This window comes from Athene noctua, unplaced genomic scaffold (genome assembly GCF_965140245.1).
Source record: "Athene noctua unplaced genomic scaffold, bAthNoc1.hap1.1 HAP1_HAP1_scaffold_31, whole genome shotgun sequence".
Lineage (NCBI taxonomy): Eukaryota > Metazoa > Chordata > Aves > Strigiformes > Strigidae > Athene > Athene noctua.
Window position 1 is genome coordinate 480,892 of NW_027437536.1, and position 60,948 is coordinate 541,839.

General features: G+C 60.4%; 3 protein-coding genes across 18 annotated transcripts; 1 reads left to right on the forward strand and 2 right to left on the reverse strand.

Annotated features, from left to right (window-relative positions):
- Positions 1 to 10,016: 10,016 nt before the first annotated feature.
- LOC141974136 (protein Smaug homolog 2-like) lies at positions 10,017 to 20,708 on the forward strand. Of its 9 annotated transcripts, XM_074933459.1 has the most exons (14): positions 11,204 to 11,243; positions 11,527 to 11,641; positions 12,050 to 12,175; positions 12,963 to 13,073; positions 13,829 to 13,974; positions 16,881 to 17,330; positions 17,655 to 17,906; positions 17,990 to 18,099; positions 18,197 to 18,283; positions 18,860 to 19,073; positions 19,184 to 19,266; positions 19,363 to 19,487; positions 19,731 to 19,811; positions 20,088 to 20,708. In XM_074933459.1, exons 6-13 carry the CDS (start codon positions 17,165 to 17,167, stop codon positions 19,774 to 19,776), a joined length of 1,083 nt encoding a protein of 360 aa, XP_074789560.1. In that variant the 5' UTR covers positions 11,204 to 11,243; positions 11,527 to 11,641; positions 12,050 to 12,175; positions 12,963 to 13,073; positions 13,829 to 13,974; positions 16,881 to 17,164; the 3' UTR covers positions 19,777 to 19,811; positions 20,088 to 20,708. The 9 variants fall into 9 exon arrangements, with proteins under 9 accessions (XP_074789554.1, XP_074789557.1, XP_074789558.1 ...); XM_074933453.1 differs by lacking the exons at positions 11,527 to 11,641; positions 12,963 to 13,073; positions 16,881 to 17,330; ... (6 more) ...; positions 19,731 to 19,811; positions 20,088 to 20,708 and adding exons at positions 10,017 to 10,655; positions 14,338 to 14,408; positions 15,000 to 15,371; positions 15,897 to 16,873 and having other exon boundaries at positions 11,169 to 11,243; positions 12,050 to 12,171; XM_074933456.1 differs by lacking the exons at positions 11,527 to 11,641; positions 12,963 to 13,073; positions 16,881 to 17,330; ... (6 more) ...; positions 19,731 to 19,811; positions 20,088 to 20,708 and adding exons at positions 10,017 to 10,655; positions 14,241 to 14,408; positions 15,000 to 15,371; positions 15,897 to 15,970 and having other exon boundaries at positions 11,169 to 11,243; positions 12,050 to 12,171.
- Positions 20,709 to 35,187: 14,479 nt separating this feature from the next.
- On the reverse strand, positions 35,188 to 40,702 carry LOC141974135 (uncharacterized). 3 transcript variants are annotated; one of them, XM_074933452.1, is made up of 12 exons: positions 40,533 to 40,702; positions 39,453 to 39,883; positions 38,902 to 39,019; positions 38,608 to 38,700; positions 37,965 to 38,216; positions 37,774 to 37,883; positions 37,584 to 37,670; positions 36,860 to 37,001; positions 36,658 to 36,743; positions 36,437 to 36,561; positions 36,087 to 36,167; positions 35,188 to 35,810 (listed from the first exon to the last, which is right to left on the reverse strand). In XM_074933452.1, the coding sequence occupies exons 1-11, from the start codon at positions 40,696 to 40,698 to the stop codon at positions 36,122 to 36,124; spliced, it is 1,656 nt and encodes a 551-aa protein (XP_074789553.1). In that variant the 5' UTR covers positions 40,699 to 40,702; the 3' UTR covers positions 35,188 to 35,810; positions 36,087 to 36,121. The 3 variants fall into 3 exon arrangements, with proteins under 3 accessions (XP_074789553.1, XP_074789552.1, XP_074789550.1); XM_074933451.1 differs by having other exon boundaries at positions 38,566 to 38,700; XM_074933449.1 differs by having other exon boundaries at positions 38,512 to 38,700.
- A 143-nt stretch (positions 40,703 to 40,845) lies between these two features.
- On the reverse strand, positions 40,846 to 47,508 carry LOC141974138 (uncharacterized protein C19orf47-like). Of its 6 annotated transcripts, none has more exons than XM_074933462.1 (8): positions 47,206 to 47,508; positions 46,618 to 46,692; positions 45,687 to 45,956; positions 43,888 to 44,033; positions 43,454 to 43,524; positions 42,492 to 42,863; positions 41,793 to 41,966; positions 40,868 to 40,982 (listed from the first exon to the last, which is right to left on the reverse strand). In XM_074933462.1, the coding sequence occupies exons 2-8, from the start codon at positions 46,676 to 46,678 to the stop codon at positions 40,874 to 40,876; spliced, it is 1,203 nt and encodes a 400-aa protein (XP_074789563.1). In that variant the 5' UTR covers positions 46,679 to 46,692; positions 47,206 to 47,508; the 3' UTR covers positions 40,868 to 40,873. The 6 variants fall into 6 exon arrangements, with proteins under 6 accessions (XP_074789565.1, XP_074789563.1, XP_074789564.1 ...); XM_074933463.1 differs by lacking the exon at positions 47,206 to 47,508 and adding an exon at positions 46,221 to 46,335 and having other exon boundaries at positions 45,691 to 45,812; positions 46,618 to 46,679; XM_074933464.1 differs by lacking the exon at positions 41,793 to 41,966 and having other exon boundaries at positions 40,846 to 40,982.
- Between the last annotated feature and the right edge of the window lie 13,440 nt (positions 47,509 to 60,948).

The following is a 60,948-nucleotide window of genomic DNA, read 5'->3' on the forward strand; positions in this document are numbered from 1 at the left end:
GGATGGCGCTTGGCCGCTTGGGGTCGCGCCGCGTCACCGGAGCGTCCTGCGGGGAGAAGGATGGGGGGGGTGAGCGGCACCGTTACAGAGGCTCTCAGATAAACAACAACCACCAACAATAAAAAATTATCAACACCATTAACTAGCTCTCTGTAAATCACAGGTGCGGATGTCTGTGAGAGGAGAGCAGATCGCCTTTCTGGGGTCTAAGGGCAACCCCAAACGCTCTCTCGCTCACCTGACAAGTGAGGGCTCTCACCCTCGAGGACCTGCTCAGGGCAGCGTCCCGACCCAGGGCCCCTCGAGGAGTTTCCTTGGGCAGCGTCCCGACCCCAGGGGAGAGGCCTCGACCGCAGCTGCTGCTCCAGGGGACGAGCTCCAAAGGGCTCCCAGGGGACTCCATTTATAGCCAGGTGACTCTGACCTGTAGCCAACAGCGGCTCCCGTTAGCCAAAGGCCCCAGTTACCGCCAAGCCCCGAGAACAGGCAGCCAGGAGCTGCTACGCTTCAGCAGCCAAGAAGAATCTTTGGGGATTTTCCAGAAACTTTCAGCTCTCAGTTCATCATCCATTTCAGAAGTCCACCGTATTCCACAGTTTCGCCGAGTTCCCATCGTTCCGTTCCAGTTCCTCTTCGGACACCGCTGCTCACGGATGCAGTCTCCGCTCATCGTGGTTCCTCATCTTCTGAACAGTCTTCATCATCGTTCACTTTTAGACTTCTGAGAAAAGACTCAAAATGTTCTATTTGACATATTCTTAATCTATGTCTAGATTTTCATTGCTCAGCTTTTCTAAGTTGCTTAAACTGTCGGTATTGTTCCTAGAGCACCTGTGCTCTATTAATGAAACCACTAAACCACTGTCTCTTTATTAATTATTCCTGCTATTAATAATATCCTGAGAGAAAACAGTTTTCTAAGGCTTGTTCCTTTTACAGTCTCCCACCTCTCTGATGCCCACTTCATTCATCATCTCCTTGTTCAGATCCACCAACATGTTCTTTTGGATCCTGCAGCGAGGAAAGACCTGGCTTAACGAGGTCTCCCCTCGTTATGAGCTCTGTTAATTAGGCCCAGAGTGAGGGGCACCACGATAGCCACAGCACAGGTTGGGACACCACCACCCTCCTAGAAACAACTCTGATAATGATGGGGAAGCTCAGCGCAGGCGAGCAACTCATGTCACTAATTAAGGAGCGGGATAACGAGTTAAGTCCTTCCTTCCCCCTCGGGAGGGGGATCTTTCGGTGCCGTTTTCCCCACCGTGACGCGGTGTAAAGGTGCCCCCTCGCCTGTTATCCACAAACGTGACAGCCAGCCTGGGGGCACCCCGGCTTCCAGGAAAAACTGCATCCATTCGGATGTCGCTGAAAAAAAGCCCCAGAAAAGGGAAAACGAGGTGGCCACGGAAGAGGGGCTGGGCGGCCGCCTGGCTTTGGGCGGGCACCGGCCGAGAGGCTCATTCCGGGCCTCCGCAGCTGTCGCCGTGCCGTTAGCGGGATGGGGAGGAAAACGGCTCCCGGGCTGGCGGGGGCGGGGAGGGGACGGTCTCCCGGAGGAAAATACCCAAGCTGGGGGGCTGAGAGCAACTCGGGGCCATTTTGGGCGGCAGAGGGGGAGGAGGGCAGCAGGGCAGAGAGGGAAACGGTTTTGGCCAGGCGGTATTTCTCCAACAATAGCAGTGCCCGGAAACCTGCCCCGAGGTCAGGTAACAGTGAGTGGCAAGGGCTGTGGGAAAAGATGGGCAAAGGCCTGAGTTGGTGGGCACCCCCAAGGCTTTGGAATTTCACTCCTGAGCAAATGCAGAGCCCTGAGAAACTGATTGAGTGCTTAGAAAGGGTGTGTTACCAAGCGGGCAAAACCCAGGAGACACAAATCGCTGCAATGTGTTGGGGACTTGCCCATGCATACCGTGTCCTCTTTAATACCACCCACTGCCCTCAAGGGGGAGGAAAGGCCACACAAACAATATCTGAACCAGGGCCACAGGCAGAGCCAGTCTCGGTCACCTCCACTAGCACACAGACTGAGCCAAAGAACCAGGCAGTGCCAGTGTCAGTCGCCCCGATACAGAAAACAAAATATACCAGAAAGTCAGTTTGCAGAGTGAGGGATGAGGATGAGCCAGGCCCATCAGGGGAACAGGAGGAAGGATCAGAGGTCACTGTCCGATCTCTGTTCCCGACTGAGCTGCAAGATATGCGGAGAGATTTCGGCTGCCTGGGAGGCGAGCAGATTTGGACCTGGCTGCTCCGATGCTGGGACAATGGAGCCAGTGCTTTTGAGATGGAGGGGAGAGAGGCCAGGCAGCTGGGGTCTTTGGCCAAGGAGGCTGGCATTGATAGGGAAATAGGGAAACAGGCTCAAACCCTCAGCCTTTGGAAGCGACTCCTGCTCAGTGTAAGGGAGAGGCACCCCTACAAGGGTGATATCCTATGTCAGCTAGGCAAATGGACCAGCACTGAGAAAGGCATCCAGAACCTCAGGGAGCTGGCTGTGTTTGAGATGATCTATGGTGATCTGAATGATGAGCAGTCACCCATGGACCCAGATCAGGCCCCTTGCACACACCTGATGTGGCGAAAGTTCCTGAAGAGTGCACCAGAAGCGCACTCAAAAGCATTGGCAATAGTGTCCTGGTGGACAGACACCCAGACTCTAACAGTGGATGGAGTGGCTGGCCAGCTCCGGCAGTATGAGGGAAATCTCCCCTCATCTCAGCATTCCTGGGTCTCAGCTGTGGAGGAACTGTCTCAGAGGGTCCAAAAAATGGAAGAGGACATGTCCTACGTTCCACCTGCACGGGCTGATGTCTCAGCCATTAGAAGTAAACGTTTCCCCACCCAAGAGAAAGGCAGCAGAAGGCACACACCACGAGGCACCCTGTGGTTTTTCCTCCGTGACCATGGAGAAAACATGAGGAGGTGGGATGGACAGCCCACTGCCACCCTGGCTGCACGAGTAGAGCAGCTGAAAGGGAAGACCATCACCAAAGGGGAGTCCTCCAAGAGGAGCGCAGCTCCAGTGTCCAGTCAGAAATCCCCCAGGCAGAACAGAATGGTGAACGTTATGTCTGACCCTCTTGAGGGGACCAGTAAATCGTTCTTGCAAGAAGTGAGTGATGCTGAGCAGGATTAGAGGGGCCCTGCCTCCAGCCAGGTGGAGGAAAGGGATAATGGGATTTACTGGACAGTGTGGATCCGATGGCCTGGCACGTCAGACCCACAAGAGTATAAGGCTTTGTGGGCACTGGCGCTCAGTGCACCCTGATGCCATCGAGCTACAGTGGGGTTGAATCCATCTGCATCTCCGGAGTGACAGGGGGATCCCAACAGCTGACCCTGCTGGAAGCTGCAGTGAGCCTGACTGGGAAGGACTGGCATAAGCACCCCACTGTGACTGGCCCAGACGCCCCGTGCATCCTGGGCATAGACTGCCTCAGGAGAGGGTACTTCAGAGACCCAAAAGGGTACCGGTGGGCTTTTGGTGTAGCTGCCCTGGAGGAGGTTGAACAGTTGTCCACCTTACCCGGCCTCTCAGAGGATCCCTCAGTGGTGGGCGGCTTAAGGCTGAGGAGCAGCGAGTGCCGATTGCTACCAGGACGGTGCACCGGCGGCAGTACCGCACCAACCGAGATTCCCTGGTCCCCATCCATCAGCTGATCCGCCAACTAGAAAGCCAGAAGGTGATCAGCAAAACTCACTCACCCTTCCACAGCCCTATGTGGCCAGTGAGAAAGCCTAATGGCGAATGGAGGCTAACTGTGGACTACCGTGGCCTGAATGAAGTTACGCCAGCGATGAGTGCTGCAGTGCCGGACATGCTCGAGCTCCAGTATGAACTGGAGTTGAAGGCAGCCAAGTGGTACGCCACGACTGACATTGCTAACGCGTTCTTCTCCATTCCGATAGCGCCAGAGTGCAGGCCACAGTTTGCGTTCACTTGGAGAGGCATCCAGTACACCTGGAATCGATTGCCCCAGGGGTGGAACCACAGCTCCACCATTTGCCATGGACTGGTCCATACTGCACTGGAGAAAGGTGGGGCTCCAGAACACCTGCAGTACATTGATGACATCATTGTATGGGGGGACACAGCCGAGGAAGTCTTTGAGAAAGGGAACAAGATAATTGAAATCCTCCTGAAGGCCGGCTTTGCCATTAAGCAAGAGAAAGTTAAGGGGCCTGCAAGGGAAATTCAATTCCTAGGAATAAAATGGCAAGATGGGCGTCGCCACATCCCAATGGAGGTGATAAACAAGATAACAGCCATGGCCCCACCAGCCTCTAAGAAGGAGACTCAGTCTTTCCTGGGCGCTGTGGGGTTCTGGAGGATGCACATCCCCAACTACAGCCTGATTGTGAGCCCTCTCTACCATGTAACCCGTAAGAAGAACGATTTTGAATGGGGCCCTGAGCAACAACAATCCTTTGAGCAGATTAAACGGGAGATTGCCCAAGCAGTAGCCCTCGGGCCAGTCCGGGAAGGACAGGAGGTTAGGAACATGCTCTACACCGCAGCCGGGGAGAATGGCCCTACCTGGAGCCTCTGGCAGAGAGCACCTGGGGAGACCCGAGGCCGACCTCTGGGCTTTTGGAGCCGGGGATACAAAGGCTCTGAAGCTAATTACACACCAACTGAGAGGGAGATACTGGCAGCGTACGAAGGAGTTCGGGCTGCCTCAGAAGTGGTCGGCACTGAAACACAGCTCCTCCTGGCACCCCGACTGCCGGTGCTGGGGTGGATGTTCAAAGGAAAGGCCTCCTCCACGCATCATGCAACCGATTCCACGTGGAGTAAATGGGTTGCGTTGATAACACAACGGGCTCGAATAGGAAACCCCAGCCGCCCAGGGATACTAGAGGTGATCACGAACTGGCCAGAGAGCAAAGATTCCGGGATGTCACCAGAACAGGAGGTGACACGTGCTAAGGAGGCCCCACCATGTAACGAGCTGCCGGATGAGGAGAAGCGATATGCCCTGTTCACTGATGGGTCTTGTCGTATTGTGGGAAAACATCGACGATGGAATGCTGCTGTGTGGAGTCCCACACGACAGGTCACTTGAAGCTGCTGAGGGACAGGGGGAATGGAGCCAGTTCGCAGAGGTGAAAGCCATCCAGCTTGCTTTGGATATTGCTGAGCGGGAAAAGTGGCCGAGGCTCTACCTCTACACCGACTCGTGGGCAGTGGCAAATACCCTGTGGAAATGGCTGCAGCCAAGGAAGCAGAACAACTGGCAACGTAAGGGTAAAACCGTCTGGGCTGCTGAGGTGTGGCAGGACATTGCAGCCCAGGTGGAAAACCTCGTTGTGAAGGTGTGCCATGTGGATGCCCATGTACCCAGGAGTCGGGCCACTGATGAACATCGACACAACCAGCAGGCAGACCAAGCTGCTAAGTTTAGAGTGGCTCAGGTGGACTGGGACTGGCAGCGCAAAGGTGAACTGTTCATAGCCCGGTGGGCCCATGAGACCTCGGGCCACCAAGGTAGAGATGCAACATACAGGTGGGCTCGAGATCGAGGGGTGGACCTTACTATTGACACCATTGCAGAGATCATCCACGGATGTGAGACGTGTGCTGCAATCAAACATGCCAAGCAGGTGAAGCCCCAGCGAAATGGAGAGCGATGGCTGAAATATAGATATGGAGAGGCCTGGCAGATAGACTACATCACACTGCCACAGACCCGCCACAGGAAGCGCCACGTGCTCACAATGGTGGAAGTGACCACTGGATGGCTGGAAGCTTACCCAGCACCCCACGCCACCGCCCGGAACACCATCCTGGGCCTTGAAACCCAAGTCCTGTGGCGACATGGCACCCCAGAGAGAATTGAGTCAGACAACGGGACCCACTTCTGAAACAACCTCATAAATTCCTGGGCAGAAGAACACGGCATCGAGTGGGTCTACCATACCCCCTACCACGCACCAGCCTCTGGGAAGATCGAGTGCTACAATGGACTGTTAAAAACCACATTGAAAGCACTGGGAGGTGGGACCTTCAAAGACTGGGACATGCATCTAGCAAAGGCCACCCGGCTAGTCAACACAAGAGGATCTGCCAGTCGAGCTGGCCCGGCTCAGTCGAAACCTCCACGTGCTGTAGATGGGGATAAAGTCCCTGTGGTGCGCATAAGGAATATATTGGGAAAAATGGTCTGGTTTAGTCCTGCGCCAGGCAAAGGTAAAGGCAAACCCATCCACGGGATTGCTTTTGCCCAAGGACCTGGGTGCACCTGGTGGGTGATGCAGGACAATGGAGAGGTCTGATGCGTATCACAGGGGGACTTGATTCTGGGTGAGAACATGCCGTGAACTATGCTGTGCCTGTGTAAATTATTGTTTTGTTACTGTTAACTGCTAAATGGCAGCTGGACATGACGCAGATGGTATAGAATAAAGGGCTGGATTATGTCCTGGTTCAGCTAGGATAGGGTTAGGTTTCCCCAGCAGAGAGAGAGGGGGAAGGGATCTCCAGCCAGGTTATTCATACCATGCTGGCGTCAGGTCCAGGGGCGGAGCCTTTTTTACCTTTCTCTTTGGTGGGCTTGATGGCAGGAACCTGTTTCCGTGAGCAATTAGCAGTATTGCTCTGTATATCGTTTGTCTTGTTCACTGTTATTGCTGTTTATTGTTGTTACCATTGCTACTGTTGTTGTTCAGATTGTTTATCACACTGTTGTATTAAATTTCTTCTTATTTAACCCCGGAGTTTGTGCCTCACTGCCAGCCCGACCGGCTGAGGGTGGGGAGGGGCAACGGCAACGTGCGCTCTGGTCCCGGCAGGGCTTGAACCATTACACAGGTGCCACCAATACTGCGTCACTTCTCGTCGCAGATACCAGATCAACACGAAGTCCAGGGCAAGGCTCAAGTGTTAACAAAAACCTGGAAAGGGGTTACTGGGAAGGACCATTTCCCTGAATAACCTGGGGAAGAGGTGATGCTGGTGTCTGCACAGGTCACGGTCCCCGGTGGTTACCGGCAGGGTGTGTGCGACCACACCTGAGGGTGAGAGGCGGCTTTTGGTGGGCGCCCAGGAGCCGGCTGTGGGTGCTGTGGGTGCCCCTGTGCCGACAGTTTGGGGTCTCTTCGACGGATCATTTCAGCAGAACGTCTGTGTAATGCTTGCTACTGCAATGGGTCGAAATACACTATCTCTGTCCTTAAGCACGCTATGGTTGCCAGCTCTTAAAGGAGAAAATGCTGTTAAATTAAATGCTATTAAATGAGCAATTGCAACTCCTTAATGAGATATCTAGGCTTACTAGTCACTAGTGAAAGATGTAGTTTAGATGAAATGTAGTTATTAATTAGGATGAAATGCTGTAAGAATGTGTGTATTCAACTTCCTCTGTTTAGCAATATTAAGAATTAAGAGCTCAAGTGTTTCACCTTATTAGAAACTCCCTTGGTTTTCCCCCTGGAGTGCTGGCCAGGCTCTGGGTGGAACCCAACAGGAGGATGAAATCAGATGTTCCCGCTCAAAGAAAAGTGCCAGTTATTTTGGCCCGTTGATCCAGAGGCCGGACCTGCTTGCAGCGACGTTGGATGCCTCACCTACGGATGGACGCATCGCGTAGGATCTCCTGTTTGTGAGGAAGGGCACTCTGAATCCTCGCTGCATCCAGGGTTCCCCAGCGATTGCGGATCTGAACGTTAGTACCCCATTAAGAGTGCTACTCCGTGTTTTCCTTACTGTTTATTTTGTAGAATTTGGTCATATCCCTTAATTATGGGTAGTGAAGTTAGCCTACTCTCTTCAGCGAGTAATTGTAACTGCTGTATGGTTTTTACCCTTCTGTGGAACTATTTTAAGTACGCTGTGTTTTTGAAGTTTGCCTAAACCTCAATTGATAAAGCGCTTAAACAAGACTTGCAGATGCCACTGCAAAACAAAGAAAGGGGAGATGTGGGAGGCATCGGCCTGTCACCCTTACACTGCCTCTGAGAAACAGCTCGGCTTTGCTGAAGAACAGGCCTTGGGAGAAAGATCAGAAACTGCTGAGTTGTGCCGAGGTGGCAGGGAAAAACAACGGACAGCTGCAGCACTGAGCGGTGGAAAGTCCTGAACTGTGAGAAGTTACCCAGCGCGTGAATGAGCAGGTGAGCGTGTTAGAGTGGTCTCATGCTGGCAGGAGAAAAGGTTGATGGCTGTCTAATTGCTGATTTTCTAATTATGAAGTAAGAGCTTTGGCGAGAGCATAAGTATGTGCTATTGTAATAATAAAGGGTCTTTCCTTCTGCACTTCAAAGGAGAGTCCGTGCCTCAGTTGCCACGACCAGCACCAAAGGGGGTAGCAGTAATCAAACAATAAAAGTTTGTTGTGTTGCCCATGAAGTGGCACACGATAATTAGAGATGGGTGAAAGAAAGGGGAAAAGTAAAGTTCAGAGAGAGGAGGGAGAGAGGTTATAGCTACCAGCGCTGATCTCACGACGTCCTAACGGTCCCGGGTCCAGCTGATGCTGCGTCGTCGATCGTCATGGTCCTTGGTGGGGAAGCTTCCAATTTGCATTGTCCCGAAGTCATCCTTTTATGCTCAGGAACACACCTTGCTCCTCCTCTGCCTCGGGGGTCTCCACCCTGCTCAGAATTCAGTTGTCATATCTCCCCCTTCTCCAGCGAGGCCACCGCACATGGCAGGGGGGAGCGTCCAGGGCGTGGTCAGTCTCGGAGGTGGGCAGCCTTCCACCAGGAGGGGCGTTTTGGGATTATAATGAAGCAAAGTTCGTCTAAGGTTCATGATTTCTTCATCGATGTTATGGCAACAGTTGCGATCCATCTTTTCTGACAGTGGCTCTGCGGTTATCTCTAACAGCTCCGGCTGGGCCCAGGTACTGAACAACAGCCCAGCACCGCCTGCACCGCCCGGTCAGCGCTCAGGGGAACAGCCCAGCACCGCCTGCACCGCCCGGTCAGCGCTCAGGGGAACAGCCCAGCACTCGCTGTGCCACACCGTTCTGCTTCTGGAGCCGTTGCACCACATCCCATCCCAGGGATCGCAAGGCCAAGCAGGCCATGGTCGGGTACCTCACTGTCCATGTCCCTGGTGACAGTGTTGACACAACGCTGATCTTCTGACCGACTCTTACAATGGGGGATGCTCGGGGGGCCCTGGGGATGCAGCACAGGGAGATGGTAGCGCCAGGATGACGAGGGTCTCGGGGGAGCGTCACCCCCCACGAGCTCGTCTTACCGGCACGTGTCACCCCAAGATCCGGCATCGCCCCGGAGGGCCGAGCTCCGCCAGAGATTGAAGAAGAGGAGGAAGATGAGGACCAAGAGGCGGAGGAGGACGGTGGAAAGCAACGTGCTGCGGGAGCACTGGGATGGAGAGGGGCCGTCAGTGCCCCGAAGTGAAGGAATAAATTCACTGACGGGGTTTAAAGGCTCCCCCGAGACTGGTGGCACCCAGCAAGGGATGGCACCAGGTCCAGCTGGCACCGAAGCCAGCCCCCGCAGAGCAGGGGAGTTTCCTTCGGTGGGAAGCAGGTGGGATGTGCCCCCTGGTCCTCCAGTGGGTCCAGCTGGGGTGAGGGCAGGGAAATGGGAAGGCGGGGGGGGGGGAAGACCCCAAACCAGGGTGGGGGCTGCTCTGGGGATAAAATCCCCCTCCAAAATGCCCAGTGCCCCCAGGGAAAAATAGAAACGGGGGGCATGGGGTGCCCCGGCTTGGGGTTGTGGGGGGCCAGGATGGGGAGGGAGCTCCACGGCCCTGCTTTGGGGTCTCGGGGTGTCGCCAGCCCCGGAGCTGCTTGGAGGTGCCGCTGGGCTTCATCCCGGCGTGACGCTGGCACAGAACAAACCCATTTCTCCTGACGTTCCCGGACAGGCGAATCCCCCCCGGGGGCAGCACAGCTGGGACTTTTGGGCTACGGAGAAGGGAACAGAGCCCAAACCCGGCCGGGGCAGAGACGTTCCCGGCCGGCTGACGGGATCGGGGTGTTCCCGTGCCCCAGCCTGTTTGGGGCAGGGAGGGGAAGGGTCTGCTCCTCCCTCCTCCGCCACCGGGGCCGGTACCCCCGGCAGTAGGGCGGGACACCCCAATTCTGGGGCGCAGAGCCCGCCACCCCTCGGGGACCCCACCCTCGCGCCTCAGGGCCCCCCCAGAAAGCGGGTGCTCAGCCCCAAGGTTCCGCTCCCCCCACACCCTGCCCTCTCTGGGGGAGGGCGTTAGCGCTGGGGCCGTTGGGTCTGGAGGGGCATTAAGCTCGCTCTGGCGTCACCCCCCCGGCCCGGCCGGATCGGGGGCTCAGGGCTGATGTTTAGCGCCGGGTTTAGCGCCAGGGGCAGGGGCAGCGGGATCTTCAGGGCTTGTTCAGGGCCAGGGCCATCTTTAGGCCCGGGTTCAGCGCCAGGGACATGTCTCGGGCCAGGTCTGGGCCCCGCGCAAGGCTGCGGCTGCCGGGGGTGCCCGCTGCGCCCCGTCCCCCCCCGTCCCGAGGGCCCCGGCGTCCGCGGCGGCGGCTGCCAACAGCCCGCGGGGGCCCCCCCGGTCCTCCGGCGCTCGAGGGGGCGCCCCTGCCCGTTCCCCTGCCCGCCCTCGGCTGGCGGCGCCGGGTGAGTCCTGGCGGGGCCGTCCCTTGCGGCGCTCCCCGAGGGGGGATTCCGGTGGGGCCGGGCCCGGCGGCGGGAGCGGAGAGGTGAGGGGCAGGGAGGGGGTGTGGGCCGAGGGGCAGGAGGGAGAGGAGAGGCCGTGGGGCGGGAGGAGCGGGCAGGGCTGCGGGCAGGGGGGCGGCAGCAGCCCCGGGCCTGCCTGCCGGCCCTCAGAGGGGCCGCCCCGCCGCTCTCTCCCCGCAGGCTGCTCCCGGCCCCGCCGCCCGGCCCCGCGGCCGCTGGCTCCTGCGCCACGGGCTCCGGCACGGTGGGGAAGGGACGTTTCCCTCTCTGCCCTGCCGCCCTCCTCCCCCTCCGCCGCCCAAAATGGCCCCGAGTTGCTCTCAGCCCCCCAGCTTGGGTATTTTCCTCCGGGAGACCGTCCCCTCCCCGCCCCCGCCAGCCCGGGAGCCGTTTTCCTCCCCATCCCGCTAACGGCACGGCGACAGCTGCGGAGGCCCGGAATGAGCCTCTCGGCCGGTGCCCGCCCAAAGCCAGGCGGCCGCCCACCCCCTCTTCCGTGGCCACCTCCTTTTCCCTTTTCTGGGGCTTTTTTTCAGCGACATCCGAACGGATGCAGTTTTTCCCGGAAGCCGGGGTGCCCCCAGGCCGGCCGTCGCGTTTGTGGATAACAGGTGAGGGGGCACCTTTACACCGCGTCACGGTGGGGAAAACGGCACCGAAAGATCCCCCTCCCGAGGGGGAAGGAAGGACTTAACTCGTTATCCCGCTCCTTAATTAGTGACATGAGTTGCTCGCCTGCGCTGAGCTTCCCCATCATTATCAGAGTTGTTTCTAGGAGGGTGGTGGTGTCCCAACCTGTGCTGTGGCTATCGTGGTGCCCCTCACTCTGGGCCTGATTAATCAGAGCTCATAACGAGGGGAGACCTCGTTAAGCCAGGTCTTTCCTCGCTGCAGGATCCAAAAGAACATGTTGGTGGATCTGAACAAGGAGATGATGAATGAAGTGGGCATCAGAGAGGTGGGAGACATCGTCGCCATCCTCAGACATGCCCGAGTCGTGTACAGGCAGGTACGGGGAAGTCTTGCCGGCTCGTTCAGCAGCAGAGTTTTGCCTCGAGCCTTCTTGTTCGCCTCCCCACAGCCTGAGGGGGGAGAACCCTTCCCCGTGGTTTTTTCCTCCGGGAGATGCGCAAGGCGGCCACCGAACGGCTCTGCCCCAGCTCCCCCGACGTTCAAGCCGAGCTGCGCCGCAGCGCCGGTAGCGCTGAGTGCGGGGGGGAGGTTTCTGGGAGGTGAAATCCCCTTGCACGATTAATGTCATTCCCTTCCAAAGGAAGGGCTCAGAGGATGGCTGCCCTCCGCGCGCTCCCGGGGCAAGGACCCCTCCTGAATTCAGCTGACGAGATGGATGCTTGTCCCGCTCGCCCAAGCCCCCGCGGTCCCAGAGCTCGCCCTCACTGCGCTGCCCCCCTTGCAGCCGCCAGCCGGACGATCGCCGCCAGCCTGAGCAGAGACTCGCCTCCCGCCGCCCCGCTCCCGCAGCGGCCCCACGCCTCCTCGATCTCCGTCCCCGTCTCCAACGCACCGGCCGCCGCGAAGGCAGGTAGGGAGGGGCGACGGATCCCGGCGGGAGCAACGCCACAAGCTGCTTTTTGCTTTGTGTTTCCTGCTCAGGGGCCCCCCAGTCAAATTTTAACAGCCCCTTTGGGTCCGGCGGTGGGTTTGTGAGCCAAGCACGCAGCACCCTTGTCTCTGAAATGGAGAGACACGGGTTTGAGGGGGGGTCCCCTCAGCGGGCGAGGCCTCGGCTGCCTGGCTGCGCTCCAGCAAGGTGTCTGGGGGCAGAGTCCCTCAGTGGTCCCTACTGGGACCGGTAGGATTTAACAGCTTTGCTGCCCAAACAAAGAAATAGACTGGAACAGCAAATCTTTGTACTGTTAAGCAGGTATTCCTGGTTAGTGGCACTGGGATCGCCCCGGGGATTGCCCACCATGAGGCCTCCCAGAAATTAGTAAGGGGCATCGGTTTATATGCACACAGATCATGCATATTCATTAGCTTTCCTGGAAGGGATGTTTTATGATAATGAGTGCCCAGAATTCATTCACATAGTCCGAGCATGTGTAGGGAAAATAGGGTGGGGGTCTTTGGCAGTCGAGGGAAGCAGTAAGTAGTCTTCTTCACGGTGTTTGAAGTCAAGTCCAGGTGTCTCCTTCCTCAATCAGCAGAATCACCCTCCCTAGAACAGGGTCTCTGTGTCTCTTTGTTCGAGCCCCCTTATCTTAGTTTGCCCATTCTAGGAGTTGCGCAGGTGTCCACTGAAGGCCTTGAGTCTGCTCTCAGGGATTTCCGTAGGGAGCCTAACGAGCGTCTCAACCTTACCTCAACAGACCTAAACCTAAACCTTACCTAAAGGGACCTCGGGAAGCAGCTGAGGAGAAACTCGACTTGAGAATCAAATGAAGCAAATCACAAGCCAAGATTTCCTATATCACATCCCAGTTTAGTCTCAATAACTGTCAGAAATTCATTTGTTTGAGCCCTGTCAGTGGGGACACAGAGAGTGGGATCAAGTGCACCCGCAGCCAGTTTGGGGGTGACCTGAGGCTGAGCGGGGGAGGTTGATGCTCCAGAGAGAAGGGATCCCAGGCGAGCGGGGCCAGAGGAGGCTGTGAGGGGGACTGGGGGGGCTGGAGCACCTCCCGTACCAGCACAGGCTGAGAGAGCCGGGGTGGTTCAGCCTGGAGAGGAGGCGGCTCCGGCCAGAGCTTAAATCAGCCTTTGCGTGTTTGCAGGGGGCTGCAGGACAGGGCGGGGGGGCTTTTTATCAGAGGGTGCAGAGACAGGCCGAGGGAGAGCGGTGTGAAAGTGGAAGAGGGGAGTTTTCCATCAGAAACTCTTGCCGGGGAGGTTGGTGGGACACGGAACGGGCTGCCCGGAGCAGCTGTGGGTGCCCCCGCCCAGGCTGGACAGCAGAGGGAGCAGCCTGGTCGAGTGGGAGCCGTCCCTGCCCACGGTAGGGGGTGGGTGGTCTTTAAGGTCCCTTCCAGCCAAAGGATTCTGTGATTTTGCGGCTGGGGGCAGCTAGAGGCGGGGGGAGGGTGTTTGCAGAGCCCGGTGCTGGGGGAGCTCTGTTGGTGCCAGGCTCAGAGCTCACTCCAGCCCAGGATGGTGCCCAAGCGCTCGTAAAACCCTCCCACCCCCTGAGGCTCCTTGCGAGGAGAGCTCTCGATTCGCTTTTCCTTCGTCCCCCCAGGATTATGCGACACGGCAGGAGAACGTCCAACGGTCCCGGTAAAACGCCGGCGGGTGACGGCGGAAATGGAAGGGAAATACATCATCAACGTGCCCGGGGCACCACGCCGAGGACGAAGAAAATCCCGCAACAGCAAGCGGCCAAAGGTACCAGCCTTTGGGGGGGTTGATGTTCATTTTCCCTTCCAGAAGGCCAGCTGAGCCCCAAATTAGCCTGTCGTTACGAATCCCGTGAGGATTTTCGCATCCAGAGAGCGACTGGGCAGCAGTTGTGTTATGCCAAGGAGATATTAACTGACCACAAGCTGTAAAGGCTCCACTCGCGCCCGTTTAAGCCTTAGGAAGGAGGGGACGGGTGGCCATCTGCACGCTTTTGACAAGTGAATTTTATTTTGCCGGTGCCCCAATGGTAGGACGGGGCTGAAAAGCCGCGAGCCCTCGGCGCTGACCCGGCACAGCTTCATTTTCCAGGGAAACCTCCAAAACCCCACGTTCTCCTGAAAACTGCAGGTCTGCAGAGGACATCTGTCTTTGACCGGCTGGGAGCCGAGGCGAAAGCGGACACGGCCACAGGAGGGAAGGTGAGAGGACGTGGGTTTTCAGCTGCGGCTCCGTGTAGCCGTCGCTCTCGGCAGCTGGGCCAAACCCCACCGGGATCCCGGCATCAGGGTCCGCTCCCCCAGGATTATATCGGGATTTGCAGCCTCCCGCTCACCGCGGAAGGGCTGAAGGAGCCTTGAAATAACGGGGCAGTGGTGGGGAAACCCCTGGGAAAAGCAGGAGGGAGCCACCAAAGGCAAGTGGATCCCCAATCCCTGGGTGATCCTCATCTGCGCTGCTATTTTGACCCCTTTAATGTGGGGGGGATTCAGGAGGTTTTTTTCTCTCCTCTGGAGGCAAAAAGCTAAGCAGGGAAGTCTTGGGGGTGTAAAACAAGTTGCAGACTCAGCCCCTCGAGACAAATCCGAGGGAATATGATGTTATGGGTGATGCAGAGACCTGCTTTATAGCCTAGTCATTAATTGCCGCAGGCAGCATTTTGCATCGTTACATCCCAAGAGGGCTGGTATCCATCTGGTCTCCATCCCAGGGGCAGAATTCGGGGGCAGAGGGGCAGGGGAGGGTAAATGGGGGTGCGGGTGCTGACGGGCTCCTCTCACCTTGTCTCCCAGCCCGCGGGGGTCTTCAGCAGACTGGGCGATGCCTTGGGGACCGATGGGGACAAAGCCACCGAGAGCGACGACGACTGCTCCGTGCTCCAGTACGCTGGCGTCCAAAAAAAACTCGCCAAACCTCCCCCTAAGGAAAGCTCTGAGCCGGGAGGGACCGTCAAGGCGAAAGCCACCAGTTCGGAAGCCAAACCGGTCCCCGTCACCGCAGCCACCCAGCGACCGGGTCGCAGGAACGCCGCCGGTAGCCGTACGGCAACAAAACCGTCACCGGCGGCGTCTAAAATCGGCGGCGTCAGCGTTGTGGCAGTGCCGGTCGAAGCGCAGGGTGGTGACGGCACCAGCACGAAGGATAAAAGCGAACCCGAATTTTGGGTGAGAGTCAGAAGGACTTGGGGTCCCTGGTGCCCCAGATCATGGGTGCTGGGGGGTCCCTGGTGCCCCAGGTAACAGGTACTTGGGGGGTGGACTCTTGGGTTCCCCCCAGCCAGAGGGGGCTCGGGGGGGCTGACGGAGCCGCCGGGGCCCTGGCAGGCAGCCGCACGCCGCACTACGGCTCGCAGACGCCGCTGCCCGACGGCAGCCGCACGCCCGCCCAGAGCGGCGCCTGGGACCCCAACAGCCCCAACACCCCCTCCGGGTAGGTCCGGGGGGTCCCCCCGTTTACCGGTGTTGCCTTTAGGGTAAGAGCTCACTTGGTAAGAGAGAAATCCCCTTGCGTTCTGGCCGGTCCTCAGAGATCAGAGGGGCGAGGGGCGGCTGGACTTGTCCCTTAATAGGTGTGACATGAAATTGGTATTAATATACCAGTCGGGACTGGGACCCTGATCCGAGCCAGCCCCAGCGGGCACTCAGGAGAAACAGTCAGATTCACGGATAGCACGGTTTATTTTCATGCAGCGTTGACAGGTTCCCTGAGGCTGCCTACGATAAACGCACAAGCTGCAGGTTGGCTCTAGAGCACTACAGCAACCGAGAAAACCCAACCCGGAACGATTGCAGTCCCACACACACAGTTCCCGCGGATGCACTGGGCGTAGCCCCCTCTGGGGGGGCGAGAGCACGAACCCGTGGGTCTGTCCCTCCGCTTTGGTGTCGGGTGGTCGTCCCTCCAAGTTGGGTGCAGGCTTGGGGGGCTATTTGTGGTGGTAGGTCGGGGTGAGCGGGTGGGGCTGGAGTCCAATCAACATTCTGTCAATACTGACCCAGTTTCGTGGTGCCAAGGGGCACGGCGGGCTTCTGTGGGAAAAGGAGGGAGGACGGGAAGCAAGATGGACTTGGTACAGTGGGTGCAGGAGAGAAGGGAGGGTGAGCACAGAGTTTGTGTGTCGCCACAAAAAGTCATATTTGAAGGGAGCCGAGCAGAGGAGGAGATAAAATCCCGAGTAAAAGCCTGGCTGGCTGGCCGGGCCCAAAGAGCTGTGGGGAAGGGAGTTAACTCCAGTTTACCACCAGTGGCGTCCCCCAGGGCTGGGTGTTGGGGCCGCTCCTGTTTAACACCTTCACTGATGAGCTGGACGAGGGGCTCGAGTGCCCCCGCGGTCAGTTTGCAGGTGACACCCAGCCGGGTGGGGGTGTTGGTCTCTCGAGGGTGGGGAGGCTCTGCAGAGAGACCTGGCCAGGCTGGAGCCATGGGCTGAGCCCAGCTGGGGGAGTTTCACCGAGGGCAAATGCCGGGGGCTGCCCTTGGGCCACAACAGCCCCAGCAGGGCTACAGCCTGGGGGAGGAGTGGCTGGAGAGCTGCCGGTCAGAGAGGGACTGGGGGGGTTGAGAATCAGTCGATCAATCCATCGGGGTTTAGCCCCGCGTTCCCCCCACCTCCCCACACGATTGCACAGGGACGCAGCCTCAGTCTCCTCCCTGTCCCCTTTCTTTTGCTGCAGGTGGCATCAGCCCGTGGCCGCAGGAGCCGGCCGAGGCAGGAGTAGCTCTCTCTGGCCCCCCGCCCCCTCCTGCGCCCTGGCAGCACCAACGTCAAGGCCAGCGACATGAAACGGTCACTTTTATCTTGGCGTCCGGGATCAAGAACAAGCTCTGCCTGTAGGAGAGCCAGCCCCTCTGCGAGGCTCTCAGACACACCCTGCCACCCCCCGGGACGGCCGCAGAGCCTTGGCTCTCCGGCTGCGCCAGTAAGGAGCGTTTGCCCGGTGCCGGCGGCGACCCCCCGATGGAGCCTTCGTGCCCCGATGCTGCTCGAGGGCCACCACCTCCTCTCGAGGGGCCCGAAGATGCAGCCACCGAGTCGGGGCCGTCCCGGTCCGCGGCGGCTCCTGAGGAGAACAGGCACCCGCCCTTGTACCCCCCCACCAGCAGCAGCGGGCCGGGGGGAGCAGGTGAGTGGGGCCGGCGGGGGGGCGGGAAGGGGTCTGGGGGGGAATTGAGAGGACAGAGGGGGCGGGAAGGGGTCTGGGGGGGGCACTTTAAGGGCTGAGAAGGGACATTGAGGGTGATGAGGGGTGGGAGGGGGGGACAGGGAGGTGCTGGGCGGGGACAGTGGTTGAGGATGCGCTAGACGGGTTGTGCGGGAAATGTAGGGGACAGACAGAACTTGGGGAGACATTAAGGGGACCGAGGTGGCCACAGAGGACTTGGCAGGGGGGTGTCCTGCAGAGGGGACCCCTTCCCACGCCCTGACCCCTCCCCTCCTCTCCCCCCAGCTCTGCCCTCCCAGCTGCACCCCAGCCCGCTGGAGCCCTCCCTCTCGCTGGTGCCCGGCAGTGCCCAGGGAGGGGGACACGAATGGTTTGGGGGGGGTGACGAAACACCTGTCCCTGTGCACCCCTGCCCACCTTTTGGGGCCCACACCCCCCTGCTCCCCCAAAGCAGCGTGGCCTCTTCAGGCAGTGAACAGACCGAGGAGCCGGCCGGCGGCCACAACACCTTCGAGAAGGAGGGTAGCGGCATGAAAGGTGGGGTTTGGGGGGTCGTTTGGGGATGGGGGGGCTCGTAGGGACCTGCCACCCTGTGTCACACTCCTTTCCCCCCCCCCAAGGTGTCCCCTCCTGGCTGGAGAGCCTGGGGCTGCAGAAATACACGGCGCTTTTCTCCCAAATGACGTACGAGGAGATGATGAGGCTGACGGAGCATCACCTCGAGTCGCAGGTGACACGGGGTGTCCCCGTCCCCCCCATGTCCCCAAATGAAGAGGGAGACACTGTCCCCCCCTCCCTGGTCACTCTGACTCTGCTTGTCCCCACAGAATGTCCCCAGGGGCGCACGGCAGAGGATCCTCCTCAGCATCCAGAAGCTGCGCGAGCGCCCGAGCATCCTCAGGGCACTGGAGAAGGTGGGACGGTGACAGGGTGGCCCTCGGGTCCCTTGGGGTGGCTTTGGGGAGGCCCTCAGGTCCTCAGATGTGGCCCCGGGGTGGCCCATGTCCCCTTCTGCACCCCAAGGGCTGGCACGGGGTGTCCTTGTTCTCTTGTGTCCCCAGGAATGGCACAGGGTGTCCCCCACATCCCGGTGTCGCCAAGGGAGGCACAGGGTGTCCCTGCTCCCCCTGATGTCCCCAGAGATGGCACAGGGTGTCCCCCATTGTCCCAGTGCAACTTGGGTGGCACAGAGTGTCCCCAAGTGTGGCATAGAGCGTCTCCCGTGTCCCTCATTTCTCCGGGGGTGACCCAGAGTGTCCCTCATGTTCCCAGGGCTGGCACAGGGTGTCCCTCGTCCTCAGATCCCCGGGGGGAACCCCACATCTCTGATACTCCTCCCCGTGTCCCCAGCAGTGGCACAAGATGTCCCTGGTCACCCCTCCCTGTGTCCCCAGGACTGGGGTGGGGGGGTTTGGGGTGTGTGTCCATGCTCTCCCCCTCAGTCCGCACGTTTCCCCCCCCTCCTTAACACTCCCCCCCACTGTCCACAGCACATCACAGGGGGGGGAAGCCTGTTGCCGGCACTTCAGGAGCTGCAACAGATCATAGTGACCCCCATTAAAGCCTTTTGTGCCCCCCTGGCTGCTCCCACCCAAAACGACACCTCTGACCGGGCCCCCCCAGGGGCCACCAACGCCCAAGCGCCTGCAGCCCCCGTCCATGAGAAGGACATCCCGGGGATGTTCACCCGTGTCATGGGCAAAGGTGAGATACACCACTCCCCCCTCCCCCAATTCTTTTTTTTTGGGGGGGGCGGTGGTGGTGTGTGTGGAATCAGGGTGTCTGGGTCCCTCCCTGACCCCCGACACCCCCAGTTTGCATCCAGCTTCTGGATTCGCCACCGGACGAGAACTTCACGATTTACCTGCAGCTCCTGGAGAAGTACATGGTCCATGAGGTACGGGAGGGCTGGGGAGATTTTGGGGGGACTGTAAGACTTGGAGGGGGGCTATAGGTCTGTGTGACCCCCCCATGTGCCCCCTTCCACCCCCAGGCGTTCACAGAGACACAGACGAGGAGGCTCCGCACCTGGTGGTGGCAGGTCCAGAGGCTGCTCCGCACCTTCCCAGTCGCTACCCGTCGACGGCTCGCCCCAGGCCCTGCTCGCCTTCCCCCAGGGTACGTCTTGGGGGGGACACGGGAAGACAAAACCTTGGGGCACCCCCAGTGGGGGAGGAACCTGTGCTCCCCCCCTCCCCTCCGCACCCCCCATCCCACTAGGGCGAGGGAAGATGTTCTGGTCGTGGTGTGGGAGGTTTGGGGGGTTCAGAGTGCCTGGTCCCCTCCCTAGGAGGGTTGGGGGGGTCGGGTACAAATCTTGGGGCCCCCCCTTACCCCAGTTTCTGTTCCGCCCCCACTCAGAGCGTCCCCTCCCCGGCACGAACCTGGAGATCAGCCCCACACCTGAGTCGCTGTTCAGCATGGTGGAGCAAGTGCTGGGCGGTGAGGGGGGGCCCGGGGGGGGCAAAGGGACGTGAGAGGGGTCCGGGTATGTGGGGGGGGTCCAGGGACAGGGTGGGGGCACGGGGGGAGACAGAGCCATGGCAGGAGGGAGTATGGGGGACACACATGGGGACAGGGTGAATTTGGGGACACGGAGGAGGATGGGGAGCACGGGGGGGGCGCTGGGGGGGGCAGGAAGGGATTTGGGGGAGGGGAGGGGTGTAAGGGGATGTGGACCCCCCCAAGTACCCTCTGACACCCCCCATCCCCCCGCAGATGGCTCAGACAAGACCTCACCATCTGATGGCGCCGCCCCCCTCCCCAAATAGGGGGGTCCCCAGCATGACCCCTCCCCCCATGACCCCTCCCCCACTCCACGGGGGGGTGTCACCCCCTCCATGACCAGTCTCGCTCGGTTCCACCCCCCCCACCCCCAAAATAAGCGGCGGGGAGGGGGGGTGGGGAGTAACACAGACACCCCCTGCCCCCCCTTTACCCCCTCTCCCCCATTTTTGTCGGTTTTCACCGTTTTTAACAATCCCAAATCTTTGCGGTTTTGATGGGTTTTTCAGTTTTTATTCCTTTTCTCTTCATTACTGTATCAGTACCCCAAATGATATTAACGTATATTAATACGCATTAATAATATCATTATTATTTACAGCCCAAACTGAGGGACACGGCGATGCCCCCCCTTCCCTCCCCTCCCCCAGGGTGGGGATGCCCCAGGACCCCTCCCCCGTCGGTACAGCCCCCCGCCCCCCCTTTGTACCCGCAGCGCCGCGGCCCTTTGCGATAGAAAACGTTATTTTAGACACAAGTTGTTAGGAATAACTTTAGTTCCGGCTGTGGCTACTAACCCTGACTACGTTATTAAAGAGAAAACCAGAAACACCCCCCAAAGTGCCTGGTTTTTCCCCAAAACGGGGAGGGGGGACACGCCGCTCTGTCGCTGGAGGAGTCGGAGGCGTCGCTGGGGCTCTCGTCGTCCTCCGAGGCCTCGCTGGGGTCAGGCGGGGGCTGTGCGGGGTCCCCCCCTCGCTGCCCCCCCGGACTCTTCCTCCTCTTCCTCTCCCTCCTCCTCGTCGCTGTTGCTGCCCAAAATCTCCTCCCGGTCACGAGCGGCCCGGGCGGTGTCACTGCCCCCCCCGGCGGTCCCCCCAGCCACCTTCCTCCTCATCTTCGGCCTCATCCTCTTCCTCGCTGAGGGCCGAGCCCCCCCACCCCTCTCGCTGCTGCTCCCGGAGCCTTCGGCCCCCTCCTCCTCCTCGCTGCCCTCTCCCCCTTCGCTCTCGCTGCCTTCCTCACGCTCTTCGGCTGGAGGAGGAGGAAGAGGAGGAGGGGAAGAGATTATGGGGGAGGGCGTTGGGGGGGCCCCACACATTCTGCGCCCCCGGGTCCCCCTGTTTGGCTGATTAGGGATATCGATTAACCTCCGACAGCAGAGTGGAAAGAGCCGGCGTCTTCTGCTGCAAATAACTCCAGAGTGTGGGGAATAATACAGAGCCCACGGAGTGAGACAAGGGAGAGCAGTGCAACCAGGAGAGCACAGGGCAACGCCTCAGAGCATCCCTGCCCGAGAGAGAGCACAGGGGTTAAGGCAGATCCCTCAGCCCTTGCCCCCGCTGCCAGCCCCCAGCCCCGCGGGCAGCCCCGGTTCCAGCGAGGGTTTGCAGAGCCTGGCCCGGGCAGGGGGAAATCCTACGCGGTGCCTCCGCCCGGAGCTGAGGCCTCCAGAGGCGCTGGGAGCGGGCCCGGCCTTCTAGCCCCAAAAATCTGCCCTGCAGAAAGACTTGCACTTTTTTTCAGTGGAAACATCTGGTTTGGCTCTCCTGTTGCATTCCACCCAAAGCCTGGCCAGGGCTCTGCGGCTGAGACCAGAGGAATTTCTACCAAGCTGGAATACGTGGGTCCTCAGCCTTGAACAAGGATGCGAAAGGAAAGTTGGATACTTTGTCTCCTGACACATTCCGTACAGATTATATCTGGTGTCTAAGCTGCCTCTTTCCCTGGCGAGTTTCCCTGCTTTATTAATGACCACATGCTAAGGTAGAGGCTTCAGCCCGGGGCCTGTTGCTCAGGCTGCAGCATTTCAGTGCTTGAGCACTGTTTACACCAGCACAGGCGGGTGGTGATACCTCAGTGCAGCACCCACGAGCACGGTGGGTATCAGTTATCACATCTACAGGATTCACCTACGGGGCAGCTCTGCCCTGGGCCGCTTGCCAAGCCTGAGCACGTCACAGGTGGATGCGGGGCAGGGATGGGGGATGCTCGGGGGGCCCTGGGGATGCAGCACAGGGAGATGGTAGCGCCAGGATGCCGAGGGTCTCGGGGGAGCGTCACCCCCCACGAGCTCGTCTTACCGGCACGTGTCACCCCAAGATCCGGCATCGCCCCGGAGGGCCGAGCTCCGCCAGAGATTGAAGAGGAGGAGGAAGATGAGGACCAAGAGGCTGAGGAGGACGGTGGAAAGCAACGTGCTGCGGGAGCACTGGGATGGAGAGGGGCCGTCAGTGCCCCGAAGTGAAGGGATAAATTCACTGACGGGGTTTAAAGGCTCCCCCGAGACTGGTGGCACCCAGCAAGGGATGGCACCGGGTCCAGCTGGCACCGAAGCCAGCCCCCGCAGAGCAGGGGAGTTTCCTTCGGTGGGAAGCAGGTGGGATGTGCCCCCCGGTCCTCCAGTGGGTCCAGCTGGGGTGCGGTGACTTGTGGAAAACAGACTCTCCAACACGAATAGAGTTATACGGCAGGGGTGGTTACTCCAGTGCCGGGGTGCAAGGGGATTTCTCCACAAAGCCTGCCGCAGGCAGCTGGCATCCCTTGCTTGCTTCATCAAGTTGTTTAGAGAAGTACGACACTGCCCTTCTATCTGGTCCCAATTTTTGGGCCAGGACCCCTGGGGCTATTCCCCGTTTCTCGAGGGAGAATAACCAGACAGCTGAGTGATGTCTGGTTAACCCGGAGCAGGGGCATCCATCAGCTGCTTCTTCAGCTGACGGAATGCTCTGAGCGCCTCTCCGTGCCGAGTGAGGGTTTCCGATTTGATTTTAATAGCTCACCGAGGGATTTTTTGTACCAGGAGTCCGTAGTTACATACCCACAGGCGACACCTCCGGGTCGTTCCTAGGATCGCGCAGAGCTCTTTAGCTGGCTGTGCCCGAGGGCTCCGACAGGGGCCTCTGGCCTTGCAGTCCCCAGGGTCCCTTGCCCAGCCGTGACCTCGGCTCCAGGGCAGGTTACTCGCTGCTGAGCTGCTGGAGCTTTCTGTGGAGAGACTCGATAGCCATTAAGACCCCAAATTTAATAAACTAATAGTCCATGTTATGCACATTTCTTTAGTCTCTGTGGCTGTTAAGGAATCATCTACATACTGCAGGACCCCCGATTCCATGCGGCCGCTCCCATTGCTCCAGGTCTTTAGCTACTTGGTTTCCAAGAAGAGTGGGGCTATTTTAAACCCCTGGGGCAGCACAGTCCATGTTAATTGCATCTTCCTCCTGGACTCCATCTTTCCTCATTCAAATGCAAACAATCACTGACTTTGGAGCTCAAAGGCAAGCAGAAGAAGGGGTCTTTTAGGACCAGCACGGTAAACCAAGGCAGTTCCGGTACTCATCTAATTAACAGTGTACATGGGTTTGCTACAACAGGATGCAGATCTCCTCCCCTCCTCTTGCTATATGCTCTCTGTGCTCCGTCTAACAAGGTCTCCACATTCCAACTCTCTGGCACTTTCAGCTTTTACAACTTCTTTCGAATGCCCCGTGCTGACTGCCCTATAAATAACGACACTAACTGTTGTATTCCCACCCCTGACCCTGGATCTAAGGGGTGTGTCGCCTCACGGTACCCGCAGCTTACCCAGGAATTCTGAGGGAGTATCTTTAGGTCCCTGCCGAAGGGCATATAGGGCCGAGCAGTTCATTGCTTTCGGTACAGCCCGCTCCATGCCCCTGACACTCCAATCTCCATCTGCATCCACAACCTCATATGGGCTCCTGTGTTGGGGTTCCAGCACGGGTGTTTTATTAGAAACTGGAAATGCTTGGTCACCCCAACAGTCGCTTCGATACCCCTTCGCTGCACTTTTCCAAGGTGCCAGATGGAAGGAAGTGAACGGGACTTTTACCCTGGCAGGGCCCATCCAGCCCTAGGGCCTCCCTCAGAGGAGCCGGCACCGCCGCTCGCTTCTCCCGTCTCTGTCTGCGACACGGGGCTGTGAGGGGGGAGCCTGCCTCTGGCTCCTCCAAACTTTCACCCTCCTCCTGCCGGCTTCCTACCGGCGGTTTATAGTACTCTGGGAAATCTTTATTTTGGCCCCTTTTTCTTTCCCTTCCTTCATATTTTCTCTGTCCGGTGCCAGCACCAGTGGGTCTCGTGGGGGTGCCAGGCCACGGTCTATTTGATATTCAGGATGGTCTCGGAGGGTGAGAAACATGTCTGCATAGGAGACTTCATCCCAGTTCCCTCCCTCCTTAAAACAGCATCAATTGCAGCAGGGTGTTATCACTCAAGGTCCCATTAAGGGGCCATTTTCTCTGCTGTCAAGTTTGTGGATAACAGGTGAGGGGGCACCTTTACACCGCATCACGGTGGGGAAAATGGCACCGAAAGATCCCCCTCCCGAGGGGGAAGGAAGGACTTAACTCGTTATCCCGCTCCTTAATTAGTGACATTAGTTACTTGCCTGCGCTGAGCTTCCCCATCATTATCAGAGTTGTTTCTAGGAGGGTGGTGGTGTCCCAACCTGTGCTGTGGCTATCGTGGTGCCCCTCACTCGGGGCCTGATTAATCAGAGCTCATAACGAGGGGAGACCTCGTTAAGCCAGGTCTTTCCTCGCTGCAGGATCCAAAAGAACATGTTGGTGGATCTGAACAAGGAGATGATGAATGAAGTGGGCATCACAGTGGTGGGAGACTGTAAAAGGAACAAGCTTTAGAAAACTGTTTTCTCTCAGGATATTATTAATAGCAGGAATAATTAATAAAGAGACAGTGGTTTAGTGGTTTCATTAATAGAGCACAGGTGCTCTAGGAACAATACCGACAGTTTAAGCAACTTAGAAAAGCTGAGCAATGAAAAGCTAGGCATAGATTAAGAATATGTCAAATAGAACATTTTGAGTCTTTTCTCAGAAGTCTAAAAGTGAACGATGATGAAGACTGTTCAGAAGATGAGGAACCACGATGAGCGGAGACTGCATCCGTGAGCAGCGGTGTCCGAAGAGGAACTGGAACGGAACGATGGGAACTCGGCGAAACTGTGGAATACGGTGGACTTCTGAAATGGATGATGAACTGAGAGCTGAAAGTTCCTGGAAAATCCCCAAAGATTCTTCTTGGCTGCTGAAGCGTAGCAGCTCCTGGCTGCCTGTTCTCGGGGCTTGGCGGTAACTGGGGCCTTTGGCTAACGGGAGCCGCTGTTGGCTACAGGTCAGAGTCACCTGGCTATAAATGGAGTCCCCTGGGAGCCCTTTGGAGCTCGTCCCCTGGAGCAGCAGCTGCGGTCGAGGCCTCTCCCCTGGGGTCGGGACGCTGCCCAAGGAAACTCCTCGAGGGGCCCTGGGTCGGGACGCTGCCCTGAGCAGGTCCTCGAGGGTGAGAGCCCTCACTTGTCAGGTGAGCGAGAGAGCGTTTGGGGTTGCCCTTAGACCCCAGAAAGGCGATCTGCTCTCCTCTCACAGACATCCGCACCTGTGATTCACCGAGAGCTAGTTAATGGTGTTGATAATTTTTTATTGTTGGTGGTTGTTGTTTATCTGAGAGCCTCTGTAACGGTGCCGCTCACCCCCCCCATCCTTCTCCCCGCAGGACGCTCCGGTGACGCGGCGCGACCCCAATCGGCCAAGCGCCATCCCTGTCCCCAAGGATGGGCCCCAGGGGACAGACGGGGACTCCCCCACTGTGCCTGGCACACTCCTCCCGGCACAGAGCCAGGAACACCCACATCCCTGCTGAGCCACCGCGGCAACCCTGGCAAACCCCCCGGCAGAGAAGAGCTGCCCAGAGACCCTCCTCTTCCTCACCTTCAGCCACCCCGACCAGCAACACCCGGCTCCACGCCGGGAGAGAAGAGCGGAGCCAGGGATGCCCCAGGATGTGCTGTGCCACACGCTCTCGGCACCGGTTTTCGCAGTGATCCCCCAGTAAATGGTTTGCCGACAGCCAAGCGTTTCCTCTGACTCTTTGCCGGGGTGGGTTTGGCACCGCCGGGACTCGAGGGGCGCCCGGCTTCCCTCCCGCTGCCGGCACGGCATTCAGCAAAGGCCCGGCGCTCTCCATCGCCGCGGCGCAGAGGGCCCCCTGCCTCGAGAACAGCCCCGCAAACTCCACAAAAACTCGGTTTTTTCTCCCCAAACGGGAGCGGGGAGGCTGGATTCGGCGCAGCCGGAACCCTTGGCTCACGGGTGGCCCGTTCCCCGGCGCCTGCCGGGAGCCGCAGAGGCTCTCCCCCTGCTCAGCGCCGCTGCCGTCAGCGCTGCCGCAGGAGCTCCAATCCCACTCCAAAACCGCCGGCACCTGCTCCCGGGTGGAGCTGCGGGGAGCGAGGAGACCGTCACCCAGCGCCCACCGACCCGTCGCCCGCCGGCACTCGCCGCGGCCACGCTGCAGCGGGTCTGGGCGTCGGCGATGGCGCCAAGGGGTGTGAGGCAGGCGAACGCGGGGACTCGGCTCTGCCGCCAAGAACCCACCAGCCACCGCGCCTTGACCCGCGCCCACGGACGGCTTTCCGCAGCCGGTTATCGATCGCCGGCCAAAACCTGCGGAGGGAAAGCGGTTCAGGGGCACCGGGGCCGGCAAGTCAGGGCTGGCCTAAGCCCACACGCACCTTTGGGGTGGCAGAATTCAGTGGGGGGTAGGGAGCTCAGAACCGCGACGTCCACGAAGGCCTCGGTGGCACCGGCACCGGGCACCGGCGGAAGGTGGCCAGGCTGGTGGGTGACGATGGGTGCAGGAATGGGGGGCGGGGGGGGCTGTGGATGCGGGACAGGGATGGGGGATGCTCGGGGACCCTGGGGATGCGGCACCGGGGAACCCGGGCGCTTGGGGGTCCCTACGGGTGAACACATGAGTGTGGTGGGTGCCAGGTCCCATCTCCCCCACCCTCACCCAGAGCACCCCCATCCTGACGCCCTGCAAGGAGCTGCCAGCGGCCCCGGCCTGGCGAGCGCCGCAGCCAGCAGCGCGGCGGCCGTGGACTTTGCCCTTCCCGAGCGGCCGAAGAGCCGCCAAAGCAGCACCAAGCGCCGCAGCCACCGCGGTGCTGCCAGCGGCGGAGCCCTGACGGCCACACACGACGCCGTCCCGCTTAACAGTGAAGGAAGCGGCCGCCACCAAAACGCAGGTGATGGAGGAGCCGCCGGGGAAAACGGAGCTCGCTGGCGGGGCCGCCGAAGCACCGGCAGGTATCGGCCCGCGGTTACCAGCTGTGGAGGTGGCAGTGCCAAAAGTCACCGCGGGGCTCAGCCTCGCCGGCACAGCACTGCCAGCCGCCCCTCAAGCCAAGGAGCCGGCGTTCCGGCTGCCCCGCTTGGAGGGGGCTGTGCTCTTCCTCCCTCCTCATCCTCCTCCAGACCCACGGTGTGTCCCGGGGTCCCTCTCTCGTCTCTGGGGCGAGGGGACACGGAGAGGGGGGGCACGCACTGGGAGGAGGGGCTTGAGGACACCCAGGGACGCTTCGAGACAGTCCAGAACTTCTGGGGACACTTGGGGACCCCCAGGGAGCTCTGGGCATGGTCAGGGACACCCCGAGAGCCCCAGGGACCTTTAGGGACCCCCAGGGATGTCTGAGGATGCTCAGGGACGCCCAGAGAGCCCCAGAGACACTCGGGGACAGGCAGGGAGTGCTGGCGGGGCCGAGGGGGGCCAGGGACAGCCAGAGGGCCCCGGGAACAGCCCCGGAGGCCTAGAGGTGGCCGAGGATGGCCAGCGACAGCCGGGGAGCTCTGGGAACACCCAGCGCCAGTCAGAGACCACCAGCGACTCCTGGGGAGGGCTATAACCAGGCCCGGAGAAGGGGTGAAGATCTCTGGAAACCCCCCCCCCCACCTCCTGTGGGAGCTGGGCAGGGAGAAACTGCGAGGGAGCCCGGTGTGCAGCGAGATCATTCCTGGCACCCACAGCAGACAGAGAAGGAAACCCCCAGATCAGTTTAATCAGGGAACAGGAGCCACTTGACTGCCGGGGTGGCGGGCACACGAGGCATCGGGGGGTGCTTCATACCCCACAGTACCTCACGCTAATGGCGTGCTTGAGCGAAATGAATGGCTTGATCAAGGGACGTGCCAGTGTTTCCCGCCCTAACTGGGATATAAGGTTGGCACAAGCGGTTTTTATTGTCAGTAACCGCTGGGGACATGATGTGAACCCCAAAAGACGAGCATTTGGTCCTATGGGATTATCAGGTGAGGATGCTCCTATATTTGACCATCACAAGGGCTAGTTCCCCCTGAAAATACACGCAGGCCAAGCTGCCAGGGTGAAGTTGCCCTCAGCTGGCATTGTGCCTGTGACCCTGGTAAAATCTAGGGGGTTACATGCCTGGGAGGCCTGAGATAAAGGTGGAAAAACTCACCGAATCAGTGCCTGGTGGGTAATCCCTGATTTCGAACTTGACGCCCGGGTTCTGATCCGAGGCCTAGTTCTGGTTTTTGTCAGGATCCTGAAGGAACAGATGACTTGGGCATCCTGCCGGGCCACGGCGATCCCTATGGACAATCCAGATTTGGATGGCACCGAGGTGGGGAAAGAATCGTGTGCGAGTGGCAGCATTCGGGAGAAAGGGACTGACCTGGGTGCTGTGGGGTTGAGGTCACTTCAGGGCAAAAAATGAAGGAAGAGGCGAGAGACTTGAGGAAACTGTTGCCATATTAAACATTAATTGATTAATTGCATAGGTGTGAGCCCCTGCCTGGTGCCCCTGTGTTGTGCCCCGGTGTGTCTCTGTAGTGCTTGTGTGCATTGTTATGAACAAGAAGGCTCGAGGCAAAACTCTGCTGCTGAACGAGCCGGCAAGACTTCCCCGTACCTGCCTGCACACGACTCGGGCATGTCTGAGGATGGCGGTGATGTCTCCCACCTCTCTGATGCCCACTTCATTCATCATCTCCTTGTTCAGATCCACCAACATGTTCTTTTGGATCCTGCAGCGAGGAAAGACCTGGCTTAACGAGGTCTCCCCTCGTTACGAGCTCTGTTAATTAGGCCCAGAGTGAGGGGCACCACGATAGCCACAGCACAGGTTGGGACACCACCACCCTCCTAGAAACAACTCTGATAATGATGGGGAAGCTCAGCGCAGGCGAGCAACTCATGTCACTAATTAAGGAGCGGGATAACGAGTTAAGTCCTTCCTTCCCCCTCGGGAGGGGGATCTTTCGGTGCCGTTTTCCCCACCGTGACGCGGTGTAAAGGTGCCCCCTCGCCTGTTATCCACAAACGCGACAGCCGGCCTGGGGGCACCCCGGCTTCCGGGGAAAACTGCATCCGTTCGGATGTCGCTGAAAAAAAGCCCCAGAAAAGGGAAAACGAGGTGGCCACGGAAGAGGGGGTGGGCGGCCGCCTGGCTTTGGGCGGGCACCGGCCGAGAGGCTCATTCCGGGCCTCCGCAGCTGTCGCCGTGCCGTTAGCGGGATGGGGAGGAAAACGGCTCCCGGGCTGGCGGGGGCGGGGAGGGGACGGTCTCCCGGAGGAAAATACCCAAGCTGGGGGGCTGAGAGCAACTCGGGGCCATTTTGGGCGGCGGAGGGGGAGGAGGGCGGCAGGGCAGAGAGGGAAACGTCCCTTCCCCACCGTGCCGGAGCCCGTGGCGCAGGAGCCAGCGGCCGCGGGGCCGGGCGGCGGGGCCGGGAGCAGCCTGCGGGGAGAGAGCGGCGGGGCGGCCCCTCTGAGGGCCGGCAGGCAGGCCCGGGGCTGCTGCCGCCCCCCTGCCCGCAGCCCTGCCCGCTCCTCCCGCCCCACGGCCTCTCCTCTCCCTCCTGCCCCTCGGCCCACACCCCCTCCCTGCCCCTCACCTCTCCGCTCCCGCCGCCGGGCCCGGCCCCACCGGAATCCCCCCTCGGGGAGCGCCGCAAGGGACGGCCCCGCCAGGACTCACCCGGCGCCGCCAGCCGAGGGCGGGCAGGGGAACGGGCAGGGGCGCCCCCTCGAGCGCCGGAGGACCGGGGGGGCCCCCGCGGGCTGTTGGCAGCCGCCGTCGCGGACGCCGGGGCCCTCGGGACGGGGGGGGACGGGGCGCAGCGGGCACCCCCGGCAGCCGCAGCCTTGCGCGGGGCCCAGACCTGGCCCGAGACATGTCCCTGGCGCTGAACCCGGGCCTAAAGATGGCCCTGGCCCTGAACAAGCCCTGAAGATCCCGCTGCCCCTGCCCCTGGCGCTAAACCCGGCGCTAAACATCAGCCCTGAGCCCCCGATCCGGCCGGGCCGGGGGGGTGACGCCAGAGCGAGCTTAATGCCCCTCCAGACCCAACGGCCCCAGCGCTAACGCCCTCCCCCAGAGAGGGCAGGGTGTGGGGGGAGCGGAACCTTGGGGCTGAGCACCCGCTTTCTGGGGGGGCCCTGAGGCGCGAGGGTGGGGTCCCCGAGGGGTGGCGGGCTCTGCGCCCCAGAATTGGGGTGTCCCGCCCTACTGCCGGGGGTACCGGCCCCAGTGGCGGAGGAGGGAGGAGCAGACCCTTCCCCTCCCTGCCCCAAACAGGCTGGGGCACGGGAACACCCCGATCCCGTCAGCCGGCCGGGAACGTCTCTGCCCCGGCCGGGTTTGGGCTCTGTTCCCTTCTCCGTAGCCCAAAAGTCCCAGCTGTGCTGCCCCCGGGGGGGATTCGCCTGTCCGGGAACGTCAGGAGAAATGGGTTTGTTCTGTGCCAGCGTCACGCCGGGATGAAGCCCAGCGGCACCTCCAAGCAGCTCCGGGGCTGGCGACACCCCGAGACCCCAAAGCAGGGCCGTGGAGCTCCCTCCCCATCCTGGCCCCCCACAACCCCAAGCCGGGGCACCCCATGCCCCCCGTTTCTATTTTTCCCTGGGGGCACTGGGCATTTTGGAGGGGGATTTTATCCCCAGAGCAGCCCCCACCCTGGTTTGGGGTCTTTCCCCCCCCCCCGCCTTCCCATTTCCCTGCCCTCACCCCAGCTGGACCCACTGGAGGACCGGGGGGCACATCCCACCTGCTTCCCACCGAAGGAAACTCCCCTGCTCTGCGGGGGCTGGCTTCGGTGCCAGCTGGACCCGGTGCCATCCCTTGCTGGGTGCCACCAGTCTCGGGGGAGCCTTTAAACCCCGTCAGTGAATTTATCCCTTCACTTCGGGGCACTGACGGCCCCTCTCCATCCCAGTGCTCCCGCAGCACGTTGCTTTCCACCGTCCTCCTCCACCTCTTGGTCCTCATCTTCCTCCTCTTCTTCAATCTCTGGCGGAGCTCGGCCCTCCGGGGCGATGCCGGATCTTGGGGTGACACGTGCCGGTAAGACGAGCTCGTGGGGGGTGACGCTCCCCCGAGACCCTCGGCATCCTGGCGCTACCATCTCCCTGTGCTGCATCCCCAGGGCCCCCCGAGCATCCCCCATACCTGCCCCGCATCCACCTGTGAAGTGCTCAGGCTCGGCCAAGCGGCCCAGGGCAGAGCTGCCCCGCAGGTGAATCCTGTAGATGTGATAACTGATACCCACCGTGCTCGTGGGTGCTGCACTGAGGTATCACCACCCGCCTGTGCTGGTGTAAACAGTGCTCAAGCACTGAAATGCTGCAGCCTGAGCAACAGGCCCCGGGCTGAAGCCTCTACCTTAGCATGTGGTCATTAATAAAGCAGGGAAACTCGCCAGGGAAAGAGGCAGCTTAGACACCAGATATAATCTGTACGGAATGTGTCAGGAGACAAAGTATCCAACTTTCCTTTCGCATCCTTGTTCAAGGCTGAGGACCCACGTATTCCGGCTTGTTAGAAATTCCTTTGGTCTCAGCCGCCGAGCCCTGGCCAGGCTTTGGGTGGAATGCAACACGAGAGCCAAACCAGATGTTTCCACTGAAAAAAAAGCACAAGTCTTTCTGCCTTGCTGATTTTTGGGGCTAGAAGGCCGGGCCCGCTCCCAGCGACGTACCTCCTCTTCTCCATCGGCTGTACCGTCTCCTTGCCTGGTGGTCTGAGCTGCAGGAACCACTGGGATGTGGCACCCGTTGGAAGAAGGAGCAGGTCTTCCAGGCAGCGCAGAGCAACTCATCCCGTGGCAGCCCCAGGCTGGAGCAGATGTGGCAGACCTGGTCGTACTCATTGATGCCAGGGTAGAGTGGCCGACCCAAGTGAAGCTCAGCCATCACGCAACGCAAAGACCAGACGTCGCAGAAGGGCAACCCCAGCAAGATCTCCGGTGCCCGGTAGAAGCGGGTTTGGCTGTAGGGCTGCTTGACGTGGCAGACCTCAGTGAGGATGCAGGCTGAGCCAAAGTCAACGAGTTTGATGCAGAAAGGATAGCGTGCGTGGTCCACCAGCATGATGTTCTCTGGCTTGAGGTCAGCGTGGATGATGGAGAGCTCCTTCAGCTTGACCAGCTCTGCCAGCCGCTGCACTGTGATGGTATGGATGTGCCGGACGGGCAACGGCAAGAAATTGTTCTTCGTTTGGAAGTCCTGGAGGTTTTGCTCCAGCAGCTCAAAGACCAGGTAGGTGCAGGCACTGTCAGCGAAGGACTGAAGGAAATGGAGGATGTGCGACTCCTGTGTCCACCCCCCGCAAGGCCTGCAGCAGCCTCAGCTCGTTCTTCACCACGTGGCCACGGTAGCGTTTGTTCTTCGGGATCCTGATGGCCACCATCTCCCCCGTGCTCCTCCGCCGGCCCTGGGCCACCTCCCCGAAGGACCCCTTCCCCACCCTGGCCACCAGGCCGTAGCGTTCAGCGCCCACCACCAGTGTCTCCATGGCGAGCCGGCTCCTCGCCAGGGGCCTGTGAGCCCCGACTCTGCACCCACCAGGGGCTTGTGGCACCCAGACACCTCAACCTGGTGGCCCCCAACATGCTGCTGGGTCTGGCATTGCCATGGCAACACCTTCTGTTGCTGGTGTCGTCCCCAGGAGCAACTGTTGTCCCACACAAAGGACAGGAACCTGGGTGGAGGAACCCCCTGGTTCCCATCCCTGGTCCCCTGAAACCTATCCCAGCCCCCTAAAACCTATCCTCAACCCCGGCCCGAGTTACCTCTGGTCCCCCAAACCCTTCCCTGCCTCCCAAAACCCATTCTCAGACCCCACAGACACGCCCAAGGCTTTTTTGAGGTGTTAACATTTATTTGGGCCAAGCAGAGAGCAATGGGCCAGGAGAGTGATGCTGCCATCCCGCCCACTCCCTGGTTAATAGTAACACCTGGAAAATGGGCAAAAAGCTTCAAACAACCCCCCCAAAAAAGCTGGGTTAGGAATTTTTTCAGTGGATTAAAGAGAGCTTGGGGAGCAAGTGATTCTCCACCACCATTCAATGTTTCAGAGGGGTCACTGAAGACACACACACACACCCCCGCCCCCGTGCTCGGGGGGGTGTTTACCGCTCACCACAGGGTTGGGGGCTCAGTGTCAGCTTAGGCAGCTGAAATGTAGGGGTCCCCTCACCCCCAAACGCCCCCAGACTGAAGTGTGGGGTGAATTCCGTCACCAATGGCCGCTGGTTGAATTCAGGGTCCCCAGGGGAGAGCTCAACGCCGGGTAACCGAATCTTCCGCTCCTTGGGTCGGGTGATGGGGGGCTCTGGCGCAGACTCCCGGTGGGAAACCCACCCTGGGCACCCGGTGCCGGGTCTTGCCCTCTGCTTCTCTGTTGACAGTGAGATGCCCACCCGTGGTACTCAAAGCCGGGGGGTCCCAGGGGACCCCGGTTCTTCTGACCTCCCGTCGTCCCCCCCTAACCCCCCGAATCCCAACCGCGGCAGCTTCATCACTGGGCCGGCATCCTGGGGACCCTCCTCACCACCAGCACCCTCGGCCTCACTCTTGACTCCGAAAGGCGCCAGGGATAATTTGGGGACCTTCAGCTTGACCCCAGTGAAGTGCTCAGGCTTGGCAAGCGGCCCAGGGCAGAGCTGCCCCGTAGGTGAATCCTGTAGATGTGATAACTGATACCCACCGTGCTCGTGGGTGCTGCACTAAGGTATCACCACCCGCCTGTGCTGGTGTAGAGGGTGGAAGTGTTGAAGCCTGAGCAACAGGCCCTGAGCCGAAGCTGCTCGCCCCGTGTGAAATCCTTGGTGGAATGTGTCTGGAAGATGTCGCTGTCTTGAATGTATCTTGATCTGTCTGTGTGCGGGGATGAAATAACAGGGCCGTGGAGACCGTGGCCTGGCCCCGAGGCCTGGTGGGAGACCCTGCGCGTGATCCAAGAGATGAGCAGGGAAACCCCTGAGCTTCTCCCCTGAGCCCTGGCCAGGCTCGGGGGCAATCTCCTGTGAGAGCCAAACCAGATATTCCCGCTCCAAACAAAGGCGCCGGCTCTCCTGCCGGGCTGATTTTGGGGCCAGAAGGCCGGGCCCGCTCCCAGCGCCTCTGGAGGCCTCAGCTCCGGGCGGAGGCACCGCGTAGGATTTCCCCCTGCCCGGGCCAGGCTCTGCAAACCCTCGCTGGAACCGGGGCTGCCCGCGGGGCTGGGGGCTGGCAGCGGGGGCAAGGGCTGAGGGATCTGCCTTAACCCCTGTGCTCTCTCTCGGGCAGGGATGCTCTGAGGCGTTGCCCTGTGCTCTCCTGGTTGCACTGCTCTCCCTTGTCTCACTCCGTGGGCTCTGTATTATTCCCCACACTCTGGAGTTATTTGCAGCAGAAGACGCCGGCTCTTTCCACTCTGCTGTCGGAGGTTAATCGATATCCCTAATCAGCCAAACAGGGGGACCCGGGGGCGCAGAATGTGTGGGGCCCCCCCAACGCCCTCCCCCATAATCTCTTCCCCTCCTCCTCTTCCTCCTCCTCCAGACGAAGAGCGTGAGGAAGGCAGCGAGAGCGAAGGGGGAGAGGGCAGCGAGGAGGAGGAGGAGGGGGCCGAAGGCTCCGGGAGCAGCAGCGAGCGGGGTGGGGGGGGCTCGGCTCTCAGCGAGGAAGAGGATGAGGCCGAAGATGAGGAGGAGGAGGAAGGTGGCTGGGGGGACCTCTGGGGGGGGCAGTGACACCGCCCGGGCCGCTCGTGACCGGGAGGAGATTTTGGGCAGCAACAGCGACGAGGAGGAGGGAGAGGAAGAGGAGGAAGAGTCCGGGGGGGCAGCGAGGGGGGGACCCCGCACAGCCCCCGCCTGACCCCAGCGAGGCCTCGGAGGACGACGAGAGCCCCAGCGACGCCTCCGACTCCTCCAGCGACAGAGCGGCGTGTCCCCCCTCCCCGTTTTGGGGAAAAACCAGGCACTTTGGGGGGTGTTTCTGGTTTTCTCTTTAATAACGTAGTCAGGGTTAGTAGCCACAGCCGGAACTAAAGTTATTCCTAACAACTTGTGTCTAAAATAACGTTTTCTATCGCAAAGGGCCGCGGCGCTGCGGGTACAAAGGGGGGGCGGGGGGCTGTACCGACGGGGGAGGGGTCCTGGGGCATCCCCACCCTGGGGGAGGGGAGGGAAGGGGGGGCATCGCCGTGTCCCTCAGTTTGGGCTGTAAATAATAATGATATTATTAATGTGTATTAATATACGTTAATATCATTTGGGGTACTGATACAGTAATGAAGAGAAAAGGAATAAAAACTGAAAAACCGATCAAAACCGCAAAGATTTGGGGATTGTTAAAAACGGTGAAAACCGACAAAAATGGGGGAGAGGGGGTAAAGGGGGGGCAGGGCGTGTCTGTGTTACTCCCCACCCCCCCTCCCCGCCGCTTATTTTGGGGGTGGGGGGGGTGGAACCGAGCGAGACTGGTCATGGAGGGGGTGACACCCCCCCGTGGAGTGGGGGAGGGGTCATGGGGGGAGGGGTCATGCTGGGGACCCCCCTATTTGGGGAGGGGGGGCGGCGCCATCAGATGGTGAGGTCTTGTCTGAGCCATCTGCGGGGGGATGGGGGGTGTCAGAGGGTACTTGGGGGGGGCCACATCCCCTTACACCCCTCCCCTCCCCCAAATCCCTTCCTGCCCCCCCCAGCGCCCCCCCCGTGCTCCCCATCCTCCTCCGTGTCCCCAAATTCACCCTGTCCCCGTGTGTGTCCCCCATACTCCCTCCTGCCATGGCTCTGTCTCCCCCCGTGCCCCCACCCTGTCCCTGGACCCCCCCCACATCCCCGGACCCCTCTCACGTCCCTTTGCCCCCCCCGGGCCCCCCCTCACCGCCCAGCACTTGCTCCACCATGCTGAACAGCGACTCAGGCGTGGGGCTGATCTCCAGGTCCGTGCCGGGGAGGGGACGCTCTGAGGGGGGGCGGAACGGAAACTGGGGTAAGGGGGGCCCCAAGATTTGTACCCGACCCCCCCATCCCTCCTAGGGAGGGGACCAGGCACTCTGAACCCCCCAAACCTCCCACACCACGACCAGAACATCTTCCCCCGCCCTAGTGGGATGGGGGGTGCGGAGGGGAGGGGGGGAGCACAGGTTCCTCCCCCCACTCAGGGGGTGCCCCAAGGTTTTGTCTTCCCCCCCGCCAAGGTTTGGGGGGCCCGTGTCCCCCCCCAAGACGTACCCTGGGGGAGGGCGAGCAGGGCCTGGGGCGAGCTGTTGACGGGCACCGAGTGGGAAGGTGCAGAGCAGCCACTGGACCTGCCACCACCAGGCGCGGAGCCACTTCTTCTGTGTCTCTGTGAACGCCTGGGGGGGGAAGGGGGCACATGGGGGGTCACACAGACCTATAGCCCCCCTCCAAGCCCTACAGGCCCCCCAAAGACCCCGCAGCCCCCCCCATACCTCGTGGCTCTGGCACTGCTCCAGGAGGTCGAGGTAACTGATGATGTTCTCCTTGTCCGGCCGCGACGTCAGGAACTGGATGCAAACTGGGGGGTGTCGGGGGTCAGGGAGGGACCCAGACACCCCGATTCCACACACACAGCCCCCTAGAACCATGGGACCCCCCCAAAAAAGGAATTGGGGTGTGTGTGGGGTATCTCACCTTTGCCCATGACACGGGTGAACAGCCTCGGGATGTCCCCGTAAGGGACGGGGGCTGCGGCGTTGCTGGCTTTAATGGGGGTCACTATGATCTGTTGGAGCTCCTGCATCACCATCCACAGGCTGCCCCCCCATATGATGTGCTGTGGACGGTGGGGGGGAGTGTCAAGGAGTGGGGGGGAAACGTGGGGACTGAGGGGGAGATCAGGGACACACACCCCAAACACCCCACCCCACCCCTCGAGTCCTGGGGACACAGGGAGGGGTGACCAGGGACATCTTGTGCCACTGCTGGGGACACGGGGAGGGGTGTCAGGGATGTGGGGACACCCCTGGGGATCTGAGGACAAGGGACATCCTGTGCCACCCCTGGGAACATGAGGGACACACTGGGTCACCCCTGCGAAGTGAGGGACATGGAAGACACCCTATGACACCCTCGGGGACACCTTGTGCAACCCAAGCTGCACTGGGACACGGGGGACACCCTGTGCCACCTCTGGGGACATGAGGGGGAGCAGGGACACCCTGTGCCACCCTTCGCGACACTGGGATGTGGGGGACACCCTGTGCCACCCCTGGGGACACAAGAGAACAAGAACACCCCGTGACTGCCCTTGGGCTGCAGAAGGGGACATGGGCCACCCCGGGGCCACATCTGAGGACCTGAGGGCCTCCCCGAGGCCACCCCAAGGGACCCGAGCGCCACCCTGTCACCATCCCACCTTCTCCAGCTCCCTGAGGACGTTTGGCCGATCCCGAAGCTTCTGGATGCTGAGGAGGATCCTCTGCCGTGCGCCCCTGGGGACATTCTGTAGGAACAAGGAGGGGACAAGCAGGGTCAGAGTGACTGGGGAGGGTGGGACCGTGTCTCCCCCTTCATTTGGGGACATGGCGGGGGACACCCCGTGTCACCTGTGACTCGAGGTGATGCTCCGTCAGCCTCATCATCTCCTTGTACGTCATTTGGGAGAAAAGCGCCGTGTATTTCTGCAGCCCCAGGCTCTTCAGCCAGGAGGGGACATCTTGGGAGGGGACAGGAGTGTGACACGGGGTGGCAGGTCCCTATGAGCCCCCCCACCCCCAAACGGCCCCCCAAACCCCACCTTTCATGCCGCTGCCCTCCTCCTCGAAGGTGTTGCGGCCGCCGGCCGGCTCCTCGGTCTGTTCGCTGCCCCAAGAGGCCACGCTGCTTTGGGGGAGCAGGGGGGTGTGGGCCCCAAATGGGGGGCAGGGGGGGACAGGTACAGGGGTTTTGTCACCCCCCCACACCCATTCGGGTCCCCCTCCCTGGGCACTGCCGGACACCAGCGAGAGGGAGGGCTCCAGCGGGCTGGGGTGCAGCTGGGAGGGCAGAGCTGGGGGGAGAGGAGGGGGGGGTCAGGGGGTGCGCTGGGGTCCTGGAGAGGGGGGAGGGAGAGGGGTTATGGGTGGAACCCCCCGATTTGGAGAGGGGGGGGCAGGGCCATCAGATGGTGGAGGTCTTGTCTGTGCCATCTGAGTGGGAGCGGGGGTGTCAGGGGGTATCTTGGGGGTGGGGCCACATCGCATTACACCGCCCCCCCAAAGCCCTTCCTGTGTCCCCCCCCAGCACCCCCCATCCCCCCTGTGTCCCCAAATTCACCCTGTCCCTGTGTCCCCCCCCCATCATACCCCCTCCTGCCATGTCTCTGTCCATCCACTGTGTCCCCCCCGCCATGGACTCACCCCCATGACCCTTTGCTCCCCCCCTCCGGCCCCCCCTCTCACGGCCCAGCGCGTTCTCCGTCGTGCTCAGATGCAGCGGCTCCAGCATGGCGCTGATCTCCAGGTCCGTGCTGAGGAGGGGACACTCGGGGGGGGCTGCGGTACAGAAACTGGGGTGAGGGGGGGTCCCCAGACTTGTACCACCCCCAACCTCTCATAAGCCCCCTCATCTCCCCCCAACCCTGTTGCCAGGGAAGGGGGGGAGCACAGGTTCCCCCCACACTCAGGGGTTCCACAAGGTTTCAGAGTTCCTCCCCCCAAGGTTTGGGGGGGTCCGTGTCCCCCCCCAAGACGTACCCTGGGGCAAGGCGAGCGGGGCCTGGGCCGAGGTGTGGACGGGCAGCGAGTGGCTCTGCTGCCCCGCACTGCGGCTCCCCGGGGACCCCCTGGCCCCCCCACAGCCGAAACACAGGCTCTATGAGGGGGGGGGACAGGGGACGGACAGAAGGCTGATTTGTGGAGGCTGGACCCACCAGGAGGCCCCCTCCCCCCAAGAAAAGAGCCCCCAGGGTGAAGGAGCTTCAAGGATCCCAGTGTCTGCCCCCCCCCCCAACCACACCCCAAATTCATCCAGTCCCCCACCCCCATCTCCCCAAGGACCCTCCCACCTACCCACCCCCCCCTAAAGCACAGGACGCCCCCAAATCCTGAAGGACCCCCCCACCTGCACCCCCCCAACCCTGATGGACCCCAGCATCTGCCCCCCCACCCCTAAGAGCCCCAAATCCACTCCCCAACTCCAGACTCCCCCCAAATCCCCAAGGACCCCCACATTGCCCCCCCGCACCCCGAGGACACACACCACCGCCCCCCCCCCCAGACCTGCCCCCCCCATCCCCGTCACCCACCTGATGTCTCTGAGCACCGAGGGGGAGGCCGCCGAGGGGGGGCAAGGGGTTGGGGGCCCCCCCAGCAGGCCCCAGGTGGGCGGGGAGCTGCTTGGGGGGGTGCAACACAAAGGGGTGCTGCTCCTGCTGCCCCCCCACCCCCCATCCCGAGCCAGCTACAGAGAGCGAGGGGGAGGGGGGGGGGGCGGTGTCAGCGGGGCAGCAGCCCCCTCCCAGCCCCCAGAGCCACTCCTCGGTCTGTTCGCTGCCCGAAGAGGCCACGCTGTTTTGGGGGAGCAGGGGGGCGTGGGCCCCAAAATGGGGGCAGGGGGAGACGGAGAAAGGGGTTTTGTCACCCCCCCCAACCCATCCGGGTCCCCCTCCCTGGGCACTGCCGGGCACCAGCGAGAGGGAGGGCTCCAGCGGGCTGGGGTGCAGCTGGGAGGGCAGAGCTGGGGGGAGAGGAGGGGGGGGTCAGGGGGTGGGCGGCGGTCCCCTCTGCAGGACACCCCCCTGCCAAGTACCCTGTGGCCACCTGGGTCCCCTTAATGTCTCCCCAAGTTCTGTCTGTCCCCTACATTTCCCCCGCAACCCATCCAGCCCATCCTCACCGTCCGTCCCCCCCATCCCCCCAGGCCCCTCCCTGTCCCCCGTCCCACCCCTCCTCACCCTCAATGTCCCTTCTCAGCCCTTAATGTGCCCCCCCCAGACCCCTTCCAGCACCCTGTCCTCTCAATTTCCCCCCCAGACCCCTTCCTGCCCCCTCTGTCCTCTCAATTTCCCCCCAGACCCCTTCCCGCCCCCTCTGTCCTCTCAATTTCCCCCCAGACCCCTTCCCGCCCCCTCTGTCCTCTCAATTTCCCCCCAGACCCCTTCCCGCCCCCTCTGTCCTCTCAATTCCCCCCCAGACCCCTTCTCGCCCCCTCTGTCCTCTCAATTCCCCCCCAGACCCCTTCCCGCCCCCTCTGTCCTCTCAATTCCCCCCCAGACCCCTTCCCGCCCCCTCTGTCCTCTCAATTCCCCCCCAGACCCCTTCCCGCCCCCTCTGTCCTCTCAATTCCCCCCCAGACCCCTTCCCGCCCCCCCGCCGGCCCCACTCACCTGCTCCCCCCGGCCCCGTTCTGCTGGTGGGGGGGTACAAGGGCGGGTGCCTGTTCTCCTCAGGAGCCGCCGCGGACCGGGACGGCCCCGACTCGGTGGCTGCATCTTCGGGCCCCTCGAGAGGAGGTGGTGGCCCTCGAGCAGCATCGGGGCACGAAGGCTCCATCGGGGGGTCGCCGCCGGCACCGGGCAAACGCTCCTTACTGGCGCAGCCGGAGAGCCAAGGCTCTGCGGCCGTCCCGGGGGGTGGCAGGGTGTGTCTGAGAGCCTCGCAGAGGGGCTGGCTCTCCTACAGGCAGAGCTTGTTCTTGATCCCGGACGCCAAGATAAAAGTGACTGTTTCATGTCGCTGGCCTTGACGTTGGTGCTGCCAGGGCGCAGGAGGGGGCGGGGGGCCAGAGAGAGCTACTCCTGCCTCGGCCGGCTCCTGCGGCCATGGGCTGATGCCACCTGCAGCAAAAGAAAGGGGACAGGGAGGAGACTGAGGCTGCGTCCCTGTGCAATCGTGTGGGGAGGTGGGGGGAACGCGGGGCTAAACCCTGATGGATTGGTCGACTGATTCTCAACCCCCCCAGTCCCTCTCTGACCGGCAGCTCTCCAGCCACTCCTCCCCCAGGCTGTAGCCCTGCTGGGGCTGTTGTGGCCCAAGGGCAGCCCCCGGCATTTGCCCTCGGTGAAACTCCCCCAGCTGGGCTCAGCCCATGGCTCCAGCCTGGCCAGGTCTCTCTGCAGAGCCTCCCCACCCTCGAGAGACCAACACCCCCACCCGGCTGGGTGTCACCTGCAAACTGACCGCGGGGGCACTCGAGCCCCTCGTCCAGCTCATCAGTGAAGGTGTTAAACAGGAGCGGCCCCAACACCCAGCCCTGGGGGACGCCACTGGTGGTAAACTGGAGTTAACTCCCTTCCCCACAGCTCTTTGGGCCCGGCCAGCCAGCCAGGCTTTTACTCGGGATTTTATCTCCTCCTCTGCTCGGCTCCCTTCAAATATGACTTTTTGTGGCGACACACAAACTCTGTGCTCACCCTCCCTTCTCTCCTGCACCCACTGTACCAAGTCCATCTTGCTTCCCGTCCTCCCTCCTTTTCCCACAGAAGCCCGCCGTGCCCCTTGGCACCACGAAACTGGGTCAGTATTGACAGAATGTTGATTGGACTCCAGCCCCACCCGCTCACCCCGACCTACCACCACAAATAGCCCCCCAAGCCTGCACCCAACTTGGAGGGACGACCACCCGACACCAAAGCGGAGGGACAGACCCACGGGTTCGTGCTCTCGCCCCCCCAGAGGGGGCTACGCCCAGTGCATCCGCGGGAACTGTGTGTGTGGGACTGCAATCGTTCCGGGTTGGGTTTTCTCGGTTGCTGTAGTGCTCTAGAGCCAACCTGCAGCTTGTGCGTTTATCGTAGGCAGCCTCAGGGAACCTGTCAACGCTGCATGAAAACAAACCGTGCTATCCGTGAATCTGACTGTTTCTCCTGAGTGCCCGCTGGGGCTGGCTCGGATCAGGGTCCCAGTCCCGACTGGTATATTAATACCAATTTCATGTCACACCTGTTAAGGGACAAGTCCAGCCGCCCCTCGCCCCTCTGATCTCTGAGGACCGGCCAGAACGCAAGGGGATTTCTCTCTTACCAAGTGAGCTCTTACCCTAAAGGCAACACCGGTAAACGGGGGGACCCCCCGGACCTACCCGGAGGGGGTGTTGGGGCTGTTGGGGTCCCAGGCGCCGCTCTGGGCGGGCGTGCGGCTGCCGTCGGGCAGCGGCGTCTGCGAGCCGTAGTGCGGCGTGCGGCTGCCTGCCAGGGCCCCGGCGGCTCCGTCAGCCCCCCCGAGCCCCCTCTGGCTGGGGGGAACCCAAGAGTCCACCCCCCAAGTACCTGTTACCTGGGGCACCAGGGACCCCCCAGCACCCATGATCTGGGGCACCAGGGACCCCAAGTCCTTCTGACTCTCACCCAAAATTCGGGTTCGCTTTTATCCTTCGTGCTGGTGCCGTCACCACCCTGCGCTTCGACCGGCACTGCCACAACGCTGCCGCCGCCGATTTTAGACGCCGCCGGTGACGGTTTTGTTGCCGTACGGCTACCGGCGGCGTTCCTGCGACCCGGTCACTGGGTGGCTGCGGTGACGGGGACCGGTTTGGCTTCCGAACTGGTGGCTTTCGCCTTGACGGTCCCTCCCGGCTCAGAGCTTTCCTTAGGGGGAGGTTTGGCGAGTTTTTTTTGGACGCCAGCGTACTGGAGCACGGAGCAGTCGTCGTCGCTCTCGGTGGCTTTGTCCCCATCGGTCCCCAAGGCATCGCCCAGTCTGCTGAAGACCCCCGCGGGCTGGGAGACAAGGTGAGAGGAGCCCGTCAGCACCCGCACCCCCATTTACTCTCCCCTGCCCCTCTGCCCCCGAATTCTGCCCCTGGGATGGAGACCAGATGGATACCAGCCCTCTTGGGATGTAACGATGCAAAATGCTGCCTGCGGCAATTAATGACTAGGCTATAAAGCAGGTCTCTGCATCACCCATAACATCATATTCCCTCGGATTTGTCTCGAGGGGCTGAGTCTGCAACTTGTTTTACACCCCCAAGACTTCCGTGCTGAGCTTTTTGGCTCCAGAGGAGAGAAAAAACCTCCTGTATCCCCCCCACATTAAAGGGGTCAAAATAGCAGCGCAGATGAGGATCACCCAGGGATTGGGGATCCACTTGCCTTTGGTGGCTCCCTCCTGCTTTTCCCAGGGGTTTCCCCACCACTGCCCCGTTATTTCAAGGCTCCTTCAGCCCTTCCGCGGCGAGCGGGAGGCTGCAAATCCCAATATAATCCTGGGGGAGCGGACCCTGATGCCGGGATCCCGGTGGGGTTTGGCCCAGCTGCCGAGAGCAACGGCTACACGGAGCCGCAGCTGAAAACCCACGTCCTCTCACCTTCCCTCCTGTGGCCGTGTCCGCTTTCGCCTCGGCTCCCAGCCGGTCAAAGACAGATGTCCTCTGCAGACCTGCAGTTTTCAGGAGAACGTGGGGTTTTGGAGGTTTCCCTGGAAAATGAAGCTGTGCCGGGTCAGCGCCGAGGGCTCGCGGCTTTTCAGCCCCGTCCTACCATTGGGGCACCGGCAAAATAAAATTCACTTGTCAAAAGCGTGCAGATGGCCACCCGTCCCCTCCTTCCTAAGGCTTAAACGGGCGCGAGTGGAGCCTTTACAGCTTGTGGTCAGTTAATATCTCCTTGGCATAACACAACTGCTGCCCAGTCGCTCTCTGGATGCGAAAATCCTCACGGGATTCGTAACGACAGGCTAATTTGGGGCTCAGCTGGCCTTCTGGAAGGGAAAATGAACATCAACCCCCCCAAAGGCTGGTACCTTTGGCCGCTTGCTGTTGCGGGATTTTCTTCGTCCTCGGCGTGGTGCCCCGGGCACGTTGATGATGTATTTCCCTTCCATTTCCGCCGTCACCCGCCGGCGTTTTACCGGGACCGTTGGACGTTCTCCTGCCGTGTCGCATAATCCTGGGGGGATGAAGGAAAAGCGAATCGAGAGCTCTCCTCGCAAGGAGCCTCAGGGGGTGGGAGGGTTTTACGAGCGCTTGGGCACCATCCTGGGCTGGAGTGAGCTCTGAGCCTGGCACCAACAGAGCTCCCCCAGCACCGGGCTCTGCAAACACCCTCCCCCCGCCTCTAGCTGCCCCCAGCCGCAAAATCACAGAATCCTTTGGCTGGAAGGGACCTTAAAGACCACCCACCCCCTACCGTGGGCAGGGGCGGCTCCCACTCGACCAGGCTGCTCCCTCTGCTGTCCAGCCTGGGCGGGGGCACCCACAGCTGCTCCGGGCAGCCCGTTCCGTGTCCCACCAACCTCCCCGGCAAGAGTTTCTGATGGAAAACTCCCCTCTTCCACTTTCACACCGCTCTCCCTCGGCCTGTCTCTGCACCCTCTGATAAAAAGCCCCCCCGCCCTGTCCTGCAGCCCCCTGCAAACACGCAAAGGCTGCTTTAAGCTCTGGCCGGAGCCGCCTCCTCTCCAGGCTGAACCACCCCGGCTCTCTCAGCCTGTGCTGGTACGGGAGGTGCTCCAGCCCCCCCAGTCCCCCTCACAGCCTCCTCTGGCCCCGCTCGCCTGGGATCCCTTCTCTCTGGAGCATCAACCTCCCCCGCTCAGCTTGAGGTCACCCCCAAACTGGCTGCGGGTGCACTTGATCCCACTCTCTGCGTCCCCACTGACAGGGCTCAAACAAATGAATTTCTGACAGTTATTAAGACTAAACTGGGATGTGATATAGGAAATCTTGGCTTGTGATTTGCTTCATTTGATTCTCAAGTCGAGTTTCTCCTCAGCTTCTTCCCAAGGTCCCTTTAGGTAAGGTTTAGGTTTAGGTCTGTTGAGGTAAGGTTGAGACTCTCGTTAGGCTCCCTACGGAAATCCCTGAGAGCAGACTCAAGGCCTTCAGTGGACACCTGCGCAACTCCTAGAATGGGCAAACTAAGATAAGGGGGCTCGAACAAAGAGACACAGAGACCCTGTTCTAGGGAGGGTGATTCTGCTGATTGAGGAAGGAGACACCTGGACTTGACTTCAAACACCGTGAAGAAGACTACTTACTGCTTCCCTCGACTACCAGAGACCCCCACCCTATTTTCCCTACACATGCTTGGACTATGTGAATGAATTCTGGGCACTCATTATCATAAAACATCCCTTCCAGGAAAGCTAATGAATATGCATGATCTGTGTGCATATAAACCGATGCCCCTTACTAATTTCTGGGAGGCCTCATGGTGGGCAATCCCCAGGGCGATCCCAGTGCCACTAACCAGGAATACCTGCTTAACAGTACAAAGATTTGCTGTTCCAGTCTATTTCTTTGTTTGGGCAGCAAAGCTGTTAAATCCTACCGGTCCCAGTAGGGACCACTGAGGGACTCTGCCCCCAGACACCTTGCTGGAGCGCAGCCAGGCAGCCGAGGCCTCGCCCGCTGAGGGGACCCCCCCTCAAACCCGTGTCTCTCCATTTCAGAGACAAGGGTGCTGCGTGCTTGGCTCACAAACCCACCGCCGGACCCAAAGGGGCTGTTAAAATTTGACTGGGGGGCCCCTGAGCAGGAAACACAAAGCAAAAAGCAGCTTGTGGCGTTGCTCCCGCCGGGATCTGTCACCCCTCCCTACCTGCCTTCGCGGCGGCCGGTGCGTTGGAGACGGTGACGGAGATCGTGGAGGCGTGGGGCCGCTGCGGGAGCGGGGCGGCGGGAGGCGAGTCTCTGCTCAGGCTGGCGGCGATCGTCCGGCTGGCGGCTGCAAGGGGGGCAGCGCAGTGAGGGCGAGCTCTGGGACCGCGGGGGCTTGGGCGAGCGGGACAAGCGTCCATCTCGTCAGCTGAATTCAGGAGGGGTCCTTGCCCCGGGAGCGCGCGGAGGGCAGCCATCCTCTGAGCCCTTCCTTTGGAAGGGAATGACATTAATCGTGCAAGGGGATTTCACCTCCCAGAAACCTCCCCCCCGCACTCAGCGCTACCGGCGCTGCGGCGCAGCTCGGCTTGAACGTCGGGGGAGCTGGGGCAGAGCCGTTCGGTGGCCGCCTTGCGCATCTCCCGGAGGAAAAAAACACGGGGAAGGGTTCTCCCCCCTCAGGCTGTGGGGAGGCGAACAAGAAGGCTCGAGGCAAAACTCTGCTGCTGAACGAGCCGGCAAGACTTCCCCGTACCTGCCTGCACACGACTCGGGCATGTCTGAGGATGGCGACGATGTCTCCCACCTCTCTGATGCCCACTTCATTCATCATCTCCTTGTTCAGATCCACCAACATGTTCTTTTGGATCCTGCAGCGAGGAAAGACCTGGCTTAACGAGGTCTCCCCTCATTACGAGCTCTGTTAATTAGGCCCAGAGTGAGGGGCACCACGATAGCCACAGCACAGGTTGGGACACCACCACCCTCCTAGAAACAACTCTGATAATGATGGGGAAGCTCAGCGCAGGCGAGCAACTCATGTCACTAATTAAGGAGCGGGATAACGAGTCAAGTCCTTCCTTCCCCCTCGGGAGGGGGATCTTTCGGTGCCGTTTTCCCCACCGTGACGTGGTGTAAAGGTGCCCCCTCACCTGTTATCCACAAACGCGACGGCCGGCCTGGGGGCACCCCGGCTTCCGGGAAAAACTGCATCCGTTCGGATGTCGCTGAAAAAAAGCCCCAGAAAAGGGAAAACGAGGTGGCCACGGAAGAGGGGGTGGGCGGCCGCCTGGCTTTGGGCGGGCACCGGCCGAGAGGCTCATTCCGGGCCTCCGCAGCTGTCGCCGTGCCGTTAGCGGGATGGGGAGGAAAACGGCTCCCGGGCTGGCGGGGGCGGGGAGGGGACGGTCTCCCGGAGGAAAATACCCAAGCTGGGGGGCTGAGAGCAACTCGGGGCCATTTTGGGCGGCGGAGGGGGAGGAGGGCGGCAGGGCAGAGAGGGAAACGTCCCTTCCCCACCGTGCCGGAGCCCGTGGCGCAGGAGCCAGCGGCCGCGGGGCCGGGCGGCGGGGCCGGGAGCAGCCTGCGGGGAGAGAGCGGCGGGGCGGCCCCTCTGAGGGCCGGCAGGCAGGCCCGGGGCTGCTGCCGCCCCCCTGCCCGCAGCCCTGCCCGCTCCTCCCGCCCCACGGCCTCTCCTCTCCCTCCTGCCCCTCGGCCCACACCCCCTCCCTGCCCCTCACCTCTCCGCTCCCGCCGCCGGGCCCGGCCCCACCGGAATCCCCCCTCGGGGAGCGCCGCAAGGGACGGCCCCGCCAGGACTCACCCGGCGCCGCCAGCCGAGGGCGGGCAGGGGAACGGGCAGGGGCGCCCCCTCGAGCGCCGGAGGACCGGGGGGGCCCCCGCGGGCTGTTGGCAGCCGCCGCCGCGGACGCCGGGGCCCTCGGGACGGGGGGGGACGGGGCGCAGCGGGCACCCCCGGCAGCCGCAGCCTTGCGCGGGGCCCAGACCTGGCCCGAGACATGTCCCTGGCGCTGAACCCGGGCCTAAAGATGGCCCTGGCCCTGAACAGCCCTGAAGATCCCGCTGCCCCTGCCCCTGGCGCTAAACCCGGCGCTAAACATCAGCCCTGAGCCCCCGATCCGGCCGGGCCGGGGGGGTGACGCCAGAGCGAGCTTAATGCCCCTCCAGACCCAACGGCCCCAGCGCTAACGCCCTCCCCCAGAGAGGGCAGGGTGTGGGGGGAGCGGAACCTTGGGGCTGAGCACCCGTTTTCTGGGGGGGCCCTGAGGCGCGAGGGTGGGGTCCCCGAGGGGTGGCGGGCTCTGCGCCCCAGAATTGGGGTGTCCCGCCCTACTGCCGGGGGTACCGGCCCCCGTGGCGGAGGAGGGAGGAGCAGACCCTTCCCCTCCCTGCCCCAAACAGGCTGGGGCACGGGAACACCCCGATCCCGTCAGCCGGCCGGGAACGTCTCTGCCCCGGCCGGGTTTGGGCTCTGTTCCCTTCTCCGTAGCCCAAAAGTCCCAGCTGTGCTGCCCCCGGGGGGGATTCGCCTGTCCGGGAACGTCAGGAGAAATGGGTTTGTTCTGTGCCAGCGTCACGCCGGGATGAAGCCCAGCGGCACCTCCAAGCAGCTCCGGGGCTGGCGACACCCCGAGACCCCAAACCGAGGCCGGAGTTTTCCCGCTGGGTCTCTGGGGCCTCCCGGCCCCGCGCGGCTCCTGCCCTCGCCCCGATCGCTGCCCCCTTCCTCGCGGCTCCGCACGCCCTCGGCAGGGCCGGCCCAGCCCCCGGGGCCGGGGGTTTAGTCCCCAGGTCAGTTAAGCTCAGCTCCGCGCCCACAGAGAGCGGAACAGAAACAGCAAAAGGCTTTTGAACAGGATCCGCGGGGGCGAGGAGCCGGGAAGAGAAAACCCGCCGGGGGCTTGGACGCGGCGGCGTTTCGGCAGCAAAACGTTTGAAATAATCTCACCCCAAACCCCGCCGGGAATGCCAAACGCTCCCCCCCCCCCGCAATGAAACTGAAATTACCCCTTTTCGCAGCCAGCCCGGGTCAGCCAACGACGCAGCGACGCTGCTCGGTTCCTCTCGGCATCGCTCCTCGGAGCTGCGTCCCGCGGGGCTGTTACTGGTAGGAAACAGATGAAAATCTCTCTTTTTTAATGATTTCTTATACATGAACGAGATCCTAGAAATAAGCAATCAATGGCCATCGTGATTCCGCAGAAGAGACTCGGAATCAGTAAACTGCCGTGAGGCTGCAGGTGCTCCGCTAGTCTGAAGTCACAGAGCCACGCTGTGCTGCTCGTTCGTCCCCTGCACAGCCCGAGCACGGCTGGCCAAAAACCCCGCCCAGGTAATCCTGGGTGAGGACGGACGGGTGGACACCTTTCGTTTAGGCATGCTTAAGCTGATTATACTATTTTAACTGAGACAGGCACAAGAAATGGGTGACAATCCAAGCGTCTGGCTTTAATGCTTTTAAAGGTTCTAAGATTAACTTCTCAGAAATGGGAAATGTTAAACGGAACATCGAGGAACGGTTGCGGGAGACAGACCAAGAAAAGAGGGTTGTTTGAAGCCGGGTGACTTGATGGCCCTGAAACGGCCCAACAGACCGTGTGATCAGGGGCAGAGCCACAGACAAGAAAGGACTCGCTGCCTGGTGGGAATTTCTGGGCATTTTTGATCACTGACAGAATAGAGCATTGAAACGTCAAGGGAAACTGCGGTGGACTTTGTACGATGTGATGGTTTAGAGTCCCGATGTAAGGAGGAGCAGGGACTGATCAGCTCGTAGGTCAGCTCGTAGTGGGGCGGGTTGATGTTGCTCTGGTCGGTGCAAAAGACGTTTCCATCCGAAGCGTCTGGGAATGAAAAGGTTCAAAGGCGTCGGGGATTTCAAGGGTGCTGACGAGAGCCCGGAGGCCAAGGGCAGCTCAACGTGAGCGCCGGTCCCTGGTTTATCCGGGCTCTGAACGAAGTGTTGGGAAGCGAAGGCTTTGCCCTCGGGATATTCGGGGTGAGGCGGCAGCTGGAGTCCAGGTAAGTGCAGAACACGTGCGTGATGATCTGGAAGCAGAAAAACAAACCTCGCTTTAGCGTCCTTAGAAATACAGCAGCTTCCTTGCCATAATCGTGGCTGTCCGTGACAGTTTTGGCGAGTGCAACGCTGGCTCAGCCCCGGTGTGTTCAGGAGCCCGAGGCAGTTTGACGCTTAAAGCGGAGATTCCAGCGGGCCGGCACGCCACGGCCGTGCAGGCAGGTTTGTTTTGTCCAGCAGCGAAACAGCCCCAGTCACAAGGCGATAAACTGAGGCTGCGCGTCAGCAGCTCGGTTCCCCCAGCAGCAACTTTATCCCGGCACCCTGCAGAATTTGGCCAAGGCACGGCTTTAGCAGATTTCGGCCACGAACTCCAAGCAAACTGTTTTAGCGACGGGTCCTGCGCTGCCTGCGAGGCTTCGGCTCAGAAGGGCAGCTGGAATCCAGTGACAGCAAATCCCTCCTTGTCCCTCACGAAAGGCCAAACAAAAATCACTGGAAAAACCTGAGCTGGCCACAGGTCTTATTAAGAATGCCAAAATTTTGAGATAAAGTGGTAAAATGAGGAAACCACGCTGCAGCCTGCTGTTGGTGGCTTAACCCTTCCCGGGGAGGTCTCAACATTTTCTGTGGGCAACATCACCCAGTGATCTGTAATCTGGTACTTGCTGGGCTCGTTCTATACAACGGGGTCTGTTTCACAGAAAACACAAAAGAGTTCCTCTGGGCTGAATGGCCAAAGTCTCCAGAAATCTGGGAGATGCGCCTGGGAAAGCAGAGCGTTGTATTGCCTGCAGGGTGAGCGACAAAAGGGCGAAATTCCATTTTTTCTTATTCTTACAGTGATTGTCTCGAGTCACTGAATGTCAGAACTTCATGGCAAGTGTTTCTTTTCATCTGTTGGGTCAGAACTTCTGTCCCAGGATTGCTGGAAGTTTCACTCCGGGGTGCCCTCCTCTCTCTCTTCATCTCTGAACACTTGGAGCTGCTCACCCCGCTGTGGGGCAAGACACCGAGAGCTGCTCCGTGGCCAGTCACTGTCAAATATTCCATCATCTTCACAAACTGAAAATCAAACCCTGTGTCACGACTGGTTTTGTACAACTGCAGCTTCAGCAACTGACTCTCGTGATACCTTTGTCAGCAAAGCTGTGAAGCTCTGACGGTCACACCTCCTGTTATATTCATATTAATTAAAAACATCAACCCGCCGCGTTTTATATTTCAAATCCAAAACTAAAGGCTGTGGGCGGCAGGGGGGAGGAAATACAACATCCCCAGCCCCTCCCCGCAGCCGCCACTGCCACGATTTGGCCAGAAAAGCGCTTGGAAAACGGCAAAAATCCCCAACGAAGCGAACACACACACACAGAGGGAAAAAAAAAAAAAAAATTGAGTTAAACCTGCATGTGGGACATCGACAGCGTCTGATCGTTCCGCGGCGGTGACGGGGTGCGGGGGTTTGGGGGTGGGGGCTGCGGGGAGCGTTCTGTACAGCGGGGCCTCCGGCTGCTTTACTAGTAGAATAAAAAATGGGAATTTTCCAATTATTTGGGGTTTTTTGTGAAGGTTGGGAAACGGTGAGATCCCGGCGGGGGGCTCCCCCATGGGAACCGCCCTCACCCCCCGCACCGCCCCCCAATTAAAAACGCGGCGCTGCTAACGAAGTCGGCGCCGAACTGGGCCCGGGGGCAGCCGCCTCTTTCCCTGGAGTTTTTTACCAAAACTGGAGGAGTTGTTGGGGTTTTTTTTACCAAAATTGGGGGGGGGGGTGGGGGGTGTAGCAAAGTCGAAGGGGTTTGATTTTTCAAAAAACTGTTGTTTGGGGCTTTTTTTTTTTTTTTCCTACAAAATTTGAAAGGTTTCATTGTGGTTTTCTCTTTTATCAAAATTGGAGGGTTGTAGGAGTTCTTTTACCAAATTGGATGGGGTTTTTTGTTTGTTTTTTTTTTTTTTACCAAAACTGGAGGGTTGTTGGGTCAGGATTTTCTACCAAAATTTGAAGGGGTTTAGGGGAGGGGTGTGTGTTACCAAAATTGGAGGTTTGGGGGGTTTTTTACCAAAATTGGAGAGGGGACTGTGTGTGTTTAACCAAAACTGGACATTGTTAGAGGGTTTTATTTTTTTACCAGAATTGGAAGGTTGTGGGGGACTTTTACCAAATATGGCGAGGTTTGAGAGTTTTTTCCTAACAGAACTGGAGGGGGTTTGGGGGGGCTTTTACCAAAATTGGAGGTTTTTCTTTTTTTAACCAAAACTGGATGGGTTTGTGTGGTTGGCAGAACTGCCCTCCTGCCTTGTTAGCAATTTTATTAATAATTTTTAAGGCATTAAACGGGGAGGGCGTCACCCCCCATCCTCCGACTTAGGGGACACCCCCCCCGGGACTTGGGGGGTTCGGGCCTGATCCTGCCCCCCCGGGAGCCGAGATGGGGAGAAACCCTCCAAAAACGGCTCTCGGGAGGGGTGGGGGTGCGGGCGTTAGGTGACATGGGGCTCTCCCTTCGCTTTTGGGGTGCTCCCCGCCCGCACTAATTAGCTCTTCCTTGGTCTGTGGTAATTAGCGATGGACTGGGGAGTAACTGGGCGCACTGGGCTGAGGTTAGGGGGCGATATAGGGGGCACTGGGCTGGGTTTATGGGGGATGCTGGGAGGATTTAGAGGAATACTGGTGAAACCGGGCAGAGCTGGCTGCAGGGTGTGTCTGTGGGGGGGTTACTGGGAGTACTGGGGGGCACGGGGTGGGGGACAGCGGGAGCTGTTGAAGCACACTGGGGGCACTGGGAGCGCCAGCAAAGCTGAACCGGGCCGTCAGACCGGGCGTACTGGGAGCACCGGGCCGTGTGGTGGCAGGGCTGGGACTGGGGGCACTGGAAGAACTTGGGGGGGCCATTGGGGGACACCAGCCTGAGCATAAGGGGGGCACTGGGGATGTCTTTTTCCCTGTTGCTGAGTTAAACTTCTTGTACACTCATGCTACACCGACTGTCACGGGATTGCTGGAGGTTTTTTCCTGGGACGTCATTCACGCGCAGTCAAGGGCCGGGGTGACTTCGGCAAGCACATGTCAGCCTGCGAGCTGACTCAAAGCACTCTTCAATGCTGAGCATCTCACCCCCCGCTTCTCCCTGTCCCCACCACACACACCCATCCTCACAGCTGTGCACGGACACAAACGGGTGTTTGTTCCCCCTTTGTGAACATCCTGTCTATGTACAAAGGCATTATACCACAGGCAAAGGACAGGCGTATGAAAAGAACCTTCTACTGGCACTTGTTAGCTGAACCAGCTGCCAGTACGAGCCAGTGAACTGCTAAGTCAGTGCGCAGTGAGTCAAGGATACCCTTCTAAACTCCAACAGGCAGTTAAGTGTGACACGAAATAAACTCACCCAGTGAGAATAATAAGGTCCAGAAAAGTCAAAGCTTTGCCATAAAGAAAATAAGCAGTAATCGATGGTCACAGTTCTCTGCACACCTAACACAGAGGACGGAATTCCTAGGTTCCACAGAATAATTGCAACTTATTCCTTAACCCATCCCAACCACCCTCTCTCTAGAGCAGTCAGCCCTTGCAACCTTTACGATAAATTCATCGGTGTGCTTAGAACGACTTCACAGCTCACAGGGGGTTCATGCTGCAGAAACAAATGCAGCGATGGCCTGTATCAAAACATTAGTTGGGGGGAAAAACCCCTTCAGACACGGCGAGAAGGCCAGAATAAGTAAGACCAAGTGCCACAGAGGTGTCATTTCTAACGGGGGTTCCTCTGAACATCAGTGAGGGCTCCACTGCAGTGCCCACGCGCCCAGGGCTCCTTGTTGCTGGTGGTTCATTTCCAGACAGGTTTCCTCAGAGAGGGATGGGTAAGAAAAGGGATCTGCCGAGAGAAAAACCAGCACACTCCTCAGATCTAAAGGTTCAAGGAGTTTCTGTGACTAAAAATTTATCCTAAGACAGCAATTTAGAAAACACCGTCAGCAAAACAGTCACTTTATTCTGAGAGGAACTTTTTCTACAGTTTTTTTGGGGAGAAGTGCAAATAACTTGCCTCAGCTAAGAATTTTCAGAAGTAATTTTCTTTAAAAAGTATCAGCAGCACAGAGCAGGATTGCATTCCACATCCATGTATTAAAAATACATTTAAAATCACCACGTAACAATGTTCTCATCTTCAAAGAAAAAGAGCTTTTGCCTTTATGTATCTGTATATAAAAATTCACTGAAGGGCAAAAACCCCAAACACCCTAGTCTCCAGAAATGGGCCGTTTCCATGTGTTTTACCACTACTCAGGCGAAACGTTCTTTGCGGGCAGGGAGAAAGGCATTAGCATCCCGAAGGCTGAGATCTCTGCCTACAATTTAATCTGCACGTGCGTGCAGTGAGGCTGAGGCAGATGCGCGGGGAACAATAAAGGTATGAATAACACAAAATACGGGATTCAGCAAAATTATGATACCAAATTTATTTTTAAAGAAATGAGCTTGTTACTTAACCCCTTCAGCACCATCAACTTTCATCAGCTGCTTCAAATTCTGCTGCAACAGGTTTGTGTTCCATCGCCAGTTCAGAAGTCCCAAGAGGTCAGCTAGGAATAAGAAAAACAATTCTAACATGCAAACCATTTACTGTCACTCACACTCCCTATAACTGTGTTCAGGACAAACAGGTTTACTCCCTTGGGTCAGGCATTTTCTCCAGACAACAACATACTTCTAGTCTGCCCCTGACACGGCAGAAAGTTAGCCCAGAGCTTCTCTTGTGGAAGAGCTCTGACAGGCTTTCGGACAAGCAGCCTGCTTTTGAAATGTCAGCGTTAAAATCTCGGCCAAGGAAGTCTGATCCTTCAGTTTTAATTTGTTGTACACAGCAGTTGAGTGCTTAGATAAAGATGCCAAAAGGAAATTAGTCAGCCACCGACACAGCCACATCCACAGGGCCGTGACTCCTCCAGCATTAATATTTCTAACTTCTCTCACTGAATAAACTGAGAAGAGAATGAGGCACAAAAGAAGGCAAACAGCTGCAAAATAAGCTAAGTCAGAGGAAAGCCGTCTGCTTCACTCCCAATGCCCCAATTGCTTGCTCGCTTCCAAAAGATGGAGAGTTGGGGCACAGACCAGATCACGAAACAAATCACCTGCCAAGGGGCTCGTCCCCAAATCCTCCCTCCCACCGTTTAGACTGTGTCACTGCAGCATCCCACATCCCTGACACCCCGTGTCCCCAGCAGTGGCACAAGGTGTCCCTGGTCACCCCCTGTGTTCCCAGGACTGGGGGGGGTGGTGTCCCTGCTCCCCCCTGCGGTCCCCACATGTCCCCCCTGCTCCTGACATGTCCCCCAACTCCCCACAGGACATCCAAAAGGGGGGCAGCGTGCGGGTGGCACTTCAGGAGCCCCAACACATCACGGTGACCCCCATGAAAGCCTTTCGGCGCTCCCCGGCCGCTCGCCCAGCAAACAGCAGCTCCAAGGGGGCCCCCCAAGGGCCCCCCCACGCCAAAGCTGCCGAAGCCCCCGCCCTCAATGGGAACATCCCGGGGCTGTTCACCCGTGTCATGGGCAGAGGTGAGACACCCCCCCACCCCATTTCCTTTTTTGGGGGGTCCCAGGGTGCTGCGGGGGGAAGAGTCAGGGTGTCTGGGTCCATCCCTGAACGCCCCCCGACCCCCCCCAGTCTGCACCCCGCTCCTGAATTTGTGGCCGGACAAGGAGAACATCACCAGTTACCTCCAGCTCCTGGAGAAGTGCCTGAGCCACGAGGTACGGGGGGGCTGTAGGGCTTGGGGGGGCTGTAGGGCTGTGTGCCCCCCCATATGCCCCCTCGCTCCTCAAGGCGGTCACAGAGAAGCAGAGGAAGAGGCTCCTCTCCTGGAAGTGGCGGGTCCTGAGGCTGCTCCGCACCTTCCCCCAGAAGGTGCCGCCCTACGGCCCTGGCTCTCAGCGCCCCCAGGGGTAGGTGGGACCCCTCAACGCGGGGGGTGGGGTATGGGGGGGTGGGACCCCCCCGTGGGGTTGTGAGGGGACTGGGACAACCCCCTGGTCACCCCAGGCACTGGTGGCCCTTTGGGACCCCATCCCTGACCCCTCATTTGCCCCCTTTGGGGGGTTGCAACTCCCCTGGGGGGCTCTTGCCCCCATCGCCCCCCCCCAGTTGCTTTGGTGCTCCTGTGTGCCCCCCCTCCCCAATTTGGGGGGGTCTGAGGGTGTCTCACCCCCGCTGTTTCCCCCAGGACTCCCCTGTGCCCTAATTTAACCCCTGGGTGCCCCATTTCCCACCCCACGTTTGGAGGTGCCACCCTGGGGGCTTGGGGCAGCTGGTGCCACCCTGACACCCCCCGCCCGCAGCTGGGCTGTCGGCTCCAACTCGCTCCCCAGAGTTGGCTCTGGAGGGTGTGTTGGGGGGCAGCAGGGGCAGCACCCCTTTGTGTTGCCCCCCGCCATGCAGCTGCCCACCGACCTGGGGCCTGCTGGGGTGGCCCCCGACCCGTGGCCCCCCCTCGGCGGCCCCCCATCGGCACCCAGGGACGTCAGGTGGGTGCTGGGGATCGGGGGGGGCAGTTCTGGGGAGGTAGGGGGCTGTCCTAGGGGTTGGGGGGGCAGCAAATGTGGGGGTCCTTGGTGTTTGGGGGGGGCAGGAGTTGAGGGGGTGGATTTGGGGCGATTGGGGGGGATGTTGGGATTCTTCAGGGTGGGGGGGCCCTAGGGGGTGGGGGGTGCAAATGTGGGGGTGCTTGGGGATTTGGGGGAGTCTGGAGTTGAGTGGATTTGGGGCTCTTGGGGGGGGGGGCACAGGTGGGGGGTCCTTCAGGATTTGGGGGGATCCTGTGCTTTGGGGTGGGTAGGCGGGGGGGTTCTTGGGGAGATGGGGGTGGGGGACTGGATGAATTTGGGGTGTGTTTGGGGGGGGGGCAGACACTGGGATCCTTGAGGCTCCTTCACCCTGGGGGCTCTTTTCTTGGGGGGAGGGGGTGTGTGCTCCTGGCGGGTCCAGCCCCCCTAAATCAGCCGTCTGTGTGCCCCCCCCCAGAGCCCGTGGTTCGGCAGTGGGGGGGCCTGGGGGTCCCCGGGGAGCTGCAGCTCAGTGCAGCGCAGCCACTCGCCGCTCGCCTTCCCCCAGGGTACGTCTTGGGTGGGGGACACGGACCCCCCCAAACCTTGGGGGAGGGGAACTCCAAAACCATGGGGCACCCCCTGAGTGGGGGGAGGAACCTGCGTTCTGCTCACCCCCCCGCCATCCCACTAGGGTGGGGGAAGATGTTCTGGTCGTGGTGTGGGAGGTTTGGGGGGTTCAGAGTGCCTGGTCCCCTCCCTAGGAGGGTTACGGGCTGTCGGGGGGTACAAGTCTGGGGTGCCCCCCCGTCAGCCCAGTCTCTGTACCTTTCCCTCCCGCAGAGTATCCCCCCCCCCCCGGACCTGGAGACCCACGCCTGGCTGGAGTCGCTGTGCCTGAGCCTGCTGGAGCACGTGCTGGATGGTGAGGGGGGGCCCGGGGGGGAAAGGGACGAGGGGGGATCCAGGGGCAGGGGGAGGGCATGGGGGTGGGCACAGGGCCATGGCAGGAGGGACTATGGGGGGGTACACACAGGGACAGGGTGAATTTGGGGACACAGCGGGGCATGGCGGTGCCGGGGGGAGGGGGACAGGAAGGGATTTTGATGGGGGGGGTAAGGGGATGTGGCCCCCCCAAGGTACCCCCTGACACCTCTCCCTGCCCCCCTGCTGATGACACAGACAAGACCTCCACCATCAGATGGGGCCGCCCCCCCCAAATTCGGGGGTCCCACCCATAGCCCCTCCCAGGGTGCTGGGGGTGGGGTGTCACCCCCTCCATGGCCAGTCACGCTCAGTTCCTCGTCCCCCCCTAAAAAAATGAGCTGCGGGGAGGGGGGGGGATTAACACACAACCCCCACCCCCCACTTTGACCCCCCTGCCCCATGCCGGGGGGGAGGGCCGCAGGGCCCCCCCGTGTGAGGGAGGGGCTCCCCGGGCTGATGACCTCACTGGGGGGGATCGAGGGGGAGGGGCTCTCCTGGCCCCTCTTTTTTTTTTTTTTTTTTGGGTGGGGAGCGGGGGGGGCAGGGGGGCTTTCCTGGCATTTTCACCACTTTTAATATCCCCCAAATCTTTTGGGTTTCTTTGCGGGTTTTGTTCCTTTTCTGTTTATTATTATATTGTTATTGTTAGTATTAGTTGTTGTTGTTGGGGCGGTGGCAGGTGGGGGCACACCCCAAACTGAGGGACACGGCGATGCCCCCCCTTCCCTCCCCTCCCCCAGGGTGGGGATGCCCCAGGACCCCTCCCCCGTCGGTACAGCCCCCCGCCCCCCCTTTGTACCCGCAGCGCCGCGGCCCTTTGCGATAGAAAACGTTATTTTAGACACAAGTTGTTAGGAATAACTTTAGTTCCGGCTGTGGCTACTAACCCTGACTACGTTATTAAAGAGAAAACCAGAAACACCCCCCAAAGTGCCTGGTTTTTCCCCAAAACGGGGAGGGGGGACACGCCGCTCTGTCGCTGGAGGAGTCGGAGGCGTCGCTGGGGCTCTCGTCGTCCTCCGAGGCCTCGCTGGGGTCAGGCGGGGGCTGTGCGGGGTCCCCCCCTCGCTGCCCCCCCGGACTCTTCCTCCTCTTCCTCTCCCTCCTCCTCGTCGCTGTTGCTGCCCAAAATCTCCTCCCGGTCACGAGCGGCCCGGGCGGTGTCACTGCCCCCCCCCGGAGGTCCCCCCGGCCACCTTCCTCCTCATCTTCGGCCTCATCCTCTTCCTCGCTGAGGGCCGAGCCCCCCCACCCCGCTCGCTGCTGCTCCCGGAGCCTTCGGCCCCCTCCTCCTCCTCCTCGCTGCCCTCTCCCCCTTCGCTCTCGCTGCCTTCCTCACGCTCTTCGTCTGGAGGAGGAGGAAGAGGAGGAGGGGAAGAGATTATGGGGGAGGGCGTTGGGGGGGCCCCCACACATTCTGCGCCCCCGGGTCCCCCTGTTTGGCTGATTAGGGATATCGATTAACCTCCGACAGCAGAGGGGAAAGAGCCGGCGTCTTCTGCTGCAAATAACTCCAGAGTGTGGGGAATAATACAGAGCCCACGGAGTGAGACAAGGGAGAGCAGTGCAACCAGGAGAGCACAGGGCAACGCCTCAGAGCATCCCTGCCCGAGAGAGAGCACAGGGGTTAAGGCAGATCCCTCAGCCCTTGCCCCCGCTGCCAGCCCCCAGCCCCGCGGGCAGCCCCGGTTCCAGCGAGGGTTTGCAGAGCCTGGCCCGGGCAGGGGGAAATCCTACGCGGTGCCTCCGCCCGGAGCTGAGGCCTCCAGAGGCGCTGGGAGCGGGCCCGGCCTTCTAGCCCCAAAATCAGCCCGGCAGGAGAGCCGGCGCCTTTGTTTGGAGCGGGAATATCTGGTTTGGCTCTCACAGGAGATTGCCCCCGAGCCTGGCCAGGGCTCAGGGGAGAAGCTCAGGGGTTTCCCTGCTCATCTCTTGGATCACGCGCAGGGTCTCCCACCAGGCCTCGGGGCCAGGCCACGGTCTCCACGGCCCTGTTATTTCATCCCCGCACACAGACAGATCAAGATACATTCAAGACAGCGACATCTTCCAGACACATTCCACCAAGGATTTCACACAGGGCGAGCAGCTTCGGCTCAGGGCCTGTTGCTCAGGCTTCAACACTTCCACCCTCTACACCAGCACAGGCGGGTGGTGATACCTTAGTGCAGCACCCACGAGCACGGTGGGTATCAGTTATCACATCTACAGGATTCACCTACGGGGCAGCTCTGCCCTGGGCCGCTTGCCAAGCCTGAGCACTTCACTGGGGTCAAGCTGAAGGTCCCCAAATCATCCCTGGCGCCTTTCGGAGTCAAGAGTGAGGCCGAGGGTGCTGGTGGTGAGGAGGGTCCCCAGGATGCCGGCCCAGTGATGAAGCTGCCGCGGTTGGGATTCGGGGGGTTGGGGGGGGACGACGGGAGGTCAGAAGAACCGGGGTCCCCTGGGACCCCCCGGCTTTGAGTACCACGGGTGGGATCACACTGCCAGTGACAGGTAGCCAACGTGTGTCATCCTTGCCTAAACTCCCTGCCGGGCCGGAGCTGGGCAAGGGTGTGAAGTGGCCAGAATTTGGGGGATCCAGCCCCAATATACGTGTCGGGGGCAGGCAAATGGCTAGAACCGGGGATGGATGGGATGGAGGAGACCACCGGGAAGGACACAGCACCAGGACACCAGCCTAGGGTCAAACTGCCAAAATTCGGCACAGGTTTTGCCAGGAGCGGGTTGGAAGGCGAGGGGAGGATGAGGATGGGCGGCATGAAGAAGGCGCTGTTGGTGTTGGTGGCTGGTGGATGCCCTGCCCCGTGTCAATGGCGAAGCAGACGGCAAGACCCGGCACCGGGTGCCCAGGGTGGGCTCCTCCCCGGGGGTCCGCACCAGAGCCCCCCATCACCCGACCCAAGGAGCGGAAGATTCAGTTACCCGGCGTTGAGCTCTCCCCTGGGGACCCTGAATTCAACCAGCGGCCATCGGTGATGGAATTCACCCCACACTTCAGTCTGGGGGCGTTTGGGGGTGAGGGGACCCCTACATTTCAGCTGCCTAAGCTGACACTGAGCCCCCAACCCTGTGGTGAGCGGTAAACACCCCCCCGAGCATGGGGGGGTCTTCAGGGACCCCCTGAAACCGTAACATGCATTTCGTGGATAATGAAGCAAAGGGCATTCACCAGACACACGGCCCTTGAAACGTGCCCAGGTGCCCCAGGGCAGGGCCGTCCTGTCTCCACAGGGCCCCCCGCTCCAGCTGCCCCCTCTGTCCTTGGGGCAGCCTGATCAGCTTCGACCTCCACACCATCCACTAGTCTCCAGCGTGCCCAGAGTACTTGGTAACACATCAGTTACCAGCTCCACTCACGCAGTCGTGATCATGCAGAAAGTACCAGCACCGAGCAGTACTGACACCCCTAGAGCCAAGGCACAAACTGGATCCAGGCTGTGACCCACTGGTGGAACTTTCCCGCTCTGTCACACAGGAGCTGCTCCGCTCAGCACAGCCCATACCTGCAGGGAGGAGTAAAGAAGAGACAGTCTTCCTCAGCCCTTGCAATTTTCACAATGACACGTCTGTACTGAGTACGACCTTTCAGAAAATTCAGTGGTTGAGAATTTTTAAAGCATCTCTCTGCTGAAAAACTGAAATTTATTTCAAGGGAAGCAGATTTTGCTGTCCAAAGATTTGACACTCTTCATGAGATTAACAGATAATGCACTTCCAAAGCAGAAATAAGGGTTCTCAATGAAAATTAATGTCTGTTAGGTTTATTATATTAATAGGACATACTATAACATATATTAATGTTTTAAAATTAAGTAAGCATGAAGCAGACCTCTAGCACAAAAGTGGCTTCGTCAAACAGCTCGAGTTTAGAAAGTCAAAAAGGTGACTACAGCAGATC

Excerpts from the sequence above, each read along its gene's own strand:
- LOC141974136 (XM_074933453.1), top strand. The coding sequence starts at position 10,375 with ATGTCTCGGGCCAGGTCTGGGCCCCGCGCAAGGCTGCGGCTGCCGGGG. Across the intron at positions 13,975-14,337 it reads GCAACAGCAAGCGGCCAAAG|GTCTGCAGAGGACATCTGTC; the intron begins GTACCAGCCTTT and ends TGAAAACTGCAG. Across the intron at positions 14,409-14,999 it reads ACACGGCCACAGGAGGGAAG|CCCGCGGGGGTCTTCAGCAG; the intron begins GTGAGAGGACGT and ends CTTGTCTCCCAG.
- LOC141974135 (XM_074933449.1), bottom strand. The coding sequence starts at position 40,698 with ATGGAGCCTTCGTGCCCCGATGCTGCTCGAGGGCCACCACCTCCTCTC. Across the intron at positions 38,217-38,511 it reads CAGAGACATGGCAGGAGGGG|CTCTGCCCTCCCAGCTGCAC; the intron begins GTATGATGGGGG and ends CTCTCCCCCCAG. Across the intron at positions 37,671-37,773 it reads AGCATCACCTCGAGTCACAG|AATGTCCCCAGGGGCGCACG; the intron begins GTGACACGGGGT and ends TTGTTCCTACAG.
- LOC141974138 (XM_074933462.1), bottom strand. The coding sequence starts at position 46,678 with ATGCAGTTTTTCCCGGAAGCCGGGGTGCCCCCAGGCCGGCCGTCGCGT. Across the intron at positions 45,957-46,617 it reads GTCGCGTTTGTGGATAACAG|GAAGGGCTCAGAGGATGGCT; the intron begins GTGAGGGGGCAC and ends TCCCTTCCAAAG. Across the intron at positions 43,525-43,887 it reads GCAACAGCAAGCGGCCAAAG|GTCTGCAGAGGACATCTGTC; the intron begins GTACCAGCCTTT and ends TGAAAACTGCAG.